The sequence below is a fragment of the Dendrobium catenatum genome, unplaced genomic scaffold (assembly GCF_001605985.2).
Source record: "Dendrobium catenatum unplaced genomic scaffold, ASM160598v2 fragScaff_scaffold_847, whole genome shotgun sequence".
NCBI classification, from domain to species: domain Eukaryota; kingdom Viridiplantae; phylum Streptophyta; class Magnoliopsida; order Asparagales; family Orchidaceae; genus Dendrobium; species Dendrobium catenatum.
Genome location: NW_021319309.1, coordinates 4,833,854 through 4,905,942, shown reverse-complemented (window position 1 = coordinate 4,905,942; position 72,089 = coordinate 4,833,854). Strand labels below are relative to the sequence as shown.

Genomic DNA, 72,089 nt, shown 5'->3' with positions numbered 1-72,089 from the left:
CGACGATCCGACCCGGATCGGAACCCAATATTGCTATGTATTAGCTGATTTGTACAAACCAGGGTATTGCTAGGTTTTGCTCGGTAACGAGAAATACCATTATGTCAAAACCAATACCTAGCAATACCACAGTTTTGCTAGGTATTGCTCGGTATTGCTAGGTATTGCTCGATATTGTTCGGTATTGGTCTTAACAGAGCAGTATTTCTCGTTATTGCCAAGCAATACTTAGCAATACCGAGTAATACCTAGCAATACCGAGCAATACCGAGCAATACCTAGCAATACCGAGCAATACACGAACATAGCAATACCGGGTTTCCGTTTCGGGTCGGGTCGTCGAGCCGTGCGGTAAAGAGTAAGAGCACGTTGAGACATTTTATTGGCATCCGGAAGCAGAGCTACATCAGGTGTCCGGACCTAATAAAAATTCCACGTCTCATTTGTCGTAATACGACCCCGTAAATCATAATAATACTTAATAATTTGACAAAACCTACCATAAAAAATCGGGTCACTAGTTGGGCTCGGGCCGAACCTGACTTCGACCAGCTAGTGTTCGACCAGACCAGATTTTACAAATAGTCAAAAAATCCCATTCTAGATCCGACCCGCACATGTTATGAGTCACCCGACCTGACCCGTAGATTTGAAATCCCGAACGACGAGTCGACAACAGCACGACTATTGACAACGGCACAAACGATGGGACGACGAGTCGACGATGGCACAAACAAAATCGCAGACGACATTTCCAGCCAGCATGCGGTCTTAGGTTGCTGAGCATGAGCAACAAACAGGCAGTGCTAGGCAGCCGGCTAGGTTGCTACGGCAGCGTCACAAGGTGGGATGACGTCGAACTCGAAATGTGTTTGGGCTTTGGCAGCACACAGACAGGACGACGCGTCGATGCCGAGTCATCGACGACTCGACCAGACACGGCGATGAAGCCGGGCCTAGCGGCCATGGGATGATGCCGACTAACGCGATATTCCCGGGTCAACCCGGGCTTAATTCGGGTTTCAAGGTCAACCCGAACCTGACCCGATTTTACAAACGGGTCGGAATCCCAAACCCAACCCATTTCTCAAACAGGTTGACCTTAACCCGAAATTTTTGGGTTGGCTTCGAGTTTAATTTTCGAGTCGTGTCAAATATCGACACCCATACATAAAGGGGATTATATGATAAAATGGCTGGTGGCAAACATTTTGCACCATTCCATACTTTGGCTTCATTTTGGATGTTTGTCTTACTGATTTAAGAAGTAATAAAAAAAGCCGTCCCGATCGAAGCCTTTTAGTTTATGAAAGAGAAATTATATGTAGATTTCTGTACTAAAAATAATAATAATCTAAATGTCATTTTGTTCTAGCTTATTTTTTTAGTTAAGGATTTGTTTGATTTGTTGGAAAATGAAAGCAAAATCATAAAAATACAGGAGATTTTAAATTTTGAGTCTTTAATATGCTGAAAAAAATAGTGTAAACTTTCATTGAATTTTTTTTAACTTCCTATTTTATTTTTGATGTATTATAAACTCGCTCAATTTTGATCGAATTTCTTTGTCACCGTAAGATGACTGCATTGTTGTTCCTTGATGTTGATGCCACCGACCGCGGGTGCAACTATTGGTCATCATTGCTACCGCCAACTATAATTTGACTTTACGTTGCATTCATTTTTACATCAAATCAAACAAATAATAATAATAATAATCACCTTCATTCCTTTTACTCTAATCTAAAAAACTTCAAACATTTCAAATTCACTACATTCATTTTAGCCTATGTTCTTTTTTCAGCAAATCAAATAACCCATAAGTTTTTGGCTATTATGCATTGCTGGGTATTTTTGGATTTCCTTGCTTATTCCTATTACACAATCCCATTAAGCTCTTAATGTTGAGTTGTGTACCTTCAATTATGTAAATAAATTGATCGTTCTATGTCATTGTAGATTTTATAAATATATGAGTGGTAACAAAATTGGGAGGAGTTCTTGAGCTCTTCTTGATCTTCATGAAAGAGAGAGGGAGAGAGAGAAGGGATGAGAGGGAGAAATGAAAGGTTTTAGGAGAAAAATCTTCCTAAAGCATTATTAAATTTTTTCCAAATTATATATTAGCCTACAATGCATATATATATATAGATATTTACAATGTTGTGGTAACCTGTAAGAATTTTGTAAGAGCATTGTGTGTGCATACTATTTATTTTTAATATTTTTTAGGAATGTGATTATTGCAATGTGGGGCTTATCAAATATAATTTTGTCATATATTAATTTATATATTTTTTGTAATAAATAATAATGTATTTAATATCCGCATATGAAGGCGGAATAACATAAAAGTTTACTTGTTTATGACACTAAACGCTTAGCTTATTTTAAGCTAAAGCTCTAATTAGAAAATGGGTTACCATTTAATTCTATTCAGTGAGATGGAATTAAAAAAAAAAAAAAACATTTTTTATCTAAAAAAGGTCAAGGCTTATCCCTTCCAAAAGTATTAATTTATGGTCATTAGATTATACCAATGTAATATTAACTATCCCAACATACCCTCATATCACTAAGCACCCAAAATTTGGTTCTAGCTGATCTGTTCTAGTGATTCATTATGGCCTTAATCAATTTTAAGGACCCGCTCAACTACTTTCAACTCTTAGGCAGTCCAAGAATAAGGGTTTAAATAAGGTAAAAAAAATTAACTAAAAAAATATAAATATATTTTACTGAAAGCACTTCAGTTCAAACAATTAGAACCTCAATATTGAGGAACAAAAGAAGGAAACCATAAAATTCTAGATCAAGAAAATATATTTGAATAAAAAATTTGTAAAATAATTACAAGAAAAACTTTTTTTTATAAAAACATGGTTGTGGTTTTGCATGAGATACCCTTGCAGCCACTTGAAGAGGGAGTAGAACGCCAAACTAATGCAAGAGAATAATAAATTTTAAGAAGAAGCATGATCAAAAATATTTAAATTATGTGAAAGAGCATAATTTTACAAAAAAATAAAAAAAGCCAAACTAGCCAAACAGTTTGGCTAATTCTGAAAATGCCAAAATATTTGGCGCATTACATGAAAAACGCTAAACTGTTTGGTTAATTATATTAAGCACACCAGTTAAAATAATGATTTACATGGTTGTGCTTCTCATATACTAGCCATGTGCCACTGTACATCTACGGCACTAACCCAAGTAGTGCAAGGCTTTTCCACCGTTGATTAATAACAATTTTATCTGGGCTGTTCACGTGTCCAATGCAATCATGAAATGGTTGTAATATATACTGCTACAGTGAAATGAGAAAGGGGCACAATGGTTTTACGGCTGAAATCTTCTTCTTCTTCGTTAGCTAGTATTTGCTCTGCGATTCTTTGCTTTCTGCAGGTTAACCCCTTTGCAGATTTTAACATGGTATCAGAGCCTGATTTTTTCGTTCATCTTTGAACGAATATATCTGTTGTTGTTTCCTCCGAGTGAAGATGGCTTCTTCGCCACAATCCTCTACTTCTATTTCTGCTTAATTCCACAGTCGTCAAAATGGCGGACACTACTATTCCTCCTCAACTTAAATTTCTTATGACTAATATCAAAGCTGTTCTCAATATTCAGTTAACTATAGAGAACTATCATCTTTGGAAGTCGTAGATCTTGAAACTCTTCACCGCCAATGGTTTTGATGGCTATTTGGATGGATCTACACCCAAACCCTCTCGGCTGATATCCTCTGCCTCCGGCGAAATGTAGTTAAATCCCGAATACTGCACCTGGCTTCTTGTTGATCAGAATTTGGCTATCGTTCTCTATTCAACAATCTCTCAAACCTTTTTACCCTATGTGCTAAACTTGACCTCTTGTTCTGACATTTGGTCGACGATTGAAAAGAGGCTGCAATCTACTAATAGATCACGAATTCTTCAGCTTAAAAATGAGCTTCACCATGTCACAATGAAGGATAAGACTATGATGCAATATCTGTCTGAAATAAAGAGCAAGGTTGATTCTTTGGCGCATCTGGTTCTTCGTTACCGCCAGAAGATGTTATTTATTACACTTTAAATGGATTGTCACCCCAGTATCAGGGATTTAAAATTGCCATTCGGACATATCTTGCTCCTATCAGCTTAGATGATTTTTATTCCCTCTTGTGTAGTGAAGAGTTAAACATGGCTGCTAAATCTGTTCGGGAGCTCAGTTTGTCCACTTCATCCGACACTATTCCCGCTCTATATGCACAATGAGGACGAGCTCGTGGTCGTGCTAATCGTGGTCATTTTTCGGCTCGTTCAAGTCGAGGCAGAGGAACTTCTTCCAGGCCAGTCGTTCCTTCTGCTACTTCACTTGAATGTCAGATTTGTGGGAAGCCAGGACATTCTGCTTATAAATGCTGGTATCGAGCAGATTTCTCTTTACCTCCTCCAATTCAGGCCAATGCAGCTACTGCTTCCTCCACGACAGCGGATTGGCTTCTAGATACTGGTGCTACATCTCATTTAACATCTGATTTCTCTTAGCTCTATGAGCCGCTTGTTAGGATTTAATGGAGACACAAAAATCAATTCGATCATCTCCGAACGACATGCTAAATCATCGAGAAGAATTTTCGGAAGCGTACCTGAATCCATTGAAAAGCAAAATCAAGGTCTTTCGATCTTCCACGTTTAGGGCGGCGTTCTCCAAGAGAGCGAGAGACCCCTTCTTTTCACTCAAGATGGGAAATGAGAGAAATGAGAACTTAACCGCTTAAACTGGGGACCATGACCCTTATATACTTTAAGTGTAAATATTTTATTTCAGCCCATCATAAAAATAAAATAAATACCCGGCCTCTACACAAATTAATTCCATACAAAATTAATTGAGATGACACATAAGCCAAATAATAATTTAATACTCAATTAGATCACAAATTTATTTGGCTTAATTTTAGATAGCGTCTAATGTATAATTCTTTATTTATATGTATAAAATATATTGGCCCACATATAGAAATTTCCCAACACCGCAATCCTACAATGGTTCGCAACAGGTTATGGTTAGCAATGGTGACTTGCTACCAATCACTCATACCGGAAAAGGTTTATTGCCTACTCCTTCGTGCAAGCTTCTCCTCCAACCTCTTCATTTTTGTTCCTCATCTTCATCATAATCTCATTTCTTTGAATAAATTGGTAACTGATAATGCTTGTTCCATTTTATTCGATTCTTCTGGTTACACTATCAAGGACCTGAAGACAAACCACATTCTCCTTCGCGGTCCAGCTCATCAAGGCCTTTATCCAATCCCTACTAAAATCGTTGGTTTTGCACCAGCTCTGGTCGCTGTCTCCACTACTGCAACTCTTTGGCACAATCGTTTGGGACATCCTGCACCTCTGGTCTTACAAAAACTATAGCAGTTTCTTTCTCCTGTTACTTCTTATCTATCGTCTAAATTTTGTAATGCTTGTGAACTCGCTAAGAGTCACAAACTTCCCTTCTCCCCATCTATGTATCGCTCTAATACTGTGCTTCATTTAATTCACAGTGATGTATGGGGTCCTTCCCCTACTTTATCTTTGCAAGGTTATAAATACTATATCATTTTCGTAGATGACTTCTCTCGCTACTGTTGAATGTTTCCTTTACTAGCTAGCTAAATCTGATGTACCAATTGTGTTTGCCAAATTTCTTAAATTTGTTGAACGTCAATTTGATTCTAAAATTAAATATTTTAGATCTAACGGTGGTGGTGAATTTACCTCGAAACATTTTCAATCTCTTCTTGTTCAAGTCGGTATTATTCACCAACAGACTTGCCCGTACACTCCAGAACAGAATGGCTTAGCTGAATGAAAGCACCAGCACATCCTGGAAACAGCCCGGGCTCTTTTATTTCAAGCTCATCTTCCTAAAAAAATTTGGTTTGGTGCTGTTCATACAGCTGTCCATCTTATTAACCTTCTCCCGTCGATATCCAACAAATTATCTTCACCTTTTCATATGATCTATCACAAACAACCATATTATAATTCTCTTTGTATATTTGGTTGCTTGTGTTATCCTTTTCTTCCTTCTACTATCATTTCCAAACTTCATCCCAAATCTCTTTCTTATGTTTTTATTGGATATCCCTCCACTGCAAAAGGATACATTTGCTATCATATTCCTTCAGGCAAGCTCTTTATATCACGTCATGTTAAGTTTCATGAACAGAATTTTCCATTCTTGCATGAACAATACACAAATTTCTTCACCTGTTTCATCTTATATTCCTCCACTTGCATTGGTTCCAACCTCTGTTCAATCTTCTAAACCTCCTATACAACAACTGAATTCAAATGTGCCAAATTCTCCCTCAAACTATCCTGTTGAAACCACTCAAACAATAGCTTCAAATTCCCCTATTCTACCTGAACCACAACTTGTTTCATCTGTTCCAGATGATAATTCTTTACCTTCTATTGTACCTGCACCTGCTCCCCATCCCATGCTTACAAGATCGAGGACAGGTAATTTAAAACCAAGGCATATTATCAGTATGAGCCATGTTGTTGTACCATCCGACCCTACTTGTTATACTCAGGCATCCAAAAATCCTCTTTGGCGGACAGCTATGTCTTAGGAATTTGCAGCTCTTCAGCAACAAGGAACATGAAAACTAGTTCCTTCGCATCCTAATCAAAATGTATTGGGATGTAAATGGATTTACAAAACAAAGTTAAATTCGGATGGCTCTATTGCCCGACATAAAGCTCGATTAGTGGCACAAGGTTGTCACCAACAATTTGGATTAGATTATGAAGATACGTTTAGTTCGGTGGCTAAACTTCCAACAATCCGAATTTTTCTTAAAGTTGTTGTTACTTCAAACTGAAAAACACTTCAACTAGATGTGTCCAATGCTTTTCTTCATGGGCATCTATTAGAAGACAAATGTATTAACACTTAGTACCACATCATTTGTATTACTTACATATCTTATACCTGTACTAAAACTATATATAGGACTGTATGTACACCGGATAGAACACAATGAATTAATCAATTCTTCTTCTTTATTGATCTGTAACTTCTCTGTTCACATTCTTGGTTTTTACAGCATCTTACCGAAACTATTTTCATGTCTCAACCTCAAGGTTTTTTAGATCCACTTTGTCCTGATCATGTCTACCATTTACAAAAGTCTATTTATGGCTTACGGAAATCACCCAGGAAATGGTTCGAAACGTTTTCAACCTTTCTTACTGACTATGGGTTTAGTCATAGCACGGCAGATCCATCCCTTCTTCTATACCGTAAGCAGTCTCTCACTATGTATATATTGGTATACGTAGATGATATACTTTTTGACAGGAAATAATGATGATATAATAAACCAGTTATTGCTTGGTCTCTCGGCACGATTCAGTATGAAGAACCTAGGCCGCATTAATTATTTCCTTGTCATGGAAGTCATCTATACTACCACTGGAATTCATCTATCACAGTTCACATATGTTTCCAGTCTTTTACACAAAGCCGGAATGGCAGAATGCAAGCCAATTGGGTCTCCAATTCCAACCAAAACGCTACCTGCTTTACAGTCCGTTTTGGATTATGCTCAAGCAGAATTTTTTCGACATATGGTAGGTTCTTTGCAATATTTGACAATTACTCAGCCTGATATTGCTTACACAGTAAACAAATTATGTCAACAAATGCATCGACCACTTACAGATGATTTAAAACTTCTTAAACGACTACTTCGGTATGTTAAAGGGACTGTTTATTTTGGCCTCCCTATTACTCACGGTTCAATCGATTTAACAGCATATTCCGATTTCGATTGGGCTGGCGACCCGACTGATCGCAAGTCTACTTCTGGCTATTGTGCTTTTCTTGGCGAAACTCTCATTTCTTGGTTTGTCAAAAAGCAGAAAACTTGCTCGCTCTTCCACGGAGGCTGAATACCGTGCTTTAGCTACTGCTGCTACAGATTTAATCTGGTTACGCCGTTTATTACAGGAATTTTTGCTATTTCTACTTCTCAACGACATACAGTCCTTTTCTGCGACAATATATCTGCTATGGCTTTGGCCAACAATCCTATCTTCCATGCTAGGACCAAGCATATCGAAATAGATTTTCACTTTGTTAGAGACTGCATTAAAAACAAAGTGTTACAGATCTCTCACATTTACACTCAAGACCAAGTAGCGGATTTGTTTACAAAATCCCTCTCCATTCCCCGTTTTACTTATTTACGAAACAAGCTAACAATTGCAGAGTCTACTATTATCTTGAGGGGAGGTATTAAGCACACCAGTTAAAATAATGATTTACACGGTTGTGCTTCTCATATACTAGCCATGTGCCACTGTACATCTACGACACTAACCCAGGTGGTGCAAAGCTTTTCCACCGTTGACTAATAACAGTTTTATCTGGGCTGTTCACATGTCCAATGCAATCATGAAATGGTTGTAATATATACTGCTACAGTGAAATGAGAAGGGGGCACAATGGTTTTACGACTGAAATCTTCTTCTTCTTCGTTAGCTAGTATTTGCTCTGTGTTTCTTTGCTTTTTACAGGTTAACTCCTTTGCAGATTTCAACAAATTCTTGATACCCAAACATTTTGTATAAAATTAGTTGTATTTGTATATTTTGTTAAATTAAAATACTTGTAAATTAATGAATGAATAATTTAAACTAATTATGTATTTTTTGGCTAATTCTTAATACAAAGATAATCTCTATTTGAATGTGATTTTCAATACAATGTTCTTATTGTTGTTGGAATGTTGCTTCCAAATTCAAACATTTTAAAAAATTTTATGTTGTTTATAATTTTTACGTTAAATTTTTTCTGGCAAAGTTAAATTTATGAACGTTCAATGAGCTTATTTTGTCCAAAAATATTATATATATTTAATTACTCATAAATTATTAATTAACAATTAAATTATATTTTAAACAAAAAAAATGTCAAATTAACACAACTAATTTAGCCAAACAGTTTGGCATTTCTCATGTAATGCGCCAATAGTTTGGTGTTTTTAAAATTAGCCAAACAGTTTGGCTAGTTTGACTCTTTTTAATTTTTTGTAAAATTATGCTCCTTCACGTAATTTAAATTTTGACTATGCTTCTTCTTAAAATTTGTTTTGTGTAGGTTTTAATTCTTTTTGCAAGAATTTAGTTAGTACCTGATGCTTAATGATTATTTAAGCTCTGTCATATTTTTTGGGTTTTGGGTACTTGCCAACTTTTTCTTTTCTCTTTGATATAGGATCTTGTGCTAGTAGGTCTTATTTTTTATTTTTGATTATAGCTATTTGAGTCGTTTAGTGATTGTTAGATCCCTTTAAAGATTTGTAATATTTTTGTTGTTAACAAGTAGGCCCTACGATGAATATATATATGATAAAAAAGAGGTGGATCATATCATGAGAGATATTTATGATGGATATTATGTGTAACTCAATACCTTCTTCAATTTTTGTGACTGTTATAGGCTCAAGGTTTTTGTCACCTTTCCACTAGTATTTTTACTTCTGCTTACTCGTCAGACTCACAAGCCAATTTTGCTATCTACGGCTCGGTTCACATTTTTTGTAGGAAGTTCGTGCTGAATGTTGATCCTTTGCTCTTCCTTTTTTGGGTGATATCTCCTTGCAGCCCTAGTATGTTCTTAGGTATTTTTGTAACTATTAGTATAAGGAACAACCAGCTATTAGGTTTTATTTTGCTTTATTTTGTAGCTCATTTGAGCATTAGTGAGCTGGAGGTTCCTTTTAAGGACATTGTAATATCCTTTTTTGTATTAATGCGTAGGCCCCTCTGTATGTTTTAACAAAAAAAAAAGGTCTTAAACTCCTTTATAACTTCTAACTCTTAATTTATAATTCTTTTTCTCCAAATATTGTAAGCCCTAAATTGACATTCTAAAATTTTTTAACTCTTAATAAGAGAAGAGATGCCCACTTGGCCACTTGTAAATAAGATTTTATTTTGGATAATTTTTTTAATACTTTTCAAACAGTATTTTAGTAAAAAAAAAAAATTTAAACTATATATTTTTGAGTTAAAAATTTCCTTTAAAAAGTAGTAAGAAATGTATCCCAAACAAAACTTCGATGAGTAGTGTGGATGCATCTAATGAATGAAATTGTTTAGTCTTTTTGGGAAAGAATCACATAACCATTACGTTTCAAAAACTCATCATTTTTTTTTTTAACCATAGCACATGTATGAAAAACAAGGCTTATGATATCTGCCCAAAAATTTACTTTTTGTATAATTTTTAGAGTTAATTAACTACTAAAATATATATTATATTCATCTTAAAATAAATTTAATGAGAAAAAAATTAGTTTGCTTAAATTTAGATCAGAACATTCTGAGCTAAATTTTTTTCAAAAAAAAAAAAAATCATTATCAATAGAAATTCATTTTTTCTACAAGCGAATAATATTTTCTTAAACCAAATTTGAAATGTCCTCAACAGAAAGAAATATAACCAATTTTTATTGCAACACCTGCATATACACCATTGATCCCACTGTTATATCCTCACAACAGTCGCAACCTTCCTCTCCAAGATTTCATGAGCCCTTCCCTTTCCCACATACAGAAGAAATCTCTCCTTATCATCATTGAAGGCAATGGCTTTTTTTTTTTTAAGCTTTTTCATCTCCATTGTAACTCCTTACAGAGCTGTCTCCTCCCACAGCATATTGGTAGATGATGATTCTTATTGCTGAATTATTATCCTTGCTCGTTAAAAATATGATAGAATCAAAATAGAGCAGGTCTCTTCAAATAATAAGAACAATAATAACTTTATAATAATTATATTTTATTAATAATAATATATAGTAATAATAATAATAAGAAGAAGAAGAAAAATAAAAAACAGAAATGTATATAAAGCATCCATTAATATCTAATCGTCCCTTGGAGCTCGAATTCCAACATAACCAAACCCAACGACGAGGAAGGTGATAGATTGCAAGAGGATGAAGATAAAGAAGTAATCATTTCCAAATTTGAAATCATAGCATCCACACAGTAACAGGAAGACGCCCATTAACAGCTCAAGAGGATAAAACCTGAAAGATTAACAGTGAGAATTTTTGAAATTATATTCAAGTAATACAGGTAAACCATTTATTATCTATAGAATATATAGAACTTTATTTTATACGTACCTATCCCAAAGTTTGACTCTAGATTGTTTAGAACTGGCTGTAATTGTTTTGGCCTTCGATTTATCTCCTAATTTCTTGGTGACAATCCATTCAGTCGCCCTTCCAGTTTCACATAATCCAATAATTACTGCTTTCGAACGATGAAGCGACATTACATTCTCAAATAGTATCCAAAAGACAATTAGATGAATTGAGCTGTGACATCAAAGGATTAAAAAGAAAATCTTTATTAGTGTTACGAGAAGAAAGAACTGTAACTATGAAGAATATTTTTATCCAAAAATTATGGCTGGATCTTGTTTGGCTGAAAGGATTTGTAGCTAAATATCACTGTTTAGATCCATTGTATCACATATATATATAGCAGTTGAGAATATAAATAACCAAGCTAGTTGTAAGAGAGAAACTAAGATGAAATATTGCAAACCTTGGTGTTCCAACGGCATTTAGAAGGGTGATTGCAGTTGGTACGTGTACCAAAGCCCATTTGGGGATTTTAATTTCCGGCAAGAAAATTGTTAGGGGGATCAGCACACAAAAGAAGAAAAAGGTAACAAAATGGGTTACAATTCTCCGGGCAAAGAAAAAGCTGTAGAAAATGTAGAATTTCTTCAAGAAGGAGGCCTTCTGCATTTTCAAAAGGACAAAGTGTTAATTCAATGGCATAATACTATTAATTACAGATATTCTTAAGTGATTAAGCTTAATGGATGATGGATTAACCTTGGCCAACAAAATTTCCCAAAATAATTTCTTGAACAAAACTGCTGGGCCACATGACCATCGATGTTGTTGATAACGGTAAGCCTTGAAAGTGCTTGGCAACTCACTTTTTACCTATTTAATTCATTAACCAACCAGATAATTAAAAATTAGCATGAGAGAGAGAGAGTGACTGATAATATTCAGTGAAGTAAGACAAGTAAGAACCTTGATGCTTCCAACATAGACAAATTTCCAGCCTCTAAGAGTTGCTCTCACGGCCAGATCCATGTCTTCCACAGTACTTCTGTCTTCCCAACCTCCGGCGTCATTAATGGCTTGGATTCTCCAAACTCCTGCTGTTCCTGTTAAATTCCACAAGCAAGTCTTGTCGGTTTCAATATTATATTCTGATAAAATAATTCTCTTGTCTTACCAAATTTTAAAAAATAAAGATGTACGTATATATGTTTGTTTCATATATCTTATTTTTACATATTAAAAATAAATTTCAGTTAAAATAAGTTAAATATTTTAAATTTTGATTCAATGATCTATATTTTTAATCTCAGTTTTAAATTTTTTTACTAAATTTGTTTACTTCTATTATATGTTCAAAAATTTCTGCTCTAAAAGAAAAGAAGAAAATTCATGTGTGAGAAATTGAGAGTACGATAACAGTTTCAAATGCTAAAACATTAGAAATTATTGCTAAAAAATTAGAATAAAAATTCCAAATTTATGCTTTGACATTCAATATTAAAAAAATATATATTTCGACCAGTGAAATCAAATAACTAAGAATTCTGAAAAAGAAAAACCCTACCATTGAAACCAAAGAACCCGCAAGAAGTTGATCCTGATTCTTGCTCCACCTTGAAGTGGTAATCCATAGACATTTCTTGCAATCTTGTCATCATGCACTCATCCGCATTCACTACAAAACCAAACAAGATCAAGCTTTAATTATTAGAGTACTCAACAATATCTAGTTATTATATATCAAAAGCTTAAAATTTTATTATTATTACAAAATTTCATAGTTCATCTATATATATAAAGCAATATGGCTAAATATCTATAATTAGTTATATTTTAAAAAATGTGATTAAATATTTTTAAATATGTTAAATATGTAATGTCACATTTTCTTATAAAAGCCACAATAAGTTAAACAAATATTTCTAAAAACTCAAGATTCTTCTAATTCCACCCATATGGAAAAATCAACCAAAATAAAATTATGAAATGCATAATTTTATATATGAAATAGTAAAATATATATTTAGTTCTTTCTGATTCCACCCATGATAATATATGATTATAATTAAAAATTATAATTCTAATCATGTTTTTCAAATAAATTAATAGGTTAATAACATAATATCCTAATTATTTTCGTATATGTTAACTTATTGTAAAATAATTTTTTGCAAGTAATAAGTTGAATTTTTATATTGTTTAAATTACCAAACTTCCATCGAGCTTGAACAAGAGCAAGATTGGGGTTGTGAATAAGGAATGGAATGGTTCTTATGAGGAAATCAGGCTCAGGTTGAAAATCAGCATCAAACATGGCGACATATTCACATATTTGCACATAGTCATGCTTCATTCCTATCTTTAGGGCACCAGCTTTATATCCCTTTCTATTATCTCTCCTCTCGTATTTTATGTTCTTTCCCTTCTTCAGCCATCTATTGCATTCTTCATAAACCAGCTCCTACATTATTACATCAAGCAAATTAAAATAATGTTGTTAATTAGTAAGAAAAAATGTTATATCAACTATCAAATGATTGTTTCACACAAAAACTGATCAAAAATACCAACATATTATTATTTACTGAAGAAAGTGAGATATTGAGATGATCTATCTCAATATGTTACACAATATGTTACCTTAATGATCAGATCAGTTGAATCATCAAGCACCTGTATTATTAAACGATCTGCTGGCCAAGTAATATTACATGCTGCTCGTATGGAAAGTTGGTAGACCTGAAATATTACTTTTGCTTCATGAGTATAAGTATTGCATATGTACAAATGTAATAATAAATATGAAAAAAAAAAAATTATTTTTGATTTTTCTATGCTACTGTTGGTCTTTATATTTTATATAAATATGTCCAAACTTCACTGTTTTATCTTCAAATTAAAGAGCTAGAAATGTCTTCTTTTCTTAATCTAATATTCCATGTCAAAATAAGAATCTTCTGAATGCAAATTATTTTAAAATTTAATATTTAGTACTCAATATGATCGAAAATATCTTCTTCTTTTTTTCACACTTTACATATTTTCATCCAAAAACATGACAACTAATAAATTTCATAAATAATATGCTTCGTTTGAAACAGCTTTCTTAATGCTTTCTAAAACAACTTTTTAGTTAAAAATTTTCTTGAATTAGAAATCTTTTTACTAAAAAGTTGTTATATAAAACAATGAAAAAGTTGTCCCAAACGAAGCGACTAATCTCGATAAAGTTTACCTCTTTCTCATTATACATTGGTATTTGAACAAGAACCATAGGGTAGGCCAAGCTCCCAAGCTCTTCATCTTCTTCAATAGGACTACACTTGTATATCTTCTCAGGCTTCCGACAAAATATTTTGACGTAGAGACTGGTAAATCCCATCAATACTTTCTCTATAAACACAAACACCAACATCACCAAACAAACTGCTAATATCACTTTCATTAGCGGCAAAATTATGACCTCCTTTAGCCACAGCAATGCCGCCATTACCGACTTCATTGCCGGCAAAATCACCACATCCTTCATCCATAATAATGCCGCCCATATGCGAAGTAATAGCCTATCAGTCGGCACAAGAATATACTGATAGGCACGAGCCAGTGATATTTGGAGCGAGAGGTTAGTTGAACCTGATTAGTAAAAGAAAAAATTTGCTAATTACCTTATAATTATATAGAATGTGCAGCCTAAGAGAGAGCTTAATTAATTCAAACCTTCCATATTGTTCCTCTCCTGCCCCGAAAATGGCAATGCTGAAGCTTTGCAGAGTTTTGGACGTATTTATATTGTGCAGATAGGCTTGCTAGCTCATGTAGAAATTAGACACGAGGAGTTATAAGCCAGCTTGGATCGGAGCTCTGTTATTATTGCAGCCCTTTCTTGTATTACATTATAATTGAGAAATTATTGTTGGCATGAAAGGATGAATTATTGCTTGGTTAATTGTCTGAGAAGTTTTGCTGCTGAAAGGAAAAGAAATGACATCACTCTTTGTTTGATTGTTTTTTATAAGGGTATATTTCATTATTTTTGGTATCTTTCTATTGATGGATTTATTGGATACTTTTCGTTTAAAAATGTAACGATCAAATTAATGGAATTTTTTTGTAAACATCGTAAAACACATAAAAGGATAAAAGATATATAATTTTGTAAATTTTTTAATTACTATGTATGCAATTCGTTTATCTTGCAATTTTACAAAATATTCTATTGTTTTTGTGTAGATGTCTTACTCACTCGACAATTGATACATGGAATAGTAAAGGAGCAAACTAGCACTTCCACCATTAACGACCCTGAGAGTAACAATCCGAGTAGCTCATCCACCGGCATCTCCAACGGAAACTCTCATTTTTCACTGCAAAATGTGGTAAAATCAAATAGTGACGTGATTCATCTCTAATGGGACGCCATTTTGCCCCCTAACCATCGCTCGTTTCTTTCGCGCCATTCTTAGGCAAGTTCGGTAGAGAGAAAAGAATGGCGCAAGTGAACAGTGCGACGCCAATATTAACGTTGCACTGTTCAACTGCGATCAAACAACCGAAACTCTCATTTTTCACTGCAAAATGTAGTAAAATCAAATAGTAACGTGATTCATCTCCAATGGAACGTCATTTTGCCCCCTAACCATCGCTCGTTTCTTTCGCGCCATTCTTAGGCAAGTTCGGTAGAGGAAAAGAATGGCGCAAGTGAACAGTGCACGCCAATATGTCGTCGAAGTTCACTTGCGATCAAATGGCAGAGTAAATGGCGTTCGATTGTGACATTTGAGGGCCTCCATTCGGTTGTTTGTCGAACGGTTGGAGATGGTCTTAATGCCTAACACACCATTTGCAATCAAGCCTTATTACACATGTACCAGCCCATTCTATATAAAGCAACAACTGTACAAGAATTACAGACTTGAAGAAAAGTTGTCTGCTACTATCATTACAAGAAAATCGTTCATTACCGACGAAATTTCCGGCAGATAAAGATGAAATATTACCGACCAATTTTTAGTAAGATTTTTCGGCGGATTTCTAACAGATTTGTTTCCGGTGGATTTTTCGACGAATTTTAATAATTTTTGAGAAAGATTATATATTCGTAATTTCATTAATTAATAATTTCATAGCCTATTTTAATTAATTATTAATTTAATAAATTTAATATAACTTTAAATAATTCAAATTTACAAGTTAAAGTAAGAATTAGTTTAATTATTTATTAATAACTTTAATTTATTGTTCTATTAATAATATTAATATTAATAACTTTAAATTACCATTATATTAATAACTTTAGTATTAATATTATTATTAATAACATTAACTTGTTTATTAATAATTTTAACTTTTTATTTTATTAAAAAATTTAATATTAATATTAATAATTTATTTTAATTATTTATTATTTTAATTTTTGTTAAAATTTTATGGAATTAGCTTATTTAAATTTAAAATACTTTATAACTTAACACATTTTACATCACAGCAGAGTGGTTGACACCGTGCAACAAAACATAAGAGGTCCCGTGTTTGATTCTTCGCTCGAATGGGCGGGCAGGCTGGCCGAGGCAGCTGGGTAGTCTATTTTCTTAAATTATTATTTTTTGTTATTCCGGCAGCCTTTTTCTGCCGGAGTTTTTGTTCGACGCAAAATTTTTCCGACGCTCATTTTACCGTCGAAATTTATTCAACTGAAAAACTTTCAATTCCACCGGAAGCTTAACAATTTCTCGTCAGAAGATCCGCCAATATTGTATGATTTTCCTATAGTATATACTGTTTCTGATGTTACTATTGTTAATATGATTTAGCTGTATTACATTTGTCTTTAAATATGCTCATTTTCAAAGGTTATATGTGTAATTAATGGGAAAGATAAGTAAACTACAAAATTCAGCTTTGTATGCCTCCGATTTCATTTGACCTTTGCTTTTTATAAAATAAGTGATAGACTAGAATTGCTTTTTTTAAATGATTTTCACGAGAATCATATAGCTCGTTTAATTATGAGGAAATGACATACATGCAAAAAAATCATTATATATTTATATATCTAGCATCTAAACATTTAAACTTGCAGCTCACATATTACTTTAGCATCTAAATCACTTCAAATATATATGTGAAAAAATATAATTTATTTATTTAAGTTAGTGTTGGGAAGTAAAACCATGTAACGAAACAAAAAAGAAAAGAAAATAGCGGAAATGAACACATGGATATTTATTGTGAAAAATTTTGAAAAAAGGAAAGCATGAGCCACACCACACCGCACCAAGAAATTCACAATGAATTTTTTGGAGAAATTGAGCATATCTCTTCTCTCATACTCTTTTCTCGTCTCCATTCATTCTAAATATAGAATATAATAAGATACACTTTTCAATACACTAAATGATGCAACTCTTCATGTGAAACAAGAAAAAGAGGGAAAAAAATGCTCAGCCCAACTCGTAACACCACAATATTTGAGTCCACCCTGTAGCACCATAGCACTATAGTTTACAGTGAATCATAGATCTTTTCTCTCTTAATTTCTCCAACTTGAGACTATAGTGTTGTAGCACCGGAGCGTACAATAGTGCGGCTTTGTACAACTGTATAGACCCCGAATCCTAAGTAGGGGGAGCATTGCCTCTGCAATCATGGCAAGAACTATACGAAATTCACTGAATACCGGCTGTATTTCCAACGATCAGTTGACGGTTGGAACTATAAACTGTCGATTCAACCACCTGTATTAAACGCTAAACCGCCGGAACTTCCGGCGGCCAACTGACTGCCGAAAATACCGCCGGTATTTTTTTTTCGTGGCGGCTTTTATCGGTGGTTTAGCCGACGTTTTTAAGTAAAAAGTTTTTGGTGTATAAAACTGTCGGAAAACCGTCAGAAAGGGCCCTAAAATTAAATACCCCTCACTTATTCCTTAATTCTTCGCGTGGCTCATTCTCTTTTGTCTAGACGCCCTAGTCCTCGCCGAATTGTGCTCGTTCATTTCGTCAACAGAACTCTGCCCGTCGAACGCCGCCCGCGCCCTTGATGCCCTCACTCACTTTTGACCGCCCTAGCCGAAGGTGATCTCCATTCTTCTACTTATTTTTTTTGCTTTAGTCAAGAATATTTATAGTAGACATTTGTAAGAGGATGTACCTTGATTAATTTATAATTTTTGCTATTGATATTCATCTTGTTGATAAGACTAGAGAGGGAGTTGAAGGTAAACTTGAATTATGGAGGTCCACCTTTGAAACTAAAGATTGATTTTGAGAAAGCTTTAAGCTCATATCATTTTGCTTTAGTCATGGATGTTCTCAATAGACATTTGCAAAATGATGTACCTTAGTTTATACTTTTTGCTGAAGATATTCTTCTTGATGATATGACTAGAGAGAGAGTTGAAGGTAAACTTGAATTATGGAGGTCAACCTTAGAGTCTAAAGGTTTTCGCTTGAGTAGATCTAAAGCTGAATATATATAGTGTAATTTTAGTAGTAATATACTTAGTGAAGGAATTGTGACTTTGGGCGATCAAGTCATTAATATGAGTACATGTTTTAGATATATTGGATCTATTGTTTAGAGTGAAGGTGAAATAGATGGGGTTATTATGAACAAAATTCAAGTTGGATGGTTGAAGTGGATGCATCGGGCTTGTTCTGGGATTGAACAATCCCCCTTAAACTTAAGGGAAAATTCTATAAAATGGGGGTGAGACCTACAATGCTTTATATATAGTGCCAAATGTTGGTCATTAAAAGAGAAGCATAATACTAAGTTAAGTTTTGTAGAGATACCATATGGCGTGAAGCTGCCGCCAGTAATTATTGCGACTACCCGTTAGTTTGGCCACCAGAAATACCAGGTGTACGTTCTTACCGTCGATAATAAACCGACGTTTGTCGGCAATTTTTGCTCAAAATTTTCTGGCGATTTACTTGCAGTTTTGGGTTCATTAATTTTTGGGTTGTTTGAGCCGCCAGAAAATCATCGAAAAATTTTGCCGCCGAATATTGGCCGCCGGTTTACATTCCCTACCCGGTTTATTCTGGCAGTTTATAAACTGCCTGGAATTTTTCAAACCGCCGAAAAATATATCAAAACCGCCAGAAATTACTGTCGGTAATAGACGATTTTCTTATAACGAGCTCGACGAAAATGAGATTTAAGTCAATAGTATAACCTGATTGATCAGCATAATCATATTTCACACATAACTACTAGTTAATATTAGTGATATTTTTAAAAAAATTTGGACATATAACAACAACAACAACATCATCATCATCAAGCCTTATCCCACTACGTGGGGTCAGCTATATGAATCATTTTTCTCCATTGTGTTCTATTAAAAGTTAAATTTTTGTTTAAATCTAATAAAGAAATGTCATTCCTAATATTTTCTAACAAAGTCTTTTTAGGTCTACCCATACCTTTCTTAACACAAGTCAAATCTAATACCTCTACTCTCCTAATCGGGTCATCGGAAGGCCGCCTTTTTATGTGACCAAACCATCTAAGGCGATTGTCTCTAATCTTATCTTCTACTGGAGCTACTCCAACCTTTTCACATATATGCTCATTTCGTATCCTATCTCTAAGGGTAAAGCCACTCATCCACCTGAGCATCCTCATCTCTTCCACACTTAACTTAGTATTATGCTTCTCTTTTAATGGCCAACATTCGACACCATAAAACATTGCAGGCCTCACTACCATCTTATAGAATTTTCCCTTAAGTTTGAGGGGTACATTTCTATCACATAACAAGCCCGATGCATTCCTCCACTTCAACCATCCAACTTGAATTCTGCTGATAATATCTTCATCTATTTCACAATCACTCTGAACAATAGATCCAAGATATCTAAAATGTGTACTCTTATTAATGTCTTGATCGTCCAAACTCACAATCCTCTCACTATGTCTATTACTACTAAAATTACACTCCATATATTCTGTTTTAGATCTACTCAAGCAAAAACCTTTAGACTCTAAGGTTGACCTCCATAATTCAAGTTTACATTCAACTCCCTCTCTAGTCTTATCAAAAAATTGTAAATATAAAAATTGTAATATTAGATATGTAAATTCATAACTTTTTTATGATATGTATGTAAACCTCTATTTAGTTAATTATTATATCCCTAATCAAATCCTTCAAATTCAATATCATTTATATACTCCTCTTTTATGGTTTCTTATTTACAAGGGAATATAAAGCGGTGAAAGACAACAATTAATTTTTATTATAATTATGATTTCTTTTGAAATATTTGTATATTATATAAAATAAATTATATAGTGAAATCATGATTTCATTATAATTAAGTTATTAGTGCTGCCAGGATATAAAATACCTTGTTATGAGATCAAAATCCAGCTTATTTACATAGTTTTATAAATATTTTCCCAATTCGTAAATATGCCAGCACAATTTACTAAAGAGACATTATTTTTTTCTCTTTTTAACAATGATTGCCACTACAGGAAAACAGCTCATTTCCGACAGAATTTCTGGCGGAAGTCAATTCGTCACAAATTTCCGGCGGAGTTTCGGAGGATTTTTTACGTCGGAAGTCCTTTTACGACGCGCATGAAATCGGGGGAAATATTTCCGCCGGAAATCTGCCGGAAATGCAATTTTCTGACGGATTTGACCATTTTCCGACGAAAATGACCGCCGGAAAATGACATTTTTCCTGTAGCGTGCTTATTTGTGAGCTATAATACTCTTTTAATGCAAGTTAACATAAGCTATAAAAACACTCATTAAAGTTTCTTTTTGACAATATATGTTTTTTTGTTGGGAATAAACAAAAAACAAAACAAACAAGAAACAAAATTACGGAGAAAGAAAATCGATATTTAATATGAAAAATCTAAAAAAATTGGAAAAAATCACAGAGTCACACCTCATTTAAAAATTCACTATGAAATATGAGTGAAATTACATAGATCTTATACAATAGAACTCTATTCTTTATTTCAAACTCAAATCCATCGTCTCGAGACATATACAAGAGAGTGCAACGCCCAATTTGTTACAATTCGTTCAAAAATGAAGAAAAATTTGACTCAAACGACTCGCAACACCCTAGTGTTGTACCCGTAGTGCCTTGGTGTTGACTCCTTTATCTCCAACTACGTCTGCAATGCTTTGGTGTTAGAACTACATTGTCTGGCCATGAAATTTTTTTTTCTTCAGGGCTTCACTTCTCCCCAACAAACTCCTCGTTAAACTCAATCTATAGAATTGAAATTTAATTTGAATCAATAACACGACTCAATTGATCAACACAATCGAATTCTACGGAAAAAAAAAACTAGCACCTCTATGACAATAGGAATGTCCCATACTAATCTAAAAAATCTCCTTGTTAGAAAATATGACATAACAAATTTATTAGAATTTCCTTAAAAAATCAGTAATCATACGAAGATGATTTTGTTTTTTTATTTTTAATGAATTTGCATTGAAATTGATGGAATTTTAATACTTCCTTAATTTAGCATTAATCCTAATTAATACAATTCACTGTCATAGCCTGTTATTTCTTCCTTCTCTAATTTCTTATTATGTAAGGTGGAGCTAAATACAACGTTTAGGAAGCGAGTCCAGCTTCCTATCAAAGAAGAAAAACTTAACCAGATCAACTGAGATTTTGGTTCTATTTCTACTGCTCAGATCGGCAATTTACGCTTCGTTTGGGACGACTTTTTTATTGCTTCTTAAAGCCGTTTTTTAATCAAAAAATTCAAGTTTTTTTTTACTTGAAAGCTACTTTAATAATCTGTAAGAAAGCCATCCTAGACTTCGTTTGTGATAATTTTTTATTGCTTTTTAAAACAAATTTTTAGTGCAAATTTGTTTTTATTACAACTTTTTATATAAAAAATTAGTAAAAAAATTATCCCAAACGAAATCTTAACGCCAAAACGAAAAATTACGAACAACGTGCTATTAAATTCATCTCCAGATCTTCCAAATTTGTAACATAGGATCTTTTCATAATGCAATAAGAGAGAGTGAACCTGACATTTAGATTCGAATGCGTAGCTGGAAAATTCTGCTGATTACTATCAGTAATGTATAATGATTTGGGTCTGTTTGCCGAAAAAAATGATGCCCATTTCGTTTTATTTGCCCACTGACTGCAAATAATAACTCAATAATGTTTCTGCAAAGGACAAAATAACAACAGAATCATTTAAATGCATTTGGCTTTTACAGAAGCAAGCTTTGGTTGTTTAATTAACAATTATAGCATAATAGATTATAGCGGTGGTATTATTATTTGGCATGGAAAAATAATTTTGAAAAGAGACAGAATCTTTAGTAGTATATACCCCAATATGCCGATCTGATCAATTTATGGAGATTAGATAGGCTCATTGAGGAATCAAAGGAAATCAAGCGGCCATTGGGGATCTGCCTAGAGTAAATTTTGCCCCAACTAGGCTGGATCAACCTCAATGGTATTTGCCACAAAAGAAATTCTCCAATTGAGACATTCTTGTTAGAAGAACTCATTTGTTTGAGACACTCTACTTCGACAAAAACTAGCCTCAAATAGACGAGGAATTATTACGTTCGGTGGAATCCGAACGTATCCGAATGTATACCGAGCAATACGGAGTCATCAATACTGAGTTTTAGGTGACGTGGAGCGTGGTTATTGGTCTCTGAATGCATTCGGTGACCGGACGTAATAATTGCTCCAAATAGAGGGGCATACACTTAGTAAGAGGAGATGCTCGTTCAAATTAGAGGTATCAATATTTGACACGACCCGAAAATCCGACTCGACCCCGACTCAAAAATTCCAGGTTAGGGTCAACTCGGACCCAAAATGGGTCGGGTTCGAGTTCAGCAAATCGACCAATTTCAAAAATCGGGTCGGATTCAGGTTGAACTAGTAAACTGATCGAAATTGACCCGTTTTGACTCGAAAACCCATTTTGACTCGGAAACATGAAATTGACCCATTTGACCTGCTTTTGACCCAAAAATTGAAGATTGACCCTTTTTTGACCCGAAAACTAGCAATTTTCGTCCCGGGTCATTCGGGTCGTGTCGGGTTGACCCAAACCCGAAGCGGGTCGGGTTGGGGTCCGAAAAATTGACCTGTTTGCCGAAATGAGTCGGGTTCGGATTGACCCAAATAGTGCCGGGTCAGTTTCAGGTTCAACCCGAACCCGACCCGTGACCCAAAATTGACACCCCTAGTTCAAATCACAACAACCTCACCAATCCAATAAGTATCTCAATTAAATGCCTCACTTGTTAGAGTAACATACCAAAGACACTCATTGGAACTACTCATCAGAGGTGCACATAGATATCGAAGATGGTTGTTCATGTGTAGCTATAGAGTCATGCCCACATATTTGTACTAGTCAAATAACATATTTTATTATTCCTAGCGTATGTCCTTTTTTGTTGCCGTCCTAATACTATAAATATGAGGTTGAGATACATTTTTTAGAGTTCATGTAAAATAATGTGTTTACAAAGAAGATATGAAGTCTAAGAGCTTTTATTATTAATCGCCCACATCTTCCTTTCTTTCTTTAAAATAGCCTAGCTAATTTAAATACCTAGCATGATCAGCCCTGCCTTTCCTATCTTGATGTTGTTGATGCTAGAGGTTGAGGGACCAATTCTAGAATCCCTTAAGCTTGGTTTGGCAACAAGAAACTCACATACTTATTATCTTACTTTCAATTGGTGAGGCTATTGCTGGTTGAAATAAATCTTGGATCAAATTGCTCTCTACTTTTATTTCTTGAATCTTCATGAATTATTCATCTTGAGTTCATCTTTAAGTGATCAATACGTCTGTTAGCCGAGTGGAAATGATCATCATCTTTACAGTTTAGTTATTTTATGAATCACTCATTAAAAAACTAAGCATATTTTTAAATGACACAAATACACAATGCAAGATTTATTATTATTAAATAAGTACTAATAAGACAAAATCAATATTTATTATTTGGGATTGGTGGAAGGTTTAGTTAGTCTGTCATGTTGTTGTTTTATGCTGTCTATCTTGTTTTTGGATAGGTTTGTGGAGCTGTCTTTTGATTAATTTGGTTTGTTTGCAGTTTCCGGCCTCTGTTGTTTGTGCCTTTTCCCTCAGTCGGTCCCCTCCTGTAGTTGGCGCCTCGTGTTGTTGTGTCCTTATTCGAGCATTTTTTTTTATCTCTTATGTTCTCTGCATGCTTGTTGTTTCTCTCTTGTAGGTTGTTTTGGTGCTCCCCGCTTCTAATCTCCTGCTTGTCCATGTGCTGGAAGCTATTTGTTGGTTGGCTTTTGACGCTTCATTGAATTTTTGGATTGGTTTCCTCTTTTGAGGGCTGGCTTATTGTCTCAATGGTTTTTCTTTTTCTTTTGATTATTGCAATAGATAGGATCATATGCTCATTTGGTTTTGATTCAAATATTAAATTTTATAGAGCTCTTGATCCTTTAAGGTATTGTAACCTTTATTATTTAACGCATAAGCCCTCTTGTGAGTTTATTTTAAAAGGAAAATACTAGTAAGATCATTACGTAGACTTATGAGGTCCATAGATACTAAGATTTATTAGTTTAACTTCAACTAAGCCTGCATTCATGAGCAAATTGACAAGTTGCTCCTAGTTTTTTTCTTGTTGATAAATTCTTAGATGAAAGGCCACCATTACAAGTAATCGAAGAGTGTAAAGGCTACTGCTCTGAAGAAATAATCTCTTCTTCTCTTATTAACTCCAATAATGTCTGCTAAATTCTAAAAAAAAACATGAAAGAGTTTTTTGCTATGTTTATGTCATGGGTATTGAAAATTGAGGGATTTTTTTGTGAGGATAACTAATACATATGTAAACGCTTATCAGTTCCCTTAAAATGTTTCATATCAAGAGCCTTGGATGAGATGTATGTGAGTCAACAACTTTTTAACTTAAAAGGGATTGATTTGAAGAAGTGAGGCTATTATCAAAGAATGATAAATGAAAAGGTCTTTGAATTTTATAATCATTATCATTTATTAAGGCACCATAAAAATAAATGTTATGAGAAGTCTCTCTATTTCATTAGAGATTTTGGCTTCGTTTGGGATGACTTTCTTACTACTTCATTTTTTTTAAACAAAAAACATAACTTTTATTTAAAATAATAAAGGAGTACAAGGAGCATAATAGCGAAGGAGCAAAAAAAGCAACAAAAGAAAAAAAGGGAGTTACAATCTATCGGGCTCAGTAATTCACCGAGGCTACGAACCACACCGTAGCCAGGCACATACCATCCAATTTGGAGTGGAAACCAGTAGAGCACGAAGCAGCCAACCCAACCGAGCAACAAACCAACACCAAAGGTTTCCATGAGGCTTGGCTACGGAGGAGTGAGCCTCAGCCACATCATTGCCCAACAACTCCAACGGCCAGCATTAAAACCAAATCGAGGCCTTAGTGAAAAGGCAACAAGTAAAAGTCGACCAATGCAAAAACCAACCATCAACGAGAGGCATCAAAGACAACCAAGAACACCAGCACCAACCCACAAATTATTTCCGCCCACGTTTACCCCTCCCACGAGAGGAAGCTGAAACCACAGGACGATCATTCTTTGCGGGAAAAACAGCCACAGGCTCATCCTCCCCACTAGCTTCCGAAGACGAATCAGATGAACACTGCAGCTAGGGGTGTCAATTTCGGGTCAAGGGTCGGGTTCGGGTCGAACCCAAATTGACCCGGGTAGAGAAACGGGTCGAAAATCCAAAACCAGAAAATTCAAATATAAACGGGTTTTCGGGTTGACCCGGAAACCCGCCGGGTCAACCTGAACCCGACCCGTTTTTTCAAACGGGTCGAATCTGCGAACCCGAACCCGACCCATTTTTCAAACGGGTCGGGTCCAACCTGGATTTTCCGGGTCGGGTCCTGGTCGAGTTTTCATGCCGTGTCAAATATTGACACCCCTAACTGCAGCCAATCATGTTGAATCTTAACATCCTCCCCCGAATTGGCACCCAACTATGCAACCAATGCCTTAGGTGAAACTAAATTAACAGGGTCCTCAACAAATGACCCGTTATAGAAGGCGTAACTGGAGAAATACACTTAGGATCAGCACTAGGTCCCTCTCGCACCACTCCCAAAGGTGTAACCATGCCAGAGTCACCAGAATCCTCCACAGCCACACAATGCATCTCATTAGCACTTAAAAGACACGGAGCTGACACAACATCCCCCACAGACTAAATAAGATGCTCATTAACATCACAACCCAAAAAACCAACAACTCTAGCACAAGCACGTGAAACTTGAATAGAAGGTAAAACCCTAGCCACCTTATCCACTGAAACCTTCACATTAGACCTGACAACACCAACCTCAACAACAGAAATCTTATTGTTCAACGAAATAACATGCAAAGGGTTAGGAGAATCCGGTACTAGAGACCCCAACCCATTAACAGGAATCGAAACAACAACATCTTCCTCAAAATTACCAACGTCACAACCCAATCCCTACACCTCAGGCACCGACACAACTGAGTTCACAGAGACAACAGGGTTCACAGAAACCTCAACAGGAGCAGGGGAATTAGGCAACACAGTCTCAGTACAATTAACGGGTGAGCCAACACCAACTGCAACACCCACATGACCGACAACCCCCAGGGAGATAGGAGACACACCCCCCAGGTTCACCCCCTGGTCCACCCCAATAACCAGAACAACATTGTCAACCGGGTCAGAAGCATTAACCAAATTAGAAGAAGAAGCTTTGGCCAAGTTCAGGTGCAGGGATAAATATTCCGCTGTGGAATGACCTAAAGAGCTATAATGATCACAGTAAAATTGAACATCCTCAAAGATAACCGATTGGACATACCCCAGATTGTCTGGCCCAATTCACACATTGTTCGAAAACTTTTTAGAAACGTCTAATTCGACCAACACACGAGCAATATAGTGTCTAGAATCCACGTCAGTAGCATGGTCAATTTTAAGAGGGCGTCCAAAATGGAGCCAAGCCCCTGAAGGATTCTCGGGGAGAACAAATGAGGTCGCAGATTCTGGAAAGACAACCAGATGGGGATAATAGAAGATTCAACATTCACATCAAACAACAGAGACCATTTGATTAAACGCATGTAGCAATTGTTAATGAAATATGAACGATGTGCAAAAATGCAGCAATAATCCAAATCATTTGCAAGTTTCATAGAACATTCTTCGAATTAAGCACAGTAACAGAGACTTCACCGTTCAACTTAAGATTAAAGAAGAACTTATGAATATCATCAAGGGATGGGTGGTGAAAAGGAAATTTTCCAACTAAGGCAAAATCAAATGATTGAGCAAGAGTATGAATCTCAGCCTCAGAAATCCACAGAGAAGGTATCCCTCGATGGGAAGAGATTTTCAAATCAGGGAAGGGGGAAGGGTTACCCAAAAGCACCTCACGGAAAGACTTAGAAGATTTGCCCTCAAGAAAACCGCCATCAACCAAACGCGAACCGGCCATCGCAAAGCAAATATACAGAAAAGCAGAGAAACAAAACAAAAAAAATCGCAAAAAAGAGCGAAAAACCACTTCCCTGACCGGAGACGAGCGCTCACAGCAGGAAAAAATCACCATGGAGGAAAAACCCTAGCAAAGCGACACCCGAAAACATCCCGTCTTTATTTAAAATATCGCCGGAAACTTTCTTACTACTTCATAAAACAACTTTTTAATACAAAAATTAAATTTTTATACTAAAAATCTGCTTAAATAAGCATAAAGAAAGTTGTCCCAAACGAAGCCTTAGTTTATTAGATAGTAGTTCGTCATTTAAATACGAATATGACTATTGTTAGTTTCTTCTTAGCCTTTGGTTATGGAAAACATTTTGAATCAGATTCTAATCTATCTTGCTTTATTCCTTTTTGTTCTTTTTTTTTTTTGGACTCAACTTTCCTATTTTATATATTTTATTAAAATACTAAAAATATTGTTCTTTTATTTAACAAAATTTAAGCTTACATTCATAAGATTACGGAGAGAATTTGATTCATTAAAAAATATGAAAATTACATTTATGATGTGCATAATAAAGAAATGCTTTTAAATTCTTTTTTGTTGTTAAGAGCATCAATATTAAATCAAAGTGAAAGCCCAAGAGGAACTAAAAAAATATGCCATATGTAAAATTCCTAGTAAAAAGTTTTAATCATGTATATGATTATTGATTAAACTTCTAGAAGGTTGGTTTGATATTATATAATACACTACCTAGAAATATAACCTTCTAATATGAACTCTATTCAAGATTTTTCTTAGGCCCAATCCCCAATGATTAATTACCAGGCTTTTTGATCACGAGAGAGAAATTTGATTGAAGCTAATTAATCATTAGACTCCATAATATTTAAATCTTAGTAGTAATTAATAAGCTACTTTAGAAAAGGATATATCATCATTTGCTTATAATGAATGATTGAGGAATGGTAACAAACCCAATAATAAACCATAATTTTTTAATTTTTGTCCATCATGGATCCTATTTTACTTAATTGACAAAGATAATAAGCCCAACATAACTAAAAAAATTCCTTTTTTAGTTAAAATCCACATAGGGGCTTACACGTTAATTTAAAAAAGATGATACATGTCCTTAAAAGGAGAACTAAAGACACTAATGCTCAAAGAGCTACAGTCAAAAAAAAAAAAAAAAAACCTAATAGCATAACATTACCATAAAAATACAAAAAAAAAGAAAAAAAAAAACAAATACAACAAAGGGAGCATCATCCATAAGGATGGAGAAGTTGGAGCCTCTAAAAGGCATAGCACTAGCTACAAGCTAAAAAAGTTGGATCTTCAAAGGGAGCATACTCCAAGGATCAGCAAGATAAAATAACTTCCAAATAGAAACAGTTAATACTGAACCAAGCTAGAAACAAATCATCACCAACAAAGCCTTAAAAGAACAACGACGTAAAAGACATACCACCAAACTACTGACCCAACCAATGAGCTGAGGCTAAAGACCCCAAACACCAACATAGCAGAGCCCTGTATTGGGTACCCATACCCACACCCACCCATGTACCCATTGGGTATGGGTACGCCCATGGCCTTATGGGTGGGTACTAAACATCGAGGGATAAATCGATTTACATTGATAATCACCGTATATCTTACTTATACTACTGCAACCATCACTACGTATTGTGCAACACTTAACCACGATACGAGTACGATAAATTTTGATATATGACTTGAAAGTTTGCCATCATAGCAAATGACAACAAGACTCAAGGCCATCAGTCTGTGACAGACTACATTTAAAAAATATGGAAAGTGGGTGGGTATAGGTGGGTACGAAATCCCGGAAGTCACCATGGGTGGGTGTGGGTGGGCGAAGCCCGTCCGAGTAAAACATGGGTACCCAATGGGTACACAACCAGGACCTCTTATAGGGCTTTGTAACAAAGACTACATGAGCCATGACCCCAACCGCATAACCAACACCACCATCCCAAGACAAGATTAACACCATGATACACCTAGAGGACCCAAACCAAAACAGAAAAAAGTAGAACACCAACATAAAAACACCACAAACAATGGGAGACCCCTAGCACAGCACAGGTCCAGATAAACAAGAAGAAAATGCCCGAACAACAAAAATAAACAAGCTAATTAATATGGAAATTAAGAAGAGCATTAGTGTGCGTAGGTATACCAACAATATACTTAAAATTATTCAACACACGCTTATTTTTTTTCTTGATTTCTTGCATGAGCCCCACAAATTTTCCTTCATAAACCACCTGCACGACATTTAAATTACTCTTCTCTAAGTTGGAGGGATCCTCACAAGATCCCTAAGCATCCCAATTATCACAAGATTGAGTGCTGACCAATCAAAATGTTCAATAGGGTTGACCAGAAGAGGTATAGGAGATACATGTAAATTGATTATGGGGACCTTATTAGAAGCATCCAAGCCATCACAAAAATTTAAAGGGACATTCATAGGGGATGGATGAGAAGGAATTATTTTTCCCTGCGGTCCCTCAACACTAGTGCAAACACTCACATTGATATCACCAATGTGAAGATCCTCATACTCCAAAATAGGAGTGCTAGCTAAATGATTGTCCAAACTATTGGAAATAGGAATTACCATATATTTTTCATCCATAAAATTACAATTTCCCTCAAGATCTATCATATCAGAAGCATCAGATGGTCCAACAACATCATCAACATGTATTAACGAAGGTTTCGAAGCCGTATATTTCATATTCTCCACAGTTTCTTGCATAGCAAACTCAGAAAAATGATTAGGGTGTAAATTATTGTTAACCTCATAAACAACATTTTCCAGAACGGGGATGATTGTGGGATCTTTGGCTAAATGGGGGTTAAGAATGTGACAATCCATTTTGGAGCACCCTAAGGATTTATAGTGAGCACAATAAGGAGGGAACTCCTCCAATTCCACATGTTGAATATATCCCAATTTTTTAAGGCCTAGCCACACTATATAGGGGTAATGTTTAGTGACATCTAATTCAACCAGGATTCAAGTAACAGAGGACCTTGAGCCAATAGAGGTAGCATTATTCATTTTAAAAGGGCGCCCAAATATGGTTTCCAAATCGTGAAGGACACGAGGATAAAATAAGTGAGGTCGAGGGTTAGGGAATGAAATCCATATTTGGATGATAGGAGATTCTACATCAATGTCAGGAAGATGCGTCCACTTGCATAATTTCATGTAGCAATTGCTAACAAAATAAGAACGATGAGATAACACTCTACTATAATCCAAATCATTCACTAACTTAATCAAAACATGCTTTGGGCTCAATAGAGTAGCTGAAAACTCTTTAAAAAGCTTGAGATTAAAGAAAATTTTATGAATATCATCAAGAGAGGGTTTACGAATAGGAAATTTGCCAACCAAAGTGAACTCGAAAGAAGCAGTAAGAGTGAGTATTTCTTCTTCTGAAATCAGTAACGATGGTAACCCACGATGAGTAGTGGTTTTTAGGACAAGAAAACTAGGCGAAGGGGAAGCCCCAAACAGAGATTCTAAGTAGGAACGAGTATTCTTTTTGAAATTGAGAAAGCCTGGGTTATTTAAATGATTAACTGTCATTCTAGCCAATAACCGACAAAGGTGGAAGAATCGAATGAAGCATAGACAAATGATAAAATCATAGAGAATAAGATGAGAGGGAGAGAGAAGGCTTCTTTGAATTAAGGAACATCAAGCAAAGAGGGCCTCAGACTGGACAACACCGACGTGGGCGATTAGGGCAGAAAAACCCTAACAGAGCCCATCTTGAGGCAACATGTTGTAATCAATTGAGAATTAATTATGTATTGTACCATTTAATGGCATATTGTAAACCTAGGTTACAATTTTGCTTTAGGTCCTACTTTAAGCTAAAATTGTAAATAAGAGAGAGGGCTACATTCCAAGTTAGGTGCATCTTATAGCTTACGATTATTACATTTAGTTGATGGGAAAAATTCAAATTTTGGTCATAATCATAATATAATGAAATCATTTTTTGGTGAACCACCAAATCATGAAACACAAGCCCATTCTTAATGAAAAAATATTTGAGCATTAATATACATATACACTTAACATGACAATGACTATTTGTTAGTTTTTGTCAAACTTAAATTTGTAACCATCCTTATAAAATAATGCGAAGGATGGATATGTGGCTTTTTTAAGTATGAAGTGATTATTATTGCTCAAGTATTTTCAGATTGTTGATATTGAACTCTATGCATGTATACAGCGGATCGAATATTAAAATTTGAGATTTAAGGCCAGCCATGTTTGAAGATGGCCTTAAGGATTTTCAATTTTAAATATTTTTCTATTTAAGAAATATCTTGAAGGTCTTATTTGCAAAATATAAAATAAAATATCATAATAAGATTTGTAATTGAGTATTTGAATCTTATCTCATCATGATGCAACTTATTTGATTAGGGTTGTATCAAGAAATTTTATGAATATTCATCTATTTACATAAACAATTATTAGATTGTGGGTCATATCAACACTTTTTTTTTTAACAAAAACAAATTTATTAATAAAAGGAAAGGTTACAACAAAAGATGGCAAACTAGGAAATAAAAAGACAAAATACATTGATAGTTGGGCTCAGTATTTGGTCGAGACTTCTAGTGCCCCAATAGCTCGCACGGGCCGTCCAGTAAGGTGATAAAAGTGTCCAGTATTAGACCAACTACGAAAAACACCAAAGGTTGCCACTAGCAAAAAGATGAGGGCACGAGCCCCGGCCACATCATAGCCCCAGAACAAATCGGAAAAAGAACAGCGAGGACATAGTAAGGCATTATCCGAAAAAACACAGCAATTGTAACACAAAACAACAAGTCATCGTCTTCGACAGATGTGAGTCATATCAACTCTAGTCTTAATCCAGTCCTATAGACAGAATGGTCCATATGAGTAAAACTTTTATAATTTTAAGATGTTATTGGGTTAATAGTCGTGTCAACTCCACATCTATTTGATGGAGAACAAGCCAAAAATTGAAGAAATATGACCCTATCCTATATACAGGGAGTCCACGATCTCTTTAAAAGAATTGTTAGGATTGATCCAGTTTCAGCTTAACTGGTTCTGCAAGACACTACAATCATCTCTAGTTTATAAATAGGATGTATAGCTTGACATAAAAAAAGCGCCCATTAAATAAAGTAATTTGGAATTCTTGTTAGCTCGCTTCGTCTCCTCCCTCTCTCTTCCAATTAGCTCAAGAAGAGCTCATCTTCCTCCAAGAATCATACCAAGAATTTTGGAATTTTATCTCAACCTTTATATACAAATATTTAATGTTTCTTTTTCTTTCTTTGGCAACAAATCAAAGTATCAAGAGCTAGCATTTCTCAACCTCACCTCACTTAAGCACATAAGCGCATCATGATGATTTCTTTTACAAAGAAGTGAGTTTGCACAATATTTCCAAGTAGTTGCACTCTTTCTGGAGTACCATAATTGGAGTTTAATTTGCCTCAAGGAATTATGCGTAGCATTTTGTAATTGTTCCCATTTCAATCTTTGATATTTGACATAAGTTTTATCTCCGGCCATGCATGGATGATTTGAAACTACTCAGATACAGCTTTTCATGTCTCTATTGGTGAATGGATTATTATTGTAATAATTGCATAGTTGTTCATTTTGAGCTCGTTTGATTACATTATGTCTGATTCTGTCTTTCAGAGTATGCTTGCGAGCTCATTTGGTGTTCATTCATGGATTCTGGTTTGCTCTGAAAAGAAAGATACCACAGAGGCATATATTGATTTAGCGTTATTTGAAATGCTGTGAAATCATTTTTCTTTGTTACAATTTTCTAAATGAACAGATAACCTCAGCAAAATAGAACAGATCTAATAAGAACAATAATAATAATCTTATTATTTCACTTAGTAATGATGGAATAAGAAGAAGAAGAAGAACAAGAAGGAGAGAAGAATGGCTAATTGTCCCTTGGAACTCTTATTCCAATATAACCAAACCCAATGACGAAGAAGGCGATGCATTGCATGAAGAATAAGCCGAAGAAGTGATTATTTCCATATTTGTAATCATAACACCCACACAGTAACAGGAAGACACCCATCAACAGCTCAAGAGGATAACACCTGAGATATTAAAAGACAGAAATTAGTTCAATGACGACTATTATATACTATTTTCCTTTCCACCTCAAAATTTTGAATTTTTGTCACACTTTGTTTTCAGGAAAATTGAGAAATTTGTTGCAGTGCATATATTAAATGCTTACCTTTCACAAAATTTCTCTCTTGATTGTTTTGAAATGGAAATATTTGTTTTTGTCTTCGATATATCTCCTAATTTCTTGGTGACAATCCATTCAGTCGACCTTCCAGCTTCGAATAATCCAATAAGAACTGCTTTGCATCGATGAAGTGCCATCACATTTTCAAAAAGTGCCCAGAAAACCAGTAGATGAATCGAGCTGCAACGTTAAGAAATAGAAAGAAAATCATTTAGAGAACAAAGTTGATCGTAATTAGAGGAAAATTAGGAAGAATTAATACAAATTACCTTGGTGTTCCAACGGCATTTAGAAGGGTAATTGCTGTAGGCAGATATATTATGCCCCATCTGGGGATTTTAATTTCTGGGAAGAAAATGGAAAGGGGGATGAACACACAGAAGAAGAAAAAGGTGACAAAATGAGTTACAATTCTCCGGGCGATGAAAAAACTGTAGATAATGTAGAATTTCTTCAAGAAGGAGACCTGCTGCATTTTTCAAAAGGACAAAGTGTTAATTCAATGATATAATACTATTAATTACAGATATTCTTAATTAAATAAGCTTAATGGATGACAGATGAACCTTGGCCAACAAAATTTCCCAAAATAATTTCTTGAACAAAACAGCTGGGCCACATGACCATCGATGTTGCTGATAGCGGTAAGCCTTGAAAGTGCTTGGCAATTCACTTTTTACCTATTTAATTCATTAACCAACCAGATAAAAAGTTAGCATGAGAGAGAGAGAGAGAGAGACTGATAATTTTCATTGAAAAAGACAAGTACCTTGATGCTTCCAACATAGACAAATTTCCAGCCTCTAAGAGTTGCTCTCACGGCCAAATCCATGTCTTCAACAGTAGTTCTGTCTTCCCAACCTCCGGCATCATTAATGGCTTGGATTCTCCATACTCCTGCTGTTCCTGTTCAGTTTTGCAGCAAGTTTTGTGGGGATTAATAGGTCTACTTAGGAATTTTGTTTGCTACTCTTTGATATATCATAAAAAACTTAACTTGATCGGGCATGAATCTAGAGGCAAAATTAAGTTGATAATTTTCGAAATTAAATTTGAGATCATCTGAATTCTAATTTGTGCAAACTTATAGTTGAACTGAAAGTCTCGAAAAGACGAACCCAATGACACCAAATTCGACCCAATCCGAGTCCAATGAGTCCATATTGAAGACATGAAGCGCATTTGGAAGATTTAAATCATAAATTAGATGATCAAACGGTTTCCAAATGTGACATGCTATAATTGAATCGAGCGGATTGATAAGACGAATCCAACGAGTTCAAGATCATTGAATTCTAAAATCATTAAGGAACTCAAATACTCAGTAAACGATCTACAATCAAAGAAGACGATATTGGCCTTTCATTCAAAACACTCCCTGCATACCTTTGATCTCCCACCTATTTATTGACCATGTCAGTCTCAGAAAACTATAAATAGACTCCTCATTCTTCACCTGAAGAGGGGCCAAGCAAGGAAGAGAGAGAAACTAGAACTCTCATGCCACCAGACTCCTCCTTGACCACCGTCGGACCACTGAGCGTCGTTAGACTATTGCCGGACTTCCATCGGGCCATCGAGTAATGTCGAACTTTTGTCCGGCCACCAATTAATGCCGGACTTCCTCCCGACTTCCAATTATTGTTGAACTTAATTACACTTGGTTTCCAACTAATGCCGAACTTCTGCCCAGCCATCGACTGATGTCGGATTCCACCTAGCCCTTAACTACGGTCCTTCTGACCTCAGTCATCAGATTATAGTCCTTCCAACTTTTGTTGCCAGACAATGATCTTTCAACATTCTTCGCCTACCGACTATGGTCCTTCTGACCTCCGTCATCAAATAAACAATCTTTCTGACCATTGTTGCTCACCGAATATGGTACTTTTGACCTCGGTCGCCATACTATGGTCTTTCCAACCTCTCTCGCCCGTCAACTACAATCCTTTTGACCTCCATCGCCAGGTAATGGTCTTTCTGACCACTGTCTCCCATCGACTACAGTTCTTTCGACCTCCGTCACCATACTACAGTCTTTCCGATCTTCGTCGCATACTAATTACAGTCCTTTCGACCTCCGTCGCCATACCACAATATTTTTGACCTTCGTCGCCTGTCGGGTATGGTCCTTCCGACCTTAGTCGCTAGACTACGATCCTTCTGACCTCCATCGCCTGTTGGCTACGACCTTTCAGACCTTTGTTACTAGACTATAGTCTTTCCGGCATCCGTCGCCTATCGACTACAATCCTTTCAACCTCTATCGTCAGACTATGATCTTTTCGACTTCCGTCGCCCGCCTACTACGTCCTTCAGACCTCCATCGCAAGACTACGGTCTTTCCGACTTCTATACCCCGCCAATTACGATCCTTCCGACCTCCGTCTCCAAACTACGGTCCTTCTAACCTCCATCGCTAGCCGACTATGGTCTTGTCGACTAAACAAACATGTAAATATTGATTCTTCTGATTCCCATCATGTTATGAATTTTATATGATGTATATTTCCTACATTAAATCAAGGTCTTCCCTTAAGGAAGAGCCTCATTTGTAACCAGCTACAAACACTCACTATAGGAAAATCATTTATTACCGGTGTCATTTTTCAGCATAAATTGTTCATTTTCCAGCATTTTTGGAATTTACTAGTGACTTTACGACGATAAATTTTCCATCAATAAAATCCGCGTAGGAAAAATATTATCGTCGGTATTTTCTAGTGCATGAAAAATATTTCCAGCAGAAAAGGCTGCCAAAAAAAATAAATAAAAAAATTCAGAATTAATTAAAAACCGGCAGAGAAATTGCCATAAATTCTTTTGAAAGATTAGGTCTTCGAAATACTGCCGGAAAGTCATCGGAAAGCCGTCGGAAAATCCGTTGGTAATGGATAATTTTCCTATAATGACTAGTGGATTCATTCAAAAAGAGCCAGACCCTATGGTTTTTTCCCTTTTCCAGGGTGGTCTCCACGTAAAAACTCTAGTCTCTTATGAACTTTATACCCTCTCTTTTATCTGATTGTATGATGAATTTTTGTACAAAGATAAGACGTTAAACTTTATATTTCTCTATCGCCACGAGTATTCCAGGTCGCAACAATTATAAATAATAGTCAATTTCAATTTCAACCTAAATTGGTGTGTCCAATATAGAATCTCTAAAAAAGAAGAAGAAGAAAACCTTACCATTGTAACCAAAGAATCCGCAAGTGGTTGATCCTGATTCTTGCTCCACCTTAAAGTGATAATCCATAGACATTTCTTGCATCCTTGTCATCATGCATTCATCTGCATTTACTATAAAAACAAAAGAAGAAGCATTAGTAGAGTAATCAACCATATCTAATTTCAATCTCGATCGAAAGCTAAGAAAATCATTATTATTAATTAAACATTATTGAGATTATAACCAGAATCTCAATTTTATATGTTTCATTTGGGGTGATTTTTTTATGCTTCTTAAAGCAACTTTTGAGTTTAAAAATTAAAAAAATTATACTAAAGAACTGTTTTAAGAAGCAATAAAAAAGTCGTTCCAAATGAAGCCTTAATGTCATATTTTTTAAAATAGTATAGTAAAAAATATCATTATTAAAGTATGATGAAAAGTGCTTTTTCATTCATTAATTTTTATCCTTTATAAACTTTTTTTTTCAATAATTTTACAATTGCTTATGTTATTAATGGATAATAACATAAAATTAATCCTAAAAATGAGCACTTACAGAAAAGCAACATGCAATACTGAAGAAAAATAATACCCACTGTAAATTCTCTTTTGTTTCTACAAATAACTTTTTTATTTATTTATTGTGAACTTACCAAACTTCCATCGAGCTTGAACAAGAGCAAGGTTGGGGTTGTGAATAAGGAATGGAATGGTTCTTATGAGGAAATCAGGCTCAGGTTGAAAATCAGCATCAAACATAGCGACATATTCACATATTTGCACATAGTCATGCTTCATTCCCATCTTTAGGGCACCAGCTTTATATCCCTTTCTATTATCTCTTCTCACGTATTTTATGTTCTTTCCCTTCTTCAGCCATCTATTGCATTCTTCATAAATCAGCTCCTACATTATTACATCAAGAAAATTAAAATAATGTTGTTAGTAAGAAAAAATGTTATATCAACTATCAAGTATTGTTTCACACATAAAAACTTATAAAAAATACAAACGTATTATTATTTACTGAAGAAAGTAAGATATTGAGATGACCTATCTCAATATGTTACACGAAATGTTACCTTTATCATCGGATTTGTTGAATCATCAAGCACCTGTATTATTACACGATCTGTCGGCCACATAATATTACATGCTGCTCGTATGGAAAACTGGTAGACCTGCAATATTACTTTTGCTTCATAAGTATTCAAAAACAAATGCATGTACATGTGGAGAGAAGATAGGCATTGTATAAAGGTGGTGGAAGGGATATTTTGTAAGCTTAAGTATTAGTTTGGAATAGCTTTCTTACTGTTTTGCTTTTCAAACCGCAACCACATATTCTATTACTATTACTTTCAAAAGAAATTTTATGCATTTGATAAATTACTATATACAACAGCTTTATAAAACTATAAGAAAGCTATCCTAAATGAAACCTCAGTCACAAAAGAGATTTTTCTATGTTGAATTTTGAAATATTTTGCAAATTTTAACTCTTGGGGCAGTATATTCAAGTTATAAAAAGAGTATTGTTTCACTTTCTAAAAAAGTATTATTGAATAAATTTACTTAAATAATATCATTTTTCTTAATTTTTTATTTAAATATTGGGTAAGAATTTATAGGAAAAGAAAATTTTATGTCTAAAGCATATTAATCATATATTTTTGAAAAAAAAAATAATTTTTTATTTTTATGAATGTAGCATGAACCGTTATATTTCAAATTATGACCTCTAGACTTCATTATTTTATATTTAAAATGATTATAAAGCTAAATAATAAGAATTATTTGAGTGTAATTAGGATAATATTAGTTAATACATTAATTATCAAACCACCATGAAATTTACCTGGTAATATAGAAGTAATCCCTAGTTAAAAAATGTCATAGAATATTAAAAGAAATTAGGCTTATGAGTAGTAAAAAATTAAAGAAATGAGTAAGACAGGCAAAAGCCTGAATAATAGATAGATGAAGAGTGATAAACGAGTGAAGCATTGAAAGTAAGAAAATATAAAACTAATAATGAGATAAGCAATTAGAAAATGGACAAACAATCTCCATTGTTTCTTCATAGGTTATAAAAGTATTAATTGGATAAATAATGTGTTAGGTTTTTAAAATTTGTAAAAAATTAGCAATCAACAATATTCTTTTTGCTTAAGCTTTTGACTAAATGCCTAGCTATATAAAATTCATGAAGGACATATCATCCTAAAGGTGAAAATTAGGAGATTTGAAACCATAGCCCTCACTAAGGAATACAACGCAATCATTCAAAGAAAACTTTTACAAAAAATAAAAGATGGGGGGGTTTACATGCATACTACTTTATATCATGCTAGTGACATATCTAATACCTAAAACTTTAATATTTTATGACTATCACTCAATTGATATATTTGATATTAAAGTTGTCTATGGGTAATAAACATGAAATATTAAAAATTTGAATGTTAGATATGTAAATAACATGAAATAAAGTGGTATATAGGTAAATCCTCTTGAAAAAATACCAGGAGTTTTATGATTATATATACTATTCATGATGATAAATTATTGGATAAATCATTGAGTAACTTAGGAGTAAGCATCGATTTAATGCCTTAGTCTATTTTTAGCAAGTTAGGATTAGAAGAAGCAAAACTTGCACCTATAACTATAACAAGTTGGTAGATCATGGACTTGTCCCTAAGAAACTATTGAGGATGTAGTTATTCATAAAGGTGGATAAATTTATTTTTCCTATTAATTGTATTTTGCTGGATATGAAAGAAAACAAAGAGATTCCCATCATATTTGTAGGATCATTTCTAGCAACTAGAACCCCTTATTGATATTCAAAGAAGAGAGTCACACCTTTAAGTAAAAGATAAAGTAGTGATATTCAAAATGCATAATATAATTAAGTACCCATAAGAGAATCATAATCATTCTCATATAGATGCCTCAAATTCTAAATGTTATGGTTAATCATTTAAGGCTCACAAATGCTAGATATTTCCTCCAAGATAATCCTTTATTTTGTCAATTTATTAGCATTGATCAATACAGGATAAATTCTTACAAAGGTCATTATCAACGATAAGATTCCAATATGTTGGATGAAACATGAGGGAGCAAACAATTGAGTTTCCCTTAGTTCTCTTATGCCCTTGGACATATATGGAAAACTTGGTCGTCATGTAGGGGATAATTATGACTTTAATGATGTTGAATAAGAGGAGTTAATTATGTAATAGTCCAAACTCTTAGCTATCGAGAGATTGTCCACTTTGACCTAAGACTTTCCTTTAAATACTGTGGTTTGAGTTATGAAACCCCTCAAGTAAAAGAAGCTAAACTCTTCACAATCGAGATATTATCCATTTTGGCCTAAGAACCTAATGGTTTTGTCCTGTTGGTGTAACTTCCTAGAAGGTCACTCCTCCAAGAATTGCTTCGGGATGAGCATACTTAACTGCAGAGTTTCTTAAATAAAATTATGATCATTACATCAAAAGGCACCTCGATGTTTTAAGAGTTTAGTTTCTTTTACTTAAGGGGCTTCACAATCTCCCTCACATACATAAATGATATCCTCGTCAGCATTTTTATATCAGAATCATCCACCAAACATATATGATTATAGTGGCAGCCCCTACAAGTTCAAGTGGTGGCTTCTGTCATGTAGCATTTTGTCCTATACAAGATTCAAGAGGTGGCTCATATGGTGTATCACTTTGTCTTGTATGACACTTAATTATCGAGAATTTATCCGGTTTGACCTAAGAGCTTCACATTTGTGTCATATTGGAGCAATTTTCATGTAGGTCACCCATCTCAAAATTGCTCCCGGAAGAGCACTCTTAATTGCGGAGTTTCTTAAATAAAACTCTAACCATTATACTAAAAGGCGCTTCGATGTTTTAAGAGTTTATCTTCTTTTGCTTAAGGGGTTTCACAAATTAAATATTACAGTATTACACCATGGAATGATCCAATCTCAACTACTATAGATTGGGTAAAATTGCTTAATTACAAATTAAAGGAGGTTCATCCAAGGTCATTTGAAGGGAGACCATACTAAGAATTTTTATAGAAAATCCTTAAAGTTATGAATGTAATGAGAATGAGCTAGATTAAAGCTCCTTGTTGATTAATACAGGATTTATGAGGACAATGAGAGATAGAAAATGATGCTCATGTCAACCCTGAATATTTATAATATTAGTGAAAGAGATAATAATTCAAGTCACGTTGATGAGATAATCTTGATATAGGTGGTATATTCCATCAATCGTAGAGTTTTCAATAATAATTTAATTATTTTAGAGTGTATATTCTTAACCATGAGAATAAATAGGTTATAGTTGAACACTTATAATAGTAAGAATTGTCCCAATGGCTTTCTTATGATGTCTTTATCATTAAGCTAGAAGCTTGTATAATGGTCATATGAATAATGGCTCAATGCAAGTATCCTTGGTGAATCAAATATTCATTTGTTGTTTCTTTTAAATAAAAATATTTTTATGTTGAATGTGTCTAGACGACAAAAATACAATCTAGGCCCCATAATTTGGGTTTTTTTAATAGTTTCGATTACATGTGATGTTCAATATGTAGGGCCTCCTTGAGAATGTTAGTATTAAATTCCTTTTAGAATCAACCCATGATTAGCTCCTCCAACATCATGGTAAAAAATTTCTCATGTAACGTCTATAAAGTCATTGTGTAGTTCAACATGTTCTGGCCTAATAAAATTAAAGGTAATTCATTAATTTTTTGCATTTGAGCTCTTTTGCACGTGTTTGATATTTTGTATGCATGTGTTCTAAAGCGGGTCTCAAGATTTTTTCTGAGTTAGAAAATTTAATTTTTTTTTCTTAGGGGCATCACGACTCTGGGATTGGCGGTTCTGCGACAATGGTGCTCTTGGGTTTTTGGAATTTGACTTTGTGCTCTGATGTAAGCCATGCACCACAACACCGTAGGTTCCTGAAGGGAGCACCTTGTTTAGCACCTCATTGCGCCACGACACTGGGCCAAATTTTAATAATAAAAATATCAAAAATCTATTAGTTCATTTCCCTTAGGCAGCCAATTGTAGAGAATGATATGGGAGAATTTGAGAGAGAGAGAGAGAGAGAGAGAGAGAGAGAGAGAGAGAGTTGATTTTGGGCTGCTATGAATCATTTTCGACTGACAGCCCAGTTCTGAAAGTTATCCAGATTGATGTAGGTTTCATTTTACCCAACTCAGTTTTAAAAAATATGAAAATTTATTAGAATTTTTAATTAAATTTATATTTCTCTAACCAAAAAACTTGGATAACTTTTCACCCCCAAAATCGTCATCATGTAATTTTCAAATGTTATAGAGATAATGATTATGGACATTTAGTCATTTTTATGGGAATTAATTTTACACCGGATTGATTCTTAGGGTTGTTGGTAAGACTTGGCAGAGTTTTTCATCAAGTGCAAGCTATGGATATGCATGATAGTCTTATAATGATCCACATGTTAGTAAGGGTTTAATGAGCCATCATAGAAGTTTATAACTAGAAGTTTAAACCATATTAGTAAGGATTATCATAGAAGAACATAAGCATGGGTAGAGGCTTTTGAAAGTTTTGAGGAGCTATTAGTGTTTGTCCCCATGAGAAACTCTTTATGAACTAGTCATCGAAGTTCATTATGAAGAGTATCTTAAGGGACATTATTGAAAGGGGTTGTATGTGAATTCATCGTGGAAACCAATTGATAATGGGTTGCAGGGAGGGGGGAAAAAGTGAGTTGAGATAGCCATGTCATTATCAGTTAGATGGGGTACATTATCATCTTGGTGACGAGCAAGCTTAATGTTGGTGTCTTTGAATCTTCCAACCATTGCATGTGGTTGATAATGAAGAGGGAAATCCTTAGCTTGATTATTTTATCATGATGTTGGATTGCACATCCATGTTGGAGCTAAATGATTTCATCTTGAAATTTATCTATATTATGAAAGTAGTCTTTTGATAAAAAGACAAAAAGCCTTTGCTTTTGTGGTTAGGCCTGTGGGGGTAGGAGAGCAACATAAGCCTAAATTTCCTATTTAAATGACTTATTTATAGAGTATAGAGAGTTGAAGCAGAAGGGTCTCAATTGTTATTGGTGCCATGCTTATCGTCCATTGGGCAGATGTTTATAAAACCCATGATTATGAGATTGTCTTGTAGAAGGTGCTAAACTATTGCATGCTAAAAAATTCATGATGGCAAGGGATGTGTTTATCATCTTATTATTGCAAAAAAAAATTCAGCTCACACATAGATAAATAAACCACGATGTCCAAGATGCATAGATTTTTTCATGTGAAACATTATAATAAGTGAAAAATTATGGAGTCTAACTCAACTGAAATGATTCCACCGTAATGATTAAAAATTACAATGAACTACCATACCACCATTTCATAAGAGAAGATATGATAACAAGATAAGGTAATCAACAAACATTGGCGTTAATCAACAATGGACATCAACTCTGTTTGACAGTAAGTGATGATGGGTGGCATAGATTAGTAATAGTCAACAATGAGCATTTATAGCAATTAACATGGATGCCATTGGTGGCCGATCATGTACATTAACATGCTTTAGTGACTGATGATGATGTATGTTAATGGAATTTGATGGTGGTCATTGATATCACTCAATGGGAGGCATGAGCAGCAATCATTAGCTAACAATGATAGATTTAAGTGGTGGTTTACTTCAAACATTAGCAATTGATGATAACAATCAATGGTTGATGTTTGCAGTAAATGTCAAAGATTAATGATTGACATTAGTGGATGATGCAGATGTTGAATGTTGATAGATAGATCGTTGTAACTCTCTCCATAAGAATCTTCAATGAATATGTAAAAATTCTCTTTATAGTGTTTTGAAGTGGCATCCTGATTATTTCTGCCAAAAATTTGGGTACTCCATCAAATGGTAATAGTTGATCCCCTTGATATTTTTAAGTTCTTTAGACATTTCAGTGCTTCACTATAATCAAAATTTAGTGATCTTGGGCTCTTCAGATATCTCGTGTCAAAACTTTCGTTTCAAGTATAAACATATTGAAAACTAATTTCAAATGGTCCTAGAGTTGAAGTTGAAAATTTTTCATTCAAATATTTTAACTTTTTGAAAGTTATAAATTAAGTCAATATATATATATTCAATCAATCTAAATTCCTTATAACAGATTAATAATATATTAATATTTATGCAAACTAAATATTGTCTTAGTATTACTCAAAGATGCTAAAGAGAATGGAAGACTTTGATATTATATATATATAAAGGTTAGCATATATAAAATTTAATTTTGGCCCAATTCTCTGAACCAGCCTACCGAATCTAAGCCAACTTACATAATTTGTCTTGATTTAGAATTAACAATCCTATAATTGTTGAAATAATTTAGTACATTTAAATGTTAACAAAACAATGAAGGAAAAAAAAAAAAAAGCAAAAGGTTTGAAGAAGAAAATGGCATTAGAATTGTCCATCATAAATATAAGAAAACATTAAGCATCTTCTTTATCAAAATAAACATATATGTTAGGCTTAATGTATAATACCTCTTTCTCATTGTACATTGGTATTTGAACAAGAACCAATGGATATGCCAAGCTCCCAAGCTCTTCATCTTCTTCAATAGAATGACACTTGTATATCCTCTCCGGCCTTCGTCGAAATATTTTGGAATAAAGACTCGCAAATCCCATCGTTGTCTTCTGCATCATTACCAATACCAACAATACCAAACAAATTACTAACATTGCTTTCATCAGCGGTAAAATCATGACCCTCCTCGTCCACATTAATGCAACTATAATCTTTCTCGCTATCGGTAAAATCACAACCACCCTCATCCATAATAGCGTCATCCATATGTGATATAACAACTTGTCAATCAGCATACGAATATGCTCATAGAGCGAAAATGTAATTACACCTGAGATAGAAAAACAAAATTATTGCTAATTAGTGTATAATCATAACAAAGAAAATAATTATATAGAATGTGCTGAGGAACTTAAACTAATTTTAATAACCTTCCATATTCTTCTTTCTCCTGCCTTGCTAATGTTAATGCTGAATATTTGTAGACATGGATGTAGCAGATGGGTTTGCTCATATAGAAATTAGAACACATGAGGGAGTATAGACCTTGCAGTTGTGTTTATTATTGAAGCTTGTTCTTCGAATAATAAAATTATGATTGAGAAATTATTGTTTTCTTGTAATGATCGATGGAAATTATTGCTTGGTTGAAGGAATGAAACTCTTTATAAAAGAAGAAATGAACGTTGAAATGTCTGCATCTGAAACAAGCTTAAACATTACTGATAGTCTATGAATATTTTTATTCTATAAATTTAGAGAGAGAGAGAGAGAGAGAGAGAGAGAGAGAGAGAGAGAGAATATAGTTTTTCCTACATAGGATCCTCTAATAATGCACCAAGAAAGGGAGTTCATCTTGATTCGAAGGTGTAGCTGGACCGTTCTATACTTTTGTATGTGATTGATGTTTAATGATTTGATCTGTGAGCTAAAGCAATGCTGCCGTTTCAACATCTACGTACTGATAGATTGTTTTATTATCGACCGACCAAAAATAATATCTCAATAATGTTTTTTTTTTCCTTGAAAGGACCGAATACAACATGAATCATTATTTAAGGTTAGGCTGAGTGACCAACTCCAACCTTCAGGCAGGGAACTCACTGAATTCATGAGTAAAATTATACAGATAAGAAAGATTAAATAACATAGAAGGAGAAAGAGAGAGAGCTTAGGGAGAAACTCTATGATACCATATGTCATGAATTTATCCTATGACCTCTTTTTTATAGGTCGAGGTGAAGTACAATACTATTTGTTGAGTTCTGGAATGTTTACGACGGTAAATAGATAAAGTGCTTAGCATCTTAATTTTGAACGAAGAAACAAAACATAATTTTAACATACAGATCAAAAGAGAAGGGTGCAAGTGTCTTAAGAAACAACATAATTTTAACATGGGAAATCTTGAAAAGGGAGAAAAACCACGAGGTCTTGTCCAGTTGAAATGGATCCACTAGTGTGTATTGTTGATTACAAATGATCCCCTTCATGGGGGGAAAACGTTGGCTTAATATAAAAAATATAAAGCACATTACATAGTCGGGGTTGGAAGAATATAATGATTTGAGAGCTATTCTCAAGAGAATGTTGGCATGTTATTTTGGTTGGTAGGATCACTGTAGTTGGGAGATGGAGGTTGGAGAGATCGTAGTCGCGCAACTGAGGTCGAAGGGACTATAGTCGGGGGACAATAGTTGGATGGATCATAACGGGGGGTGATAGTGATTAGAGGGATCGTAGTCGGTGGGCAGTAGTGATCAGAGAGACCGTAATCTACGAGCAGCCATAGTCGGAGGTACCGTATAGTCAGTGGGTATGGACCATAGACGGGGGGCAACAAAAGTCGGAGGGGGATCGTAAACAATAAGCAATGAAGGTCGGTCCAACGGAGGTCAGAGGGACCATTGTCGGGGCACGACGGAGGTCAAAGGATTCATAGTCGATGGGCGATGGGGGTTGTAATAACCTTAGTCGACGGGCGACTGTGCTTGGAGGTCGTAGTTGGTGGGCAGTGGAGGTTGTAGGATTGTAGTTGGTAAGCCACAATGGCCAGATAGAGGTCTACGTTGGTAGCCGGACATATCTCTTACGATGATAATCAAACAGAGATCTGATGGCATTAGCCTAGTAGAGATCCAGCATCGACGGGTTGGTGACGAGGGTTCGTCGACTATGGCTCCTGGGTGGAGCTCCGAGATGCTTTAAGCCTCAAAACTCTCTTGAGTCTTCAACATAGGGTCCGAGCCTCTAAAACTCCAAGCCCCCCATTCATGTGCGAAGTGTGTGTCTATTTATAATTTTTGAAGAGTGGTGTGACTTTCTAGAATTTAACTTGGAAGAATTATTCTTTTATCTTTTAATATATAACAATTAGAGCTATCTAATTTTATTTATCAGTAATAAAATTTAATATCAGCGAAAGCAAATTCTATTGATCAAAACATACATATACATCTCTATTTATTTCTCCAATATCATATATAATACTCATGAGTCATACAAATATAATCTATCATTTTATTCATAAATATAAAAGAATAAGTATAAAAAAAATTAAAAGTAAACTTGTAGAAACCTGATCATTCTCACACTTAAGGGCATTAAAATAGGATTTTGGGTCGTGTTCGGGTCGAGCCAGAAATTGACCCAGGTCCAAACGTGTTGACCCGAATCCTACCAGTCAGGTTATCGAGTTGACTCGACACCACCTGCAAACTCAAAATATAGCAAGTGGAGTTCAGACGGGAGCTCGAGTTAGGGTGTGCATGTGCGGAGTCCTGATAAGAGAGTGAGTCTGCGGGAGGGCTCACTGGCGCTGTGGTGCGAAGGGGGAGTCCAGACATGAGTGCGGTTCCGTAGGAGGGCTCACTGGCACTGCGGTGTGGAGGGTGGAGTTCAAACTCGAGGGAGGGTCTGTGAGAGGGCTCACTGGCCCTGCGGTGTGGAGGGAGGAGTTCATACTTGAGGGCGAGTTCGCGGGAGGGCTCACTGGCTTAGTGGCGTTGCGGTGTAGAGGGTAGACTTCAGGCGCGATGGGAGAGCACTGCGGGCACGACACGGGATCAAGTGTTGTAGCCTGTGAGTGGAAGCGACTCGTGAATGCAGGATCTCTTTGCAGGCGAGTTTTTGAGTCATTTCGGGTTACCAGATCAACCCATGTTATAACTCAAAAACTTGAAAATACATTTTTATCTATAACAATCAAGAATATATTTAAGAGTCATTATAAGTACAAATCATAAATCGTCTTTTTCAAAACATCTCTATTATTGTGTATTAATTTAACCAAATTTTTATAATTTTTTGGCGCTAGTGAAAGTCCTTAAGAAACTGACACTTAGGATCATTAGATGTTTGTTTTACAAACCGATTTTACAAGAATTTTTTAAATAAAATGGACTATTTTATAAATATTTTTTTTATAATTTTTGGAATCCTGAAAAATTTTTTATGAATTTTATTTTGAAAATTCTTTAGAATATTATTATTTTATAAGAAATCTAAAAGCACTTCTATTTCCCTTGAGCCATTTTAGCCCATTTCGTGCAACAAAGAAATGGATTTGGGAAATGAGAAGAAAGAGAGGAAAGAGGAGAAAGGTAGCTAGGTTTTGATATTTTGGCTACACATATTTTTTATGACTTTTTAATCACATAGTTTAGAATATTTGATAATCAATAAAAGATTATGCTCACAAGTTAAACAAGTAATATATATATATATATATATATATATATATATAAAAATATATATATATATAGAAGGATATAAATTTTAAAATAAAATAATTAAAATTATTATTAAAATAAATTTGAAAAAAGTTGAGAGATCCTCTGATTTTCAAAGTTATTTGAAAATATATTTTTTTTAATTTTTCAAAATATTTAATTAAATATTAATTAAATACTAATGATGTTTAAATAATTCAAGTTAATCAAAATAAAATAAGTTTTAAACTAAATAATTGAAAAATATTGATCATATTATTATTAAGTTTATTTTTATTAATTAAGAGATTTAATAATATATTCAGTATAACCAAGCATATGCCGGCAGCTACATACCCTAGCAAGTTCGGCGTCTCCGGTCGCATTTGTGGTGCTACGCGACGATCGTCGGCCCTGTTACTGTAGGTTTGTCGCTACCCTTCTTTCCTTAGCTCTCCTCGCCAGCGCTTGAGGGCTTCGTCCCCAGATCTTCTCGAGGAAGGATCCTGGTCTGGTCTTCTTTATCCTTCATCTGCTCCATAGGATGCTGGTAACATCTTTCATGTAAATCCTCTTGGGCTTTTGGCAAGAGACCAGCAGGTAACTCAGGCCTTCCAAATTCTTAAAACACGTCCTAACTAGAAATAACTATGATTCTGATTCATTCCTACCCAAGCAGTCTTCTACATTCAATGGAAAACCGGAGATCCTTTACTCAAGGAACAAATTGAAAAAATCTGGCAGCTTTCTTTGAGTTCTTCTTTACGGGTACATTTTCGTTTGGATGATCTAGCATAAACATTACCCGGAAATGCATCATAGATTTGCATTTAGCAGATAACGACACCATTGGATTAATTGGCAGGACGCATATCTTGATCATTCGTACATTCTCCTCTTGGTTGGGGTTCATTCGCGTCTGTTTCCTTGAAAAACCTACGCCATCAACGGTTTTGTTATGTGGTTGCTGAAATGGTCGCCTCTATTTGACACAAATGAGGAATCCCCGATCGTTCTCATCTGAATTTCTTTCCCCAAGCTAGAATTCAATTTATGAACCAAGCTGCCCTATTTCCTCTTGCTTTAACTATGGACCTTGTTAAAGAGCCATCAGATCAAGAGAAGTCAGCGGGAATGCTAGATAATAAAATTTAGAGCCACAGTTTCATTACTTACAACGAAATACCTCTCCCATTCATGTGGTAGTAAGGAAAGAAAGAGTCCACTAATTCGTCTCTTGGCATCAATCAATACACTTTAAATGGATCAAACCGGCGAATCTACTCGATTATTTATTTTATTTTTTTAAATCATGTATCTTTGTGCATAAATATTCATCGTGAGAATAAACAATTTAAGTTTTCTTATTCACTTCTTATTTTCTATATGGAATCAGAGTAATGTTAGGGTTATATTTTTCCAAACTTGCTTCTTCTCTCGTTTATTATTTATTCTTTTAATTATATCATGTTTCTTTGACTTATCTTTTAAGGTGTCAACTATCATAAAGGATGAAAACTAAATTAAAAAAAAAAGCTTTAAAGGGATACATGCCTCATATAGCTTGAATGGAATAAACTATCTAAAGCAATCAAAAAGTATGAAAATCTTCGTAAGAGAAAACAAAAAATTCCATCATCTTTTAGATCAACCTCTAGATTCGAAAGATCCATGTTTATATTTAATGATTAAGCAAATTTTATGATCATAATATATTCATGGAACACCATAATGCCTTCAATAAGTGGGTCATACATGTTCCTAACAATTGTAAAGATATTTGGGACTCTGTCAAATAGATAGATTTAAAAGTTAAGGATATTGCTCTGATATTTGAGATTAAAATTAAGATATCAACAATCAAGTAATTTAACCTACATATTATTGAAAATTTTAATACATTGGATGTTTATTAGCTTGATTTAGGATATTACTAAGATCTCAAGGTGAACTGTAGCAATGATTTGATGATTCTCAAATAGTTTGTTGAAAGACAAAAGGTTCTTGAGTTTCTTACATGACTTAGTAAACGATTCGATCAAATTCATATTAAAATTTTAATTAGAGAAGTCTTTACAGTAGTGCTGCAAATGAAAAGAGCATTCGATAAGCTACTTGTGGCTCGACTTGATTACAACTCGTTCATGATCATTTGTTTAAGTAATCAAACAAGCTTGAACAATTTTTGAAATACTCGACTGTTAAATAAACAAACTTGAATAGTTATGCATTTGACTTGAGTTTAGGTAATTCTATGTTAGTAGGCTCGATAAGGCTCATTTGTTTAAAACTCGATAAACATAAATGAATTAAACATGAACATCTATTCTTTTAAATGAACAAAGCTTGAACACAAATAAAAAAGCTTGAATTGAGCTCGAACCAAGCTTGAACAATCTAATAATAAATAAGCTCAAATATGAACAAGCACATATTCTGCTCGGCTCGGTTCATTTGCAGCCGTACTTCTCAGTCATATGAGCCAAATAAGGAAGGAGGTTGATAGTGCTTGAAAACTCTATTTATGATACCAATTATAGTGCTCCAGATTCTAATTTGAAAAAAATATTCTTTTATCTTTTAATTTACACAAACAGAGCTATCTAATTTTTTTATCAATATAAATAACAAAAATAAAACTATCGATCAAAACATTAAAATATAACCGGCAAATGCTCCGACTATCATATTTGATTCTTAAATCTAACGATCTGAGAATGCTTTGCGGGTTAAATATTTAAGTTTCATCATCCTCCTTGAAAGGACTGGAGTCGATCTGATTTGAATTAATAAATGTCTAATCTCAATCATAAAGGTTTCTAAATGAAATTCATCATAAAACACTAATATTAGATTTTAACATTCGTATAATCGTCAATTATTAAACCCAATCCTTTGTCAGTGGGTGAACAAAGTTGGCAAGGTTCCAACAACCAATCTTCAAAAAACCACAATGATGGCCCTGTTGAAAGGAAATCTCAACCGGAGGAGATCTTATTTTCAGCATATTTAAACCTCAATACAAAATATAGATATACAATGACTTTAAATGATGGTCATGTTGACAAATAATCTCAACCAGAGGGGTCAAATCTTAAAACCAGTAAAAGTTTGAATTTTTAAAATGAAATTTATCACTTAAAAACTTAAAACTAAAACCATTCACCTTCTGCGACAGTTTGTCAAGGGTGATAAATTTGAAATTAACCTCAGCTCACAAAGAGCAAATGTCATGTCAGGTGTAAAGCTAAGGTTCATCCTCAAATAGCCTCTTGCTAGCAGGGACGTAACACATGTCCTCTGATCGAGTAGTTTTGCAGCAAAATGACACCATTATATTACAATCACGGTCAAAGCTCATACGTTCCTTAATGACGTCAAACTCTTGAGTAATGAATCATAGGGTATATTCGATAGACACAAATCCTTTTTTGTCAGCTAAAGTGGATTCAAATGTACCCCCTTAGACAAATACCACACTAGGTCTACAAGGTATTTTTGGACGAAGCAACCCATGATTGCCGATAAGGTGCCTTCTGTCAGGTTGGGTCGACTACCTCCTCTAACTAAGTAGACTAGGGACCATGACAATTGACAGCCTAGGACTACGGAATCATGAGATCTTGATTGGGCTTATCTTCGTTACCCCCATCACCTGTTTTAAGTATATGGTAATAAAGTTAAAAATTCAAACTCAAACTCAAACCTTAAAATTGTTGCTATTATACGCTGGATTTGCAACCTATTTGACCTATCTTATGACTAGCCTTAATCGAAAGTTCTCTCTCGTTATTGGGATGGGTAATTAACTATAGGGGCTTGCGCCTATAGGAAACCAGAACTCAGATCGTAAATTCCTCACAAAATGAGGGCGAAATCTCTTAGTAGTATCTTATCTAAAACCCAATCTTCCTTCTGAAAATTTACCCCAAAATCTAAACTCGTTAAAACCCTCCCCATCAACAAACAAGAAAGAGATGGTGCGGAGAGGCCGGGGCGCAAAATTTTCGGACCACGATGTTGAGTTCAAATGGACTTAAGAGGAAATGATGTAGCACATTATGTGTATAAAAAAAATAATCTAAATGTCCAATTATAAGATCCCAAGCGGAGTCTAGTCAGGGTCCATCACAAGAGCCTACTAAAAAAAATAATTTTAATAATTAAATTTCAAATTTAGGATTTAGAAGTTTGCCTTTTTTGTTTTGAGGAATATGTATGGGTTGGTCAATTAATGAACTATGGAAGAGAAAATAAATTATTGGTAGTTGTTACCCTCCTCTAGTAATGACCACCCGCATTGTTTCTTTCTAAAATCTATTTCTTCTTTTTGAATGATAATAGTCTAATAGTCATAGTAAACTCTATTATTAGTGCTTGTATTTAATATAAACTTTCTTGTTTGATTAATAGAAAAAATTTGGAGAAAGTTATTTTCTTGTGGTTAGATGGGTCATACTCAATCATCTTTGGTGAGAGTAGGTCTTCTAAATCTTTCTAACAACTTCTCCTGCTTTCTAATTATCTCCCAAGACTAGCCAATTAACCCAAGCCACCAAATTCCTCCTTGAAGCTATCGATCAAGACTAGGTGCACTCTTGTCTGGTCTTATATTCCTCCTCTCCATCAGCCCTCAAACCTTATAAAATGTCTCCAAAACCTTTAGATCATAACTTCATACCCTAACTAATCATTCACATCCATTTCCCTCCATTTAACCTTCATTAAACTTGTTATTGAAGGAGCAAAATCAAATCAGTCCAAATTAGCTCAAGCAGGTTAATCTTGGCTCTCCACCAGCATATCCTCTTTAAAAGCCTTTTCATTCCACCATAAATTCTAGATCATACTTCACATTATAAACTAATCATGTACATCCATTTCCAATCTCCAGTCTCATCATAAAGTCTTTTGACACCATCCAATTGCCCCATTCTTCTAATCATGACGGTGTTAAAGCTCCACTGCCACCAAAAAACTACTTTCTTTACACGTAGAACATGGCCACATGTGATAAAGGACAAGAGTGGCCATCCAGTTTCACTTGGGTTGGCCAATTTTGGGCAGTTTAGGCCTTATCTCAAGCAGTCTAAGAGACTACGGACTTTGTGTACATCAGATCTTGTTTACACGTTTTAATGTTTTTCTTAGTTTATCTTGAGATCAGTTGATCAGCCAAATCAAATCAAATTGGGCTCGAGTTCAGACCTTTTGCATTATCTTAAGATGCCTGCTTTCCATAAAATAGGTATTTTTATAGGTTTAATAATTACAATGTTTAAGCAATCGTCTTATTTAACTTTAGTTCTTCATGTAGCAAGAAACTTATGCTTGACATTGATGTTTTGGATCATCATATCTTAGGTCTTATTGTTGATTATTTATGGAGTTTTATCCTTATTGTTGATGCAATTTTATGGAATATTCTGTGAAACATCTTCAGGTTAAGTATGATAATTTTTATTTTTATGGCTAACTTAGCCTTGTATTGTGTTACGCCTGGACCGGTCCGGTTCTACACCCGGCGGCTCAAGGCCGGGCGGAACCAGGCGGAGAACAAAGAGGGGGGCGGAAGTTTGGTGGGCCCTAGCATGGGTTAAAACGCATTGTGGGAGGGAAATTTTGAAATAGAAGGGTCTTTTAGGTATTTTGTAAAACTCCTTTATTGTTAATTAGGAGGATTGGGCGGAAATTGATTCGGATCTTGAATTTGAGATCCAGGTTTTCTTGCTTGGGCTCTTGGCGTTTCCGGAGATAGGAGAGTTGTTCTTCCTTTCGAATCGAAGAACAATTGTATCTTGCTTATGTTTACTCATCCATTAGTGAAATACAAGTCTCTACTTGAGTTTCTCTCAGTTTTCTCGCATATTCTCGCTGATTTCCTGTGTTTGACTGCTGTCCACTGTTGAAAACAGCAGTTTTTCCTGCTGTTTCCCTCTCCAGTTTTGATTAGGATTACTTGCGGACTCGAGTATTCCTTTGGGTTACTTGCGAACTCAAGTATTTCCTATCAAATTGGTATCAGAGCGTTGTCTTGGGACCATCGGCGGCTGAAACTCAGAAATTTCAGCAAGAAACTGTTGTCCGCAAGAGAAATTCTCGGTAACCGTGGGAGAGAAGATGGCCGGAAGGAAAGTAGAAGTTTTGGAGGGTGAAATCGGCCAACTGAAGACCGATTTGGAGGAAAGAACCGTTGAATTTCGAAATCAATTTGCGTCCATCCATGAAAAGATGGATGGGAGGTTCACGACATTAGAAGAAATGATGAAGAAGATGTTAGAGGGCAAACCAAGCCCGACGACAGTGGAAGCAAGGGAGGCTACTGGCGACAATAGGAGAAACGGGAACCCGAACCCATTGAGGGGGAGGGAGACTACTGAAGTGGAGATCCTTGATGGGAATGACAGAATGCCTCCGCTAGAACTGCTTTCTAGGGAGGAGATGAGCATGGGCTATGACATAAGGGGTGTTGAATTTTTTGGGAGAAGGGATGAGTTCTACCGTCGAGGTGTTGAGGAGGAGCAGAGAAGGGAAGAGTATGAGGAAAGGCAGGGGTACGACCGGCGGAGGGAAGGTCGTGACCACTGGGGAGTTTTTCCCCCTCGGGGAATGGGAGGTTATGGAGGAATTAGGGGAAATGGGGGAGATCCGAGGGTGAGGAAATTGAAGATGCCCATCTTTGAGGGCGAAGACGCACATGGCTGGATCTACAAGGTGGAGTGACACTTTGCGGTCAATGGGTTGACAGAGGAGGAGAAACTGACAGCGGCAGGACTGTGTTTGGAAGGGAAAGCATTAGCGTGGTATCAGTGGCGGGACATGAGGAGGCCCATTCGAAGCTGGAGGGAGTTCAAGGATTGTCTGCTAGAGCGTTTTCGAAACCAGTAGGGGAGGAGACTCTTACGAGCAGTTATTTTCTCTGACACAGGAGGGGACGGTCGCAGATTATCGCGACAGGTTTGAGTACCTTGCGAGTAGGCTGGATCGTCTTTCTGAGACCGTGCTGGAGGGGAACTTCATGAAGGGCCTTAAACCAGAGATCAGGGCAACTGTCAGGGTGATGAGACCACGAGGCTTGGGAGAAGCCATGGAGTTGGCACAATTGGTGGAGGACCAGAAGCACCTGGAGAGGGGAGCTCGTGGCAGTAGTTTCGGGGGATCCTACAAGATGATGACTACCTTCCTAGCCCCCAAAGGAACTGCACAGGGAGAACTACGAGAAGCACCAAAGGAGAGGACAGGAGGAGGGGGCCTGGAGGAAATTTTAAGAAGCTGACAGAAAAGGAGATCCAGGAGAAGTGAGCTAAGGGGTTGTGCTTTAGATGTGACGAGAAGTACATGCCAAGGCATAGGTGTAAGGACCGAACTCTTCAGGTTCTCACCATCTGTGATGATGAGGAAACTGAGGAGGGAGGTGAGAGCGGGATAGAGGAGGAAGAAGAAGAGAAACTACATCTGGATGTAGCTGAGGTTTCACTAAACTTTGTGTTAGGATTCACACCAAATCACACCATGAAGGTGAGGGGAGAAATAGGGGATCATGAAGTGGTGGTGTTGATCGACAGTGGGGCCACACACAATTTCATCTCTAACCAGATTGTACATCTGTTAGGAGTGAAATTAGTGGACACGGGAGGATATGAAGTGATGATGGGCACGGGGAAGGTGGAGATGGGGAGAGGAGTTTGCAGGGGAGTGGTATTGTCCATTCAAGGGATCCAGGTGAGGGAGGATTTCCTTCCCTTAGAATTGGGAAGTACCGATGTCATCCTGGGGATGAAATGGCTTCAGACTTTGGGGGAGACCAAAGTCAATTGGGGTGCTCTGAGGATGGAACTGATGGTGGAAGGACAGAGGATGATGATCCAGGGGGATGCTGGGCTATCGAGGGCAGGAGTATCTCTCAAGTCCATGATCATATTCATACAGGAGGTAGGAGGGGGATACTTAGTGGAGTTGCAACGCTTGGAGCAGGTCAGTGTGGAGGAAGAAGGAGACATCCCACTGGTGGTGCAACCACTCATACAGCAGTTCAAAGATGTGTTCCAGCCACCGCAAGGCCTGCCACCACCCAGCGAGCAGGAGCATGCCATCCTTCTGAAGGATGGGGTGTCGCCGATTAGTGTTACCCTACCGCTACCCCCAGATTCAGAAAGATCAAATTGAGAAGCTGATCAGAGAGATGTTGGAGGCATGGATTGTCAGACCCAGCGTGAGTCCTTTCTCCAGTCCTGTCTTACTCGTCAAAAAGAAGGGAGTTAGAGGTTTTGTGTGGATTACAGGGCACTAAACAAGGAGATAGTACCAGATAAATTTTTCATTGCAGTGATCGATGAGTTACTAGATGAGTTGAACGGAGCCTTAGTATTTTTCAAGATGGACTTGAAGTCTGGCTACCACCAAATCAGAATGGAGGAGGACATTCAGAAGACGGCATTCAGAACGCATGAAGGGCACTATGATTTTTTGGTGATGCCGTTTGGGCTCACTAACGCTCCGGCTACTTTTCAGTCCTTGATGAATAGAGTGTTCCGGCAGCATCTGAGGATGTTTGTGTTGGTATTCTTTGAAGACATTTTGGTGTACAACAGAATAGAGGATGAGCACTTAAAGGAGGTTCTTAGCATCCTACAAGCCCATCAGCTACAGGCTAACTGAAAGAAGTGCAGTTTCGCCCAGTTCAGGGTGGAATATTTGGGGCACGTTGTTTCTGAAGAGGGAGTGGCGGCCGACCAGTCAAAGATTGAGGCAATGCAGAAATGGCCCATTCCTAGGAACATCAGAGAATTGAGAGAATTCCTAGGATTGACTGGATACTACAGAAGGTTTGAGAAGGGATACAGCACCATCGCCTGGCCCTTGACCGAGCAACTGAAGAAGGACAATTTTCTATGGGGAGAGGCGGCAACCCAAGCTTTTGAGAAGTTAAAAAAAGCGATGATGACAGTTCCAGTGTTAGCTCTACCAGATTTCAGTCAGATCTTTATAGTGGAGACCGATGCATCAGGATATGGCTTAGGAGCAGTGTTGATACAGAATCACAGGCCTATAACATATTTCAGTCTAGTGCTATCGACCAGGGCTAGATTGAAATCAGTGTATGAGAGAGAGCTGATGGCCATAGTCTTGGCCATTCAGAAATGGCGCTCTTATCTTTGGGGACGACATTTCATTGTTCGGACCAATCAGAGGAGTCTGAAATACCTGCTAGAGCAAAAGATGGTGACTGAGGAACACCAGAGGTGGTTGCAAAAGCTGTTAGGCTATGATTTTGAGATCCAGTATCAGCTGGGGGTGGAGAATAAGGTAGCTGATGCCTTGTCTAGATGTGTGGGGGAACTTTAGGAGGTGGCAGTTTCAGTACCCTTGATGGTTGATTGGGGGGCCATCAAGGAAGAGAGTATGCAGAACGAAGAATTGAAGAAGATCAGGGAAGGTTTGATGAAGGGCAGTAGCAATCATTCAGGAGTACATAAGACATAATGGAGGTTGGCATCGGAGCTCTACTGGAAGGGGATGTATAAGGATGTTGAGGAGATGGTGGCAAGGTGTGAGGTGTGTCAGAGAAATAAGTACATGGCAATGGCGCCAGGGGGATTACTCCAACCATTAGCACTCCCAACAGAGTATGGGAGGAAGTGTCTATGGATTTCATCGACGGCCTACCCCGTTCAGAAGGGTTCACAGTCATTTTTGTTGTGGTGGATCGACTCAATAAGTATGCACATTTTATCCTCCTAGGACACCCTTACACCGCAGTGTCAGTGGCGGCAGCATTTATCAGGGACGTGGTTCGATTACATGGGATTCCAGAATCAATTATGTTGGACAGAGACAAAGTGTTCCTCAGTCAGTTTTGGAGAGAACTGTTCAGAATGCAGGGCACAATTCTCAAGAGGAGTACCGCGTACCACCCACAGACAGATGGACAGACATAAGTGGTTAACCAGAGTTTGGAGACATATTTGAGGTGTTTTGCTTCTGAAACACCCAGGAAATGGGCTAAATGGTTGCCGTGGGCGGAGTACTGGTATAACACTTCGTACCATTCGGCATCCCAAATGACCCCGTTCAAGGTGCTCTATGGAAGAGAACCCCCCACACTTAGTACATTATGGGAAGGGAAACACACCTGTCTCTTCAGTCGAACAATACTTAAAGGAGAGAGACCGGGTGTTGGAAGAGTTAAAGAAATATCTGGAGAGGGCACAACAAATAATGAAGAAGCGAGCATATACACACCGAAGAGACATACAATATGAAGTGGGGGAGAAAGTGTTTTTGAAGCTAAGGCCCTACAGACAGAGATCAGTGGCTAGCAGGAGGAACGAGAAACTGGTCCCAAGATATTTTGGCCCCTATGAGATCCTGGGGAAGATTGGAGCAGTAGCGTATCGTCTGAAGTTGCCCCCCCCTGCTACTATACATCCGGTGTTCCATGTGTCACAGCTGAGGAGAGCCCTGGGGGAGCACGCAGTTAGTGCCGAATTACCAGCAATAATGACGGAGGATTGGGAAGTGATGTTAGAACCCCTAGAGCTTATGGGGGTAAGATTAGATCAAGAAGGAAACAAGGAAGTGTTGATTCAATGGAAGAACCTCTCTGATTTCGACGCGACTTGGGAGCCGTTGGAAAGAGTGAAAGAGCAATTCCCCTCCTTTCACCTTGAGGACAAGGTGAGTTTTTGGGAGGGGCGTAATGTTACGCCTGGACCGGTCCCAGCTGGACCGGTCCGGTTCTACACCCGGCGGCTCAAGGCCGGGCGGAACCAGGCGGAGAACAGAGAGGGGGGCGGAAGTTTGGTGGGCCCTAGCATGGGTTAAAATGCATTGTGGGAGGGAAATTTTGAAATAGAAGGGTCTTTTAGGTATTTTGTAAAACTCCTTTATTGTTAATTAGGAGGATTGGGGGGAAATTGATTCGGATCTTGAATTTGAATCTTGAATTTGAGATCCAGGTTTTCTTGCTTGGGCTTTTGGCGTTGCCGGAGATAGGAGAGTTGTTCTTCCTCTCGAATCGAAGAACAATTGTATCTTGCTTATGTTTACTCATCCATTAGTGATATACAAGTCTCTACTTGAGTTTCTCTCAGTTTTCTCGCGTTTTCTCGCTGATTTCCTGTGTTTGACTGCTGCCACTGTTGAAAACAGCAGTTTTTCCTGCTGTTTCCCTCTCCAGTTTTGATTAGGATTGCTTGCGGACTCAAGTATTCCTTAGGGTTACTTGCGAACTCAAGTATTTCCTATCATATTGAAAGTACATCACCTACCTATAATTGCAACTCCTAAACTGTGGAATTTGTGTTGCCGTTGATATTGGAAGATTAAATCTCCTAAGCATATAAAATCTTTATCATGTATAAACTTAGAATATTTTATTTTGTTCTTTAGCTTTCGTTCCTAACACTCAACATTGGTCAATATTTTTTTGAAAATACTTTGCTCACTCACCAAAATTTCAAACAAGTGGAAACTTTACCTGATCACAACTTCTAGTTTTTTTTTTTTTTTCCCTTTTTAAAGGCGTTATCTAACCTACACATCATGGTTGGGATCTGAAGTTTAGCTTTAGGTTATCAAACATTCTAACATTACAAAAATACAACATTTAGTCATTAATTCACTTCGTACCCAGAAAATCAGCACCAGCAGAATTATTAGGTAAGGGAAAATAAACAAAAAAGTTTACATTTTTTATTCATATATTCCAACATTACAAAATTATAATAAGCAACCATTCCATTTTTCCAATATGACAAAAACCCCTCACAAACACTTGTTGCATCAACACTGGGCAACTTTTACGTGTTTAAATTTAAGCACTACTGTACATCAATATATGAAACTCTCTGTTTGAAAACGCTCATTGCATACAGACTTACACTACATTACCATCAAAATTACAAAGTCTGGAAGCTACGAATTATGTGTTCCATTTGATGGCTTTGCAAGCCCAAGCTTTGCAACAACTGCATTTGCTATCACCTCATTTGCTTTATCTGTAGGGTGGTACTCATCCCAGAACACATACTTGCTTCTATCCTTACACAATGATGACAATGGGGTGCACGTAAGTGTAGGCCTAATTTTGGCTACTCTACAGCACGGCTCATTTGAGTTTGAGAAACCTGCAAGTAAGAAAAAAATTGTTTGTCAAACGTTACCCTTTAAAATAGGATCAGTAACATGTATAATTTACAAACCATATATCTCAGGGCGATTAATAAGATCCTGAAAGATATCATAGGCATCTCCAAATAGATAAGTAGCATTTGGAAGAGTTTTTGATAGAGTCTCAAGGACATTCTTGGCTTTGTTGTTGAACATAATGGATAGTTTGTTGGTAGATTCCTGACACTCTCCTGATAATGTCAAGAACCTCTGTAAGGGGATGCATCCCATAGGCCCCAAACCAAAGAAAGTAAGTTTCCGCGCACCAAGAGAGTGCAAAAGCTGCACAATTTATTCAAATTTTTTAATCTTCAATGAAAACCTTACAGGAAAATGTTTATTTTTCCCAAAGTTGAATTATTTTGTCAATGATTGTTTGAGTTTATAACTTACTCTTAGTTGGCCGTCAAGTGAAGCTATGACGTAGTTTGTGAAGGTCTCTCCATTATAAGTCCATGAATCAGCATAGACTGGCAAGAGAAAGTTGTTGATATAATCGTTGCTACCCAGAGCTACAACATAGTGAGCTTGCTGGAAGAAATTGGTTGCAGCTGTCTCGCCAATCTTCATCTTTATCATTTCTTGAGTTCCTTGAAACAATTCGATTTGCTTGGAAAGTGAAAATCGTTGAATCTGCAATACGAAGTTCTTATCCATCATTGCAGATCTTCAGTAACTGTTTGTTTGATTCAATTAAGGTTCATTTGGCTAGATAAAGTTTAAACAGTTAGTGAAATTCCAGAATCTGTGTTTAGAAACACAGAATTTGACTGTTTAAATTCTTTTGATTGCTTGGATCTATATTATTTGTAGAGCTTGAGAAAGCTCCAGCTGCCAGTCACTTGTTAGAGCTTAGTCTGTTGATTTTAGTGTTTATATCAATTCATAATTTTTCATTTTTTTAAATATACAAGAAACCTAATCGATCAAATGAGATGGGTCTATTAAAAAAATTAAAAAAAAAAACAAGATTAAAACTTACAAAAAGAGATGAAGTTTCATTCAAGATGCCACCACCTCCTGATGCATAGCTCACTCCACTATTGAGTATAGTCTCATCATCCAGTGTAGGGTCTAGGAAAGCTGGCGGCCTTGGGAGACCCATTCTGTCACCTGAAACAGAAGAGCTTTTCAACTTATTTCTGCTATAAGGAAAATGCTATGGTCCTTCACCTATAGTTCTCAAAAAATTTATAGTTATTCTATTTGAATTGTGTATTGAACTGAGTCCTATTTCACTAATTAGACTATTTGCACGCTTAATGTGGGTGCTAGCATTATTTATTTCTAAATTCTCTTAGGTGAGCCTGGTAAAAGAGTCAAGCTTGAGTGAGCTTGCTTGTGTTCAAACTTGGCCCATTCAATTTTTGCTTAGTTTAATCTTGTCCCTTGTTTGATTATGCTAAAATGTTATATATGTCTTGTTTGGTTTGTTTTTAAGGCTCATTGAGCTTAGATTTTGGAAGACTATTAACCATTCTAATACTGAACTAGTTAATCATAGGCAGCAATTCAATCGATTTAGATGATTGCAGGAGGAATAAGATCCAAATCCATTACAAAACTACTCAGATTCTATCCAATCAATCTAATAACTTCAGGAACTTTACCTACTATATCAGCAATGGTGCGGCCATTAGTGAACCTTCCATTGGGCATTCCTCTACCGAAATCAATCCCATACCATGGCAAAGCAGCACGAGCCAAGCTCTTACTGAGATAGTTATTGTTCCCAACATCAGAGAGCGAATCGCCAAAGATGAACTGAACAACCTTGCAATAACATCTCCTTTCTTCTGACCCTATAGTTGCAACCATAAGAATGAAAATGACTACCTTTACTCCTTTGTTGAACTGATCCATTGCTCTGATGAGATTTCGGAACAGCTTTTCTGGTCTTATTTAAACAGAGAAGAGTAAAGAAAAATGCTAAGGAAGTACTTGTATTGCAGTTGAGAGTAGAGTTGAAGAGGAGGAGAAGGGAACGGAAGCTGGAAAGTGGAATTAGAAGGGTTGGATCAACAAACCCTGACCTAACTTCAACAAAGTTGTGACTGACATTTTAGTTATGACTGCTATCGGAGGAGTTGGCTTAGTAGATTTGGTTGGTCAGACATTCTTCAAACTTTGGTTTTACATTTTAGTTTATCCATGGTAAGTGATGCTGGAGTAAAGTAATGCGAGAACATGCCATATGTTTACACTAAGGGTCTGACACGTAATTTTTTATAAAGGTGATTGTAAAATTATTGTGGAGAAAATTATTATTTTAAAAGCTTGTTGTACAAAGTAGCTTTCTATTTGAAAACAGCAAAAAAATAATAACCAATACGAAAAAGATTTCAAACGAAGTCTAAAATTTCGTTTATGACAGCTTTCTTACTGCTTCTTAAAGCAGGTTTTTAATGAAAAATTTTAATTTTTATACTTAAAAATTGCTTTAAGAAGCAGTAAGAAAACCATCCCAACAAAATTTAAATTGTGCTCAGAAAAATATAGAACATTTGTTTCAGTGTGAAGTTGAGTGTTATCTAGATTAATATTAGTCAGTAGGAAGAATGATATCAGCTATTACTTGAAATCTTTCAGAATTTTACACGTATTGTCACACCGGTTACTTGAATTTTGATGAGATGAGGATGTTTAGAACTCAGAAGTAAGTTGGCAGCAACTGGAAGTGTAAGGGTGGCAACATAAGAGTCATTTGATCTTAAATTTTGCTCTATAAAACTAAAGCAATCAAGAACTATTAGTGCTGCAAATTATTTGAAGTAATTGATCTCAGTCAAATTAGATTGTATCAGTTGCTAGAAACGGGTTCAAGTTGGTTCCAATGTACTAGTAGATCTATAGCTATCAACTCAAAAGCTTAAGCAATAAGGTTAGGCTCATAAATAATATATTGAGAATTTAATTATTATTTAATTTTTGAGTGAAACTATTTTTCACTAGTACATGTATTATCGTGTTTAGGGTTATTAACAATTAGATCTCGAGTTGCTTCTCCAGTAATCTCTTTTAAAAAAAAAATATTACGTTCGGACGCATCCAGAGGTCAATCTGAACGGGCCATATCACCTATTTAGGAGGCCAATCCGGATGCGATGTTCGGAGGCCTGATTTGCCTCCGGATGCATCCGGACACCCACATAAGAAGGACACACAAGATTAAACTAGTATTTTCAATTTTGTAAATGAAATTTCTCCAAATAAATGGAAGGGATCGAAGAGCAGATTTTTTTTAATCTTAACATAGTGAAATAATTTTAATTGAGACATGCCCCGACATCTTTACCTTTTTTATTTTCATAAATTTTTTTATATACAACATTTTGTTATTTGCGTTTGTGATAGATCTTTGTACAAAGTTAATATATTATACCCTTTCTTTCTATTGTCATAAATATTTAAGCACGCAATAATTTTTAGTCAAGTCAAGTATAATTGTAGATAAAAAAGATCTAATATCCATTCTAAGTCAATTATTTTCAAGTAATAATTGATTGATTTTCAATCTTGTTGGATAAATTCTTAATCTAATATACACACATACACTAATGTATATAGTTTGTTATGCATAAATCTCTCTCTCTATAGAAATTAATTGTTTTTCTAAGTTCATATATTTATTTCTAGGCAAACTTAATTCATTAAACTTAACATTATAACTTAATTATTAAATTAAGTTATAAATTTAAATAAAGTTATTAAATTAAATAAAATTATTAAATTTAATTAAGTCATAAATTTTAAAATAATTAAATCAAAATTATAACGTTTAATTTATAAATATATTAAGTTATATTAATTAACCGCTCTTCCTCGCTCTCTCTCCCCCCTCTCTCTGTCACCGCCTTCTCCCCTTCCTCTCATTTTTTCTCTATCTAGAGGAATACTTCAAATGATTTGTCATATTCTGAACTCATCAAATCATTTGACATATTTAGACTACGTGAATTAATATGATGAATTTGCTCATTTTTAAAATTTTTAATAATCATTTTTTTTTACTTATTTAAATTTTAAACATGTTACTCTTAAAAATTTGGCCACTTCAATATTCTCAGTCTTAACAGTTGGCATGACAACTATAGAGAGAGATATCATGATTGACGTGTCTGGACTTCGTGTTAATAATGTGGTTATTGAAGTAGGGAGGGTAATTATATCGCGACAACGTGGTTGAGATAGCAGATGGTTGTCGTCATCTTTTTAGAATGCTATATCTAGGCCAATTGTTAAGCTGATAAGTGTTATTTGATGATCGAGCTAATCCGGTCTGACAAATATTTGGGAGTGTTATATGTGTAATTTGATTGTGTTGATCAATCGTGTTATTCTGTTATCTTGGACCTCAAGTTTGTCGTGCTTATTGGGAGGTGCGGGGGTTCATCCCCTACTTGGGTTCGAGTGCTTGGAGTGGCGTAACCGAGCGCCTCGACGTTGTGAACGCAAAGAGTGAAGCATCGCAACAATCTATATGCAACGTCGCATCGGATCAAGATAGAGGTTCAAGCATTAATTGCAGTGCTTGAAACTGGCACCGCAGTGCTGCGAGACGGACATGACAGCTTTTTTTTTTCGTTTTTCTTAAGTTAGTGTCCCTTTGTGGATATAATTGACTCTCTTGTATTTTCTGTTAGTTTACACATTGGGAACAGTACATGTGAGAAGAGAAGCAAAGAGAGAGCAAGAAAGAAGAGAGTTATGTACATATTTTTTTTTCAATTTTCATAGTGGACTTTTTGGTGTGGTGTGGCTCCCTTGTTTTTTCCCGATTTTGTATTTTTTCTATGTTAAATCATGATGTCCTTTATTTTTCCATTGCTTTTACTTTCTTGCTTGTTTCATCATTATAGCATTTACTCCTCATCCCCAATAGGGAGTAGGCATGCGAAGTTGTAAACAAGTCGAGCCGAGTTTGATTCACTTCTATTTTGAGTTTGAGTTTGATTAATTAATCGAGTTTGAGTTCGAGCACAAACTTTATTTTATTATGAAAAAGAAAATGATTATGATTCAAACAATTATTATAATAAAATTGTAAACAGAATGAGAATTAGAAAATTAATAATAAATAATAATCTTATAAGAAAGTAATATATAACTTTTAAATATTTTTAATAATTTTGTACTAAAAATCCTAAATGTTAATATGTTTTAAATGTATTTTATGTTAATATTGTTTAAATTAGTCAGCTCAATAGCTAACGAGTAAAGTCAGACCTAGCTCAAGCTTGATTCGTTAGCTCATCAAGCTGAACTCAAGAGCTATTTATTAAGTCGAGCTCAAACTTGCTCACAAGTCGACTCGCCTCACTTACACCCTTATTTGGAAGCAATCGGAAGAACAGGCCTAGTCTAACAGTCCACTTCTTATGACTGTTGATAATCCCCATAAATTGATACCTAACATTAACCAACATCCATCAATTGCCCTCAAGAAACGTCTAATTTGCATCATTGTACCCAACTGATCTCCCCCTAATATCATGCAAAAGACTAAGTTAAATGTTACTTATCACCCAATTTCTAATATTATATATGAATTGTCATTTGGCACTCATCTTCCAATGGCAGCTCTGATGCTCAAAGACTGCTACTCCATTCGAGATGTATCCTGCAATTTAGTATATTATATTGACATCTTGTATACTCCCACATAAGAGTTCTAATGCATGATTTATAAATATAAAATTATTTTAATTAGACTAGATATCCTTATTTTTCCCTTCAATTTTTTTTTTAATTTTAAAATTGTATGCATTGCTCTATGTATATAGGATTGATATATCATCAAAAAAGTATCTTGATCGGGCACGAATCTCGTGGCAAAAATCAAGCCGGAAACTTCAAAAATTAATTTGGGGATCACCTTAACTTCGATTTCAGAAAACTTACAGTCAAGCTGAGCGTCTCGGAAATACAAACCCAACGACACTAAATTCGACTCAATCATAGCCCAAATGAGTCCAAATCAAAGACCCGAAGCACATTTGAAATGTTCAATCCATAATTTGGGTTACCAAACGGTTTCCAAATATGACATGCTTATAGTCGAATCGAGCGGCTCGACGAGACAAATCCAACGAGTCCAAGATCGCCAAATTCTAATATTATTAAGACCTTCAAATGTCTGATAAAAGGTCCACAATCAAAGGATTCAATATCGGCTGTCCATTCGAACCACTCCACATTTGCTCATAATCTCTCATCAATTTACGGGTCATGCCACTCCAAAAATCTATAAATAAACCCTTAATTTCTCTTGAGGTGGGGACCGAAGCAAGAAGAAGGAGAAGAGAAGAGGAGGATAAGAGGGAAGAAACTCCTCCTGGACCACCGCCGTTGAAATTCTGCCCAAGTGATGCCGGAATTTTGCCTGACATCCACGAGATGCTGGAATTTTTCTCGACTTCCACGAGACGTCGGAATTCTACCCAAATGATGCTGGAATTATGCTCGACCTCTAAGTGACGAAAGAATTCCACCTGACCTCCAAGTGACGCCGGAGTTTTGCCTGAATACCATCTAATGCCGGAGTTCTCCCTGGTCGTCGACTAATGTCGAACTTCTACCTAACACCTAACCTCCACTAGTCACCAGATTTTTACCCGACGCCGAACTTATGCCTGTTATCAGGTTTTTGCCAAACATTTATCTGATGCTGGACTTCTGTCCATTGCTAGACTTCTACGGCACACAATCCTTCCGATCTCTGTCGCCAGTCGATTACGATCCTTCCGACTTACATCGCCCATTAGCTACGGTCCATCTGACCAAACGAACACGTCAGCAATAACTCTTTATATTATCATTATGTGCTTCGTATAATGTACGTCAAGCCAAGGCCTTCCCCTTAAGGAAGGGCCTCAATTGTAATCGACTGCAAATAATAGTGGAATCATTCAAATTGGGCTCGGCCTCACGGGTTTTCCCATTTTCTGTGATTTTTCACGTAAAAAATCTTGGTGTCTCCTATAAATGCAACACCCTCTCTCTTATCTGATTGAGTGTCGAATTTTTGTACAAAGTTAAGACGTTAAATTTTATATTTTTCTATCGCCGAGAATACTCCAGGACGCAACAAGGATCATAGCACAATCCTAAGATGACAATATCTCTTAAACACCTAATTTTTTTAACACATTATATATTTAACAAATATAATAGCAATTATAGACATGTTCCTATCCAAACAAAATTTTAAGAACTGATTATGAAACCAGTAAAAAGAAGCTAAATTCTAAAATATTGAGCCACTTTTTGTTGTAATGATTGGAATTTGACTAAGAAACTTTGTAGTTAAGTATGCTCATTCCAGAGTAATTCTGAGATGGGTGACCTATTAGGAAGTTACACCAACATGACAAATCCGTGAGGCCCTTAAGCCGTAGTGAATAATATATGGATAGTTAAGAGTTTGAGGTATTACAAATGGTAACAGAGCAATATAACAACCGGAAGATGGGAATTAAGTGCCGTACAAGACATAGCGCTACACCATATGAGCCACATCTTGAACTCAATTTTAGACAGTGCTATATGATGGGAGCCACCACTTGAACTTGTATGGGTCACCTTTAGAATCCTATAAGCCTAGTGGATGATTATGGAATAAAGAAGCTGACAAGAACGTCAATTACTTAAGTGAGTGAGATTGTGAAACCCTTAAGTAAAAAGAAGCTAAACTTTTAAATCTTGAGGCACATTTTGGTGTAATAGTTGAAAGAAACTCTACCGTTAATCGTGCTTATCTCGGAGCAATTCTAAGGTGTATGACTTACTTGAAAGTTATACCAACAAGACAAAATCGTGGGACCCTTAGGCCAAAGAAAATAATATCTTAATAGTTCAGAGTTTGAATTATTACATTTGATAGCTCAAAGTAAATATATACATTAACTATGAGTTAACATATATTTATTTCTTTAATTGAATTAATAAGTTTTTTTTAACAAGTAGGACAAAAAAAAAAAGAAAAAGAGGCTAGTGATTTGAGTTGTACAGGAAAACCCAAAAAATAAAAATAAAATTTAAATTACGTAATGATGCAAAAGAAGATACATATTATTTAAGTGCATGTAGCCCTCAATGCCCCTCATTATCTTATTAGTTGATATTGATAAACTCAACTTGCACCTAACATAATTTAATAGAATGACATCAAGAGAAAATAAAAAATTTATGTCAATATATATTTATTAAAATTTTTATCAGAATTTATTTTGAAAGTTTTTATTTTAATTTTTTATTTTTGAGAAAAATGTAATATCAATTATTTATATATTATATTTATTTTAAAATAAAATTTAAAAATTTTTAATATTAATTATGAATAATTTTTTATTAGGATATTTATATATTGATAGATTTTTTTAATTAACACTACGGTCAAGTATCCCATCGAAGAACGCGTGGCATACGTCCTTAATCATCTTTTATGACGAACTCTCAACCACATCAAAAATAACATTTTTAAAGAGCATATAAAAAATACCATAAAAAAATGCGAAGGGAAATCCCAAGCCTCATCTAGAATCATCACCGTCCGTTGGATCCCCACAAACCAACGGCTCTCCGATCGCAGAATCTCCCCCATCTTATCCTCTTCCCTTAACAAAGAAATCCCATTGCCGTCCTCGAGAGTCCCTAAAAATGGCCGCCATATCCTCAGCAATGGCCGCCGGCCAGAACTCCGATTTCCTCGGCCTCCGCCTCGCGTCCACAAGCTCCGAAGCCCGCAATGCCAACCGCCGCCGTCTCTCCCTCCAGATTCGCGCCAGCAAGTCGAGCCCCCGCCTTTCCGGCCGCCCCCTCCGAGTGGCTGTCATCGGCGGAGGCCCAGCTGGAGGAGCTGCTGCAGAAACCCTCGCGAAGGGAGGCGTGGAAACAGTGCTGATCGAGCGGAAGCTCGACAACAGCAAGCCATGCGGAGGCGCGATCCCCCTTTGCATGGTGGGGGAATTCGATTTACCGCTGGATATTATCGATCGGAAGGTGACGAAGATGAAGATGATATCTCCGTCAAACGTCTCCGTCGACATTGGCCGCACGCTGAAGCCCCATGAGTACATTGGGATGGTTCGCCGTGAAGTGCTGGATGCCTACCTCCGAGAGCGAGCTGCCGAAGCCGGAGCCACCGTCGTTAATGGCCTCTTCCTCAAGATGGACTCCCCGCCGGCAGGCTCCGGTGAGAGGTATGTATAAATTTGTTTCAAATTAGCAGTAATCAGTAAGCGAGTGAGTGTTTGCGGGCATGACGTTAGAATTCTAAGATGTCTCTTTGTTGGCGAGGCCCTAATTTAACAACACTGGTAACAGAGTATAATCTATAGGGAAATTTGGAGGTTATTTCTGTCTCAACTAACTCAGTTTGGAAATGAAGAACACAACGAGGAAAGTGAGCATAATTCGTATTGTTTTCCCAACGCGAATTTGGATCTGCTATGATGAACTTGAAGACTTCTGCTGAATTGCATGCATTGGCTATGCTTTTGATGCTGAATCTGAATCCTTACTGAAACAGAAAATTTACATTTGCTCTTATTTTCTTTATCAAACTCAATTTATTTCTCTGAGTTCTTATAAGGTGCAAATTTCAGCTTGTTTGGAATATATTATCTGGCATGCATTTATGAATATAAATTTCTGTGTAGAAAATGGGCTTATTGTTGAACTTAATTTCTCTTAGTGCATTCTATTGAGGGTCCGTTTGGTTGCAATTGTTCTAATTTTAAGAGAGTTCTAAGCATAATATAAATCAAATGCAATGTATTTGATTGAAAATTATATAGATCAGACAAATTTTTTATTTTGATCAATCAAGGCTAAGGCTTTATTGAGCAACGAAGCTCACACGATGACTGCAAGTGCAATATATCAGTTGCAGGCATCAGACGAGAACAGGCTTGATTTTTATGAGAAAATAAGCTTAAAAATTGATGAACACAACACGCATGAAAACATAATGGCTATATAAATATGAGCATTCGAATCTGCTTTTCTTTCTCTCTTGTTTGACTGACAATCTCAGTGCCACCACCAGATACAAGATCTACTACAACGAGTACAACAGCAAAAAGTCGGCAACAGGGGAGAAGAAGGAGATGGAAGTCGATGCGGTGGTCGGAGCTGACGGAGCTAATTCCCGTGTAGCTAAGGAAATCGGCGCCGGCGATTACGAGTACGCCATCGCCTTCCAGGAGCGAGTCAAAATCCCCGAAGCCAAGATGGAATACTACAAAGACAGGGCAGAAATGTACGTCGGCGACGATGTCTCGCCCGATTTCTACGGCTGGGTCTTCCCCAAATGCGACCACGTTGCCGTGGGCACCGGCACCGTCACTCACAAATCAGACATCAAACGTTTCCAAGCCGCAACCCGTCTCCGCGCTTGCGATAAGATTGCCGGCGGCAAGATCATCCGCGTTGAAGCACATCCTATCCCCGAACACCCCCGCCCTCGCAGGTATCATCGCCTATACCAATCCTTGAACAGCTAGAGAAAATGATCAATTGGTACACTTCGTTGCAGGGTTCTCGACCGAGTCGCGCTGGTAGGTGACGCGGCCGGTTACGTGACCAAGTGCTCCGGCGAGGGAATCTACTTCGCGGCGAAGAGCGGTCGAATGTGCGCTGAGGCGATCGTGGAGGGTTCGGCGAAGGGCACCCGGATGATCGACGAGGGGGATCTGCGCAAATACTTGGAGAAATTTGATAAGGCGTATTGGCCGACCTACAAGGTGCTCGACGTATTGCAGAAGGTCTTTTACCGGTCTAACTCGGCGCGGGAAGCGTTCGTTGAGATGTGCGCCGACGACTACGTGCAGAAGATGACGTTCGATAGTTACCTTTACAAGCGCGTGGTGCCCGGAAACCCGTTGGATGATCTCAAGCTCGCCATTAATACTATCGGGAGCTTGGTTAGGTCTAGCGCGCTGAGGAGGGAGATGGCTAAGATTACTGCGTGAGAGGTATGGTTAGATTTATATATTCCTGTTGTTTGTGTTCTTTCAGTATCAATAACTGTCATGGGTGCATGCCCTAAAACCCATTGTAAGTTGTAGGAAATGGGTGTTTTAAAATAACTACATAAAATTTAAATGATTTCAAAGATTTGTGTTTTTGGGATAATTGAGATCGCCTTAGCTCAGCAAATTAAATAAAAGCTATAAGGTCCATAATAATTATACAAAGATTTATGCTGATAAATATTTCACCTTGAATTTTCATGATGGAGTTAAAGACTCCTTTTATTCCTTACTAGGCAACTAAGGGTAAAAGTGTTCCAAAGCACGGCCAATTCATCTTATTATAGACTTCGTTTGGGACAATTTTTTAATTGTTTCTTAAAATAGTTTTTAAGTAC

General features: G+C 36.0%; 4 protein-coding genes and 1 long non-coding RNA gene across 6 annotated transcripts; 2 read left to right on the top strand and 3 right to left on the bottom strand.

Moving 5' to 3' along the window:
- Positions 1 to 10,484: 10,484 nt before the first annotated feature.
- LOC110107853 (glucomannan 4-beta-mannosyltransferase 1) lies at positions 10,485 to 15,011 on the bottom strand. The gene is made up of 10 exons (XM_020838280.2): positions 14,876 to 15,011; positions 14,394 to 14,791; positions 13,799 to 13,897; positions 13,367 to 13,619; positions 12,723 to 12,833; positions 12,125 to 12,261; positions 11,918 to 12,031; positions 11,622 to 11,821; positions 11,195 to 11,389; positions 10,485 to 11,095 (listed from the first exon to the last, which is right to left on the bottom strand). Exons 1-10 carry the CDS (start codon positions 14,880 to 14,882, stop codon positions 10,930 to 10,932), a joined length of 1,680 nt encoding a protein of 559 aa, XP_020693939.1. The 5' UTR covers positions 14,883 to 15,011; the 3' UTR covers positions 10,485 to 10,929.
- An 18,552-nt stretch (positions 15,012 to 33,563) lies between these two features.
- Positions 33,564 to 45,360, bottom strand: LOC110107854 (probable glucomannan 4-beta-mannosyltransferase 11). Its single transcript, XM_020838281.2, has 10 exons — positions 45,269 to 45,360; positions 44,792 to 45,168; positions 38,263 to 38,361; positions 37,834 to 38,086; positions 37,198 to 37,308; positions 34,775 to 34,911; positions 34,572 to 34,685; positions 34,275 to 34,474; positions 33,991 to 34,185; positions 33,564 to 33,847 (listed from the first exon to the last, which is right to left on the bottom strand). The coding sequence occupies exons 1-10, from the start codon at positions 45,273 to 45,275 to the stop codon at positions 33,682 to 33,684; spliced, it is 1,659 nt and encodes a 552-aa protein (XP_020693940.2). The 5' UTR covers positions 45,276 to 45,360; the 3' UTR covers positions 33,564 to 33,681.
- A 3,531-nt stretch (positions 45,361 to 48,891) lies between these two features.
- On the top strand, positions 48,892 to 62,390 carry LOC110107864. Its single transcript, XR_002304408.2, has 3 exons — positions 48,892 to 49,147; positions 49,227 to 53,795; positions 62,254 to 62,390. It is a non-coding gene; the product is annotated as an uncharacterized LOC110107864 (long non-coding RNA).
- On the bottom strand, positions 60,426 to 62,999 carry LOC110107863 (GDSL esterase/lipase At1g74460). The gene is made up of 5 exons (XM_020838295.2): positions 62,329 to 62,999; positions 61,701 to 61,831; positions 61,112 to 61,351; positions 60,751 to 61,000; positions 60,426 to 60,675 (listed from the first exon to the last, which is right to left on the bottom strand). The coding sequence occupies exons 1-5, from the start codon at positions 62,579 to 62,581 to the stop codon at positions 60,464 to 60,466; spliced, it is 1,086 nt and encodes a 361-aa protein (XP_020693954.1). The 5' UTR covers positions 62,582 to 62,999; the 3' UTR covers positions 60,426 to 60,463.
- A 6,346-nt stretch (positions 63,000 to 69,345) lies between these two features.
- LOC110107874 (geranylgeranyl diphosphate reductase, chloroplastic) lies at positions 69,346 to 71,854 on the top strand. Of its 2 annotated transcripts, none has more exons than XM_020838307.2 (3): positions 69,346 to 69,918; positions 70,755 to 71,189; positions 71,256 to 71,854. In XM_020838307.2, the coding sequence occupies exons 1-3, from the start codon at positions 69,377 to 69,379 to the stop codon at positions 71,689 to 71,691; spliced, it is 1,413 nt and encodes a 470-aa protein (XP_020693966.1). In that variant the 5' UTR covers positions 69,346 to 69,376; the 3' UTR covers positions 71,692 to 71,854. The 2 variants fall into 2 exon arrangements, with proteins under 2 accessions (XP_020693966.1, XP_020693967.1); XM_020838308.2 differs by having other exon boundaries at positions 69,347 to 69,918; positions 70,767 to 71,189.
- The last annotated feature ends 235 nt before the right edge of the window (positions 71,855 to 72,089 follow it).

Excerpts from the sequence above, each read along its gene's own strand:
- LOC110107854 (XM_020838281.2), bottom strand. Across the intron at positions 38,362-44,791 it reads CAATGTACAATGAGAAAGAG|GTCTACCAGTTTTCCATACG; the intron begins GTATTATACATT and ends GTAATATTGCAG. Across the intron at positions 33,848-33,990 it reads AGAGAGAAATTTTGTGAAAG|GTGTTATCCTCTTGAGCTGT; the intron begins GTAAGCATTTAA and ends TTAATATCTCAG.
- LOC110107874 (XM_020838307.2), top strand. The coding sequence starts at position 69,377 with ATGGCCGCCATATCCTCAGCAATGGCCGCCGGCCAGAACTCCGATTTC. Across the intron at positions 69,919-70,754 it reads CCGGCAGGCTCCGGTGAGAG|TGCCACCACCAGATACAAGA; the intron begins GTATGTATAAAT and ends TGACAATCTCAG. Across the intron at positions 71,190-71,255 it reads GAACACCCCCGCCCTCGCAG|GGTTCTCGACCGAGTCGCGC; the intron begins GTATCATCGCCT and ends ACTTCGTTGCAG.
- LOC110107863 (XM_020838295.2), bottom strand. The coding sequence starts at position 62,581 with ATGGATCAGTTCAACAAAGGAGTAAAGGTAGTCATTTTCATTCTTATG. Across the intron at positions 61,352-61,700 it reads ATGAAACTTCATCTCTTTTT|ATTCAACGATTTTCACTTTC; the intron begins GTAAGTTTTAAT and ends TTCGTATTGCAG. Across the intron at positions 61,001-61,111 it reads CACTTGACGGCCAACTAAGA|CTTTTGCACTCTCTTGGTGC; the intron begins GTAAGTTATAAA and ends TAAATTGTGCAG.
- LOC110107853 (XM_020838280.2), bottom strand. Across the intron at positions 11,822-11,917 it reads GGGAAATTTTGTTGGCCAAG|AAGGCCTCCTTCTTGAAGAA; the intron begins GTTAATCCATCA and ends TTGAAAATGCAG. Across the intron at positions 11,096-11,194 it reads AGAGTCAAACTTTGGGATAG|GTTTTATCCTCTTGAGCTGT; the intron begins GTACGTATAAAA and ends TTAATCTTTCAG.